The sequence below is a fragment of the Haliotis rubra genome, unplaced genomic scaffold, assembly GCF_003918875.1.
Source record: "Haliotis rubra isolate DU_JTF1 unplaced genomic scaffold, ASM391887v1 Scf100, whole genome shotgun sequence".
Lineage (NCBI taxonomy): Eukaryota > Metazoa > Mollusca > Gastropoda > Lepetellida > Haliotidae > Haliotis > Haliotis rubra.
This window is the reverse complement of record NW_025764893.1, coordinates 1,275,001-1,326,803: the sequence shown is the minus strand read 5'-3', so window position 1 is coordinate 1,326,803 and position 51,803 is coordinate 1,275,001. Positions and strand designations below refer to the sequence as shown.

At 42.3% G+C, this 51,803-nt stretch overlaps 1 protein-coding gene across 4 annotated transcripts; it reads right to left on the bottom strand.

Annotated features, from left to right (window-relative positions):
- Positions 1-17,292: 17,292 nt before the first annotated feature.
- On the bottom strand, positions 17,293-48,125 carry LOC124266715 (transmembrane protein 211-like). 4 transcript variants are annotated; one of them, XR_006895836.1, is made up of 4 exons: positions 47,150-48,123; positions 28,040-28,254; positions 27,361-27,988; positions 17,293-17,368 (listed from the first exon to the last, which is right to left on the bottom strand). XR_006895836.1 is itself a non-coding variant. In XM_046701514.1 (3 exons), the coding sequence occupies exons 1-2, from the start codon at positions 47,511-47,513 to the stop codon at positions 28,040-28,042; spliced, it is 579 nt and encodes a 192-aa protein (XP_046557470.1). In that variant the 5' UTR covers positions 47,514-48,123; the 3' UTR covers positions 26,940-27,988. The 4 variants fall into 4 exon arrangements, 2 of the variants coding, with proteins under 2 accessions (XP_046557470.1, XP_046557475.1); XR_006895839.1 differs by lacking the exon at positions 17,293-17,368 and adding an exon at positions 22,891-22,944; XM_046701514.1 differs by lacking the exon at positions 17,293-17,368 and having other exon boundaries at positions 26,940-27,988.
- Between the last annotated feature and the right edge of the window lie 3,678 nt (positions 48,126-51,803).

Sequence of the window (51,803 nt, the reverse complement as noted above, 5' to 3'; positions counted from 1 at the left end):
TTTCGTCTTTTTGTCAGAGTTTCGAGTAGGCATGTTGTGTTCGAACTTGAGGATGAAAGTCAGGGTGTCCTTGAAAAATAACGGACGAATACTTAAACACTTAAACAACATCTTCACGTACGGTGGGGTGTCCAAGTGGTTAAAGTGTTCGCTCGTTACGCCGAGTGCAATGTGTGCAGATGCAAAATATCCTTTAAAATCATGTTTCATATGCGTTTATTCAATAAAATTAAATCAAAGATTTAATAAATATGCTGTAGTATGACACGGAAAATACCTTGCATAAACTGACCTCTGGAAATAAAGAAACTGTAACAGGTTCATGCAGGAATTTGCTAGAAACAAGAGACACATGATGGATGTTTCTTGCTACAAATCACGGTGCTCTCTTCAAGAACCCAAACTTGACTAAAGAATCCTTGTCACCAAGTCACCAAGCAGTAAAGGTAGGCAACCTCAGCCTTGATTTCTAAGAACCAATAAATACTAACAACTGAATAAGATCTGTTCAATGGTTGTCGACAAGCGCCATGAAAAATATGCTCACAGCTCACAACCTTTCTACCCTTTGGGGTTTTCAAGTCCGATTTCGACTTCTTCCTAACAGAGAGTCACCTTTAAACTCGGTGTCAAGGTCATTGATTATTCAAGCGTTTCAATACCGGCTTCGTGAATCTGACTGCCTTGGAAATTGATCTGTGGTCGTCTCTGAATAATGTATACATGTTGTTAAAAGGATTTGATATAGTTTGGACGACGTCTTGTTTTTGAAGCTTTCCACATAAAGCTCTTCTGTCCGCCATGAAAACTGATGCAGATGTCGTCTATATCAAAGGTTTCAGTTTAATATTGCGTTCCTCGGTTTCATACACCTCTAAGGAGAGTTTAAAATTCACATTCCACTTTTTCGGGACGAATGACAGTCTGGACAGTGCGGGTGCATTAAGTGTCTGACGAGAAGACATTGAAAACGTTGAGTCTTTGATAAAAAGCATGTTCATCGAATGGAAGACAATGAGGGTCATGTGACCCCAAACCACCATCCCATTAGGATATAACGTTCTACACATCCCGAATAGAACTGAATAATGAAATGATCCTATTCAAAGCTGGGAATCACGGTCGAGTCATCATGGAGTGAGTGCAGTTTTATATCATGTGGCTTTTGATCTCACCGTTGTTGTGACCCAGTTTGGAATATGTCACATCCCCTGACTGCTCTAAGTTGACACATCAGGAGGAACACATTGTTTGTATCCCTTGATTAAACTACGCGAGACTGTTGGTCCCGTTTCAGGAACATTTTACCATCACTGGTCAGGCGAAAATTTCACTCGCTTTCATATCTGTGAATTGTGACAAGAATGGGCGGAAAATAGCGAGAGCAGTTCCCATGATTCCCAGCATGTATGCTCCAGCCAATCAGACACTGGCCTGAGTAGTAGGCGGAAGTCATGTTGCCGCAGTACTCGCAGAAGGACTTGGAGCCCAGTCCCAATGGGTAGATCAGGAGCCCAGCTAGCATTATTAATACTGCAACAGAAACAAATAAAGTAATTAAACAAGTGAAATACTTGACATCCTACTTAGATAACAGTTAAGTTCGTGGTAGTACATTTTAGCAAGACGTACGCATAAGGACACCAATCATGTTCCTATCTTGGCTCATCTCCTTCTAGAAGCTAATGAGTCATAATTTCTTCTGGGATTGCCAAAATGAAACCAATGACCTTAACAATCTTCAAGCATGTCATTGTCTGATGTCGTTCTATAATAGTAAAGAAATAAATGTTTGCATACAGATTCATGGAGACAACAGACTATATGCAAGATGTTAGGACAAATATGAGGATCTCAATTTTCCAACAGTAAATATTCATTTTTACGTCGAGCAATAGTCTAGCAGCACAAGCCTTGGTTGTCCACTGCTCATAACTTTCCACATACAGTCGAGCAAGCTATCTCTCCAAAGATTTCAAAGCGTGTTGATGACTCCTGCTTAAAAGTTGTTTTATGGCTGTTACATTCGAGGCCGAACAAAGCTGTAAAAAAGTTTCAAGGTACACATGTGGAGGATGTTTCTAAATTTGACGCGTCACTGACAACGGATCATGTCTGATGCAATTCCCTATTTCAATATGTTCCTGTGTGGTTTTTCTCGAGTAAACAGATGACTTAGCATATCGTCGTGTGTGCCAACGATGGGACAGGATACCCTCACATTTGTACAAACACCTGGTATCATCGCTATTTCACAGTCAATCACACAAACATGCCCATCAAAGAGTCAGAATCGTATCGTAGTAGATAGTTTTCATGATATCGGTAAGGGTTATTGTCGCATACATGTTTTACATAACGCATGTGCTGTTGGGTCATAGAGGGTTAACGAATATGAGAACACATGTTTAACGATATGAACCCTTTTTTTGTATCACGTAACTAACGTATGTTTCCGTTTCCGATTCTTAAGGAAAACTAAAAAGAACGTTCTGCACTTTGTTTAAAAACTATCAGACCAAGAGTCGAATACGAGACGCAACACTACATCTCAAATTACGATAGGTTTGAGTACACTAAACCACCTAAATGTAAGTCACAAAAGACTTTCCCATCCTTCATCCTCGGCGTACCACAAATCTATGATCGTGGGTTCGAATCCGTGTTCGCCCTTCTAATCTTTCTTGGTTTGCCAGCACCACAAAAACAATCAATAATTGAAGAAGAAGTCAGAGATCAATTCGGGCTTAATTTACCAATCACCATAAGTCCTCATCCTTTATCCTTCCAATCTGAATTGCTGACAATGTTCTCTTCCACGTCAAAATGTTTCAGACGTACCTCGTCAATCCAATCGCAAGCACTCACTCACTCACTCATCCTTCCCGTGTGGATCGTTGACACAGTCCCATTCGAAGTCAAAATATTTCAGACGTTTCTTCTCAATCCAATCGCTCGCCCTAATGGAATGGCATACGTAATGCAATGTAGAACCAATGGGAGCTGGTCAATGCCATACGTTTGGTCATTAAGCTGTCAAGTAGATACAGTTTCGACAACAGACAGAAGGTCACCGCTCCAGCACCGCAATACTTTATTACACCACAGATGCCAACAAGACGTGGAGCCGAATAATCAAATCAAACCACTCAGCTGATCCACAGAGCCTCCAGACAAGAGCGTACTTGATATACTATACATCAGTCTGGCAGAGATCGTCAAAACAACTGTTCAATTTTCCGGCTTATCAACGCTGCCAATACAATCCAAATCCGATTCGAGGAGTAATTGTTTCCGTGTCTTGTGTCTGGCTGAAATCTAACCTGGATGGATGACGCGTCTATAGTGTTCGTTTTCTGACTGTGCCATTGTCAGGCAGCATCAGCTATAAACACCTTCATCAATGCCATTCTATACATACACTGGCATGGTAACAGGTTTACGGGATTGGAGCGTTGGGAAGGTGGCATCTGATTCAATTTGACTCAACCCCAAAAGTACTTAAATCTGTACTTTACTAAGAAAATACATGTAATCCCAAATACAACATATGTTACAATTTGCGTAAGTTAAATCTGTTGCTCAACACCCGGTTCGAACGGGCTCCTTGAATCAGTGTATAGCTTAGGAATATTGATTGATGACAAAGGTATTATATATTTAAAGGCTAATGTGTTGTGTCAATAACATATACTCTCACAAAAGAAACGCATCATGAAAGTAGCAATTTCATGTAGCAATGAATTAAAACGTGATTCATTTTACAAAAGGTTTTGCTCTGTTTATGAGTCCTATGGTGTTTATGTTTTGAAACATCACAACAAAACGCACCATCCGTAAAATACCCGTATTTAACAGCATGATTTTCAATTTCGGCGTGTAGTGTCACAGAATACACAATTCACATGCAATGCACGTGAAAGTTGGGGATCAGATAGTCTCAATGATGGGCATAAAGGTTGATCGCTGTCTGTCGATTATTCACTGTATTTGGAATATTGTTGACGAACGCAAAATGCCACGTCTAAGTGAAGCCAACCGTCATATCGCCATTGGTTTGCTTGAAGCTGGCCAGACTCAACGTGCAGTTGCCCGACGCATGAATGTTCACCAAAGCACCATTTCACGGCTCTGGGAGAGATATCGCCGGCAGAATGCGGTAGCAGATGCCCCTCTTAGTGGGCGACCTCGAGCGACCACTGCGGTGCAGGATCGCTACATCCGGGTACATCACCTGCGTCATCGAACACCTACGGCGACCAGTACCACTCGACAAATACCCGGATTGAGGAGGCTTTCTGCACAGACCGTCAGGAACAGGTTGAGAGAGGCTGGTTTACGTGCCAGAACACCTTATTTTGGCCCTGTGCTTCGACAACAACATCGTCGACATCGAGTTCAATGGTGCACCAACGTTCAGGCCTGGAACCTACCGAATTGGCGTAGAATTTGGTTCAGTGATGAATCACGATTTCTATTGGAACGACACGATGGAAGAATGCGGGTGTACAGACGTCGATGTGAACGTTTCGCCGACGCTTGCGTTCCTCAGGTGGACAGATTCGGTCGGGACAGTGTTATGATGTGGGGAGCGATCACCTGCCGTAGGAGAAGTGATTTGGTGATGATCCAGGGCAACCTGACAGCTAAACGGTACTGTGACGAAGTTCTACGCCCACACCTCCTTCCAATGATTGGTCGCTAGAGGGAGTTGTTTCAACAGGACAATGCCAGGCCCCACACAGCTCGTCACACTAGAGACTTCCTCCAGAACCACAATATCAATGTGCTCCCCTGGCCCTCAAGATCACCGGACTTAAACCCGATCGAACATCTGTGGGATGCCCTGTACAGACGGGTGCGACGCCGTAACCCTCAGCCCCAGACACTTCAGCAACTCGCACAGGCACTGCAGGCAGAGTGGGCTGCGATTGGGCAACACGAGATTCTGAGACTTATTCGTTCGATGCCGAGGCGATGCCGTGCAGTTCTGGATGCCCACGGTGGTCACACGAGGTATTGACTTCAGCGCCACCACACGTCTCCATGTGACACTCAAACTGACTTTCCTTGAGTTGGTGCCAAAGACGGATAAGTCTGCATTCCCAGTGTGCAATTTCGCTATATTTCATTGACTCATAAAGCCTACAAGATGTTTCAAAATAAACATAAAAATACAGTTGAAATTCCTATATGCGTTTCTTTTTTGGGAGAGTATATTAAGGGTTCAGTTCAGTCGCAGTGTTTAGTTTCACTGAGGTGAGATTAGATGAAGCATAACGTTGCGATTGAGATCATTAGATTATACAGACGTGTGTGTTTATGTCTGTGCGTTTGTGCGTGTGCGTGACATTTACCAGAGTTGGGTGCTCACACTATCAACCAAGGTTACCTCATCCACAGCCATAAAACCATCCACCACACATGATGATCGATGACGTCGCTGCCGATGTGGACGTTATGACACAACATCAGCAACCCGTCACCGGCCTGTATAAGCCTAGAAGGCCTACATGTGTCTCGTCTCAATCATCCGGCCATCATCTTATTAAAGACTTCGAAATAATTTACAAGTTCTAATTTGACTTGGCGACATCTTCATAATGACTGCCGCTGCCATGACAGAATTTTCACAGTGTTCTTTGTCTGCTCGGTGTCAAATCTGATATTTAGACAAACCTTTTGATTTCAATCTCATCCCCGGAAAAAACTTCAAGAAATGTTCTTTACACATTGTATAATCATCTCATTTAGAAATGTCTGCTCCTCGGAAAACTAGTGCTTTTCTTCTGCTAGGGTGTTTTTTAAAGGGACCATTGCTAGAATTACACTAATTAAGTCGGGTTTTGAAAACCGGTTCCTGAGAACCTGGAAAAGTTCGCCTGTGCGTGTCTGCAGACGGATTGTAAACATTTTGGTTTGACAAAAATTCAATTAAATCTTAAATTTTCACCAAAAAATATGTTTCCCTAATTAATGTATAGCTTGGCGTGGGATGAAGTTGGATATATTTCAAATAATATCGTTCTTCTGTTGGTTCTGGGGTTTTTTAGTGGGGGGAACAAGGATATTGTTCGCTAGGCATGTACATGTTTGTTGTGATGCGAAAATAATATTCTGTCTCTAACAAAATCACAAGCAAACCACAAAGAATGTCATAGTTCATATGTTCATACTCAGAACACGCGTGAAGGTTAGAATTGATCTTCAGCAACCCAACCTTGTCGGAAGAGACGACTAACGGGATCGGGTGGTCAGACTCGCTGACTTGGTTAACAAATGTCATGGTATCCCAAATGCGTAGACTGACCTCACCTTAGAAAAGAAATTACTTCTTGACTGTGTGATTATATGATATCATTGTTTGAGAATACATTGTATTACTGATTTTTACATGTATTCTCATATATCTCAATTATCCAGACCCGTGAAGGTGCGGGTTAGAATATCGATCTTCAGTAACCCATGCTTGTCGTAAGAGGCGACGAAGTGGATCGGGTTGTCAGACTCGCTGACTTGGTTGACACATGTCATCGTATCCCAATTGCGCAGATTGATGCTCACTCTGGTGATCACTAGATTGTCTGGTCCAGACCGCCGCCGTTATATAGCAGGAAATTGTTGGGTGCAACGTTTATCAACAAACAAACAAACAAACAGAAGACGGCAACAAGATATAGCCTTGTGTTTAATGCGTCTGTTCGTAAACCTGAAGGTCAGGGTTCGATTCTCATATTGTGAAGTCGATGTCTGGTGTTTCAATTCTTTATGTATGATATTGCTTGACTATTGATAAACTCACTCACTCACTCATCCCCGAAGATACGGGTTAGAACTCGTCTTCAGCAACCCATGTGTGTCGTAAGAGGCGACTAAGGGGATCGGGTGGTCAGGCTGGTTGATTTGGTTAATGCAAGTCATTGTATCCCATTTGCGAAGATCGATGCTTGCTATGTCAATAATTGGATTGTCAGATCCAGACTCAATTTTATACTGACCTCCAAATCACAGCTGGAATACTGTTGAGTGTGGAATTGAGCGACAAACACAAAACACTCACATCACAACACATCATTGTCTCTGACACTGCAACATACAAAATATTTCCTCCAAATGGAGAAACTAAAGATCCACTCGACCTGCATATATATTTTAGATTTCATAGGTGAACAATTTTATCTGCTTCTAAAACTTCCAAAACAACTATAAAACGACACTAAAATGAGCGGTTGTTTTCTGCATCAGAATACACGACGTCTAAAATTAATACATAACACACTTTACATATATCCTGACAGTTTTATGAGTGCTGGATGTACGTTTAGCTGACTTGATTACATGTAAGATGTTCAAGCAATTTCCAGGCACTTGCAGGGTGTGAGAACCTCAAGATCAAATTCTAGATGTGGCGTCAATATATCCCAGTGACTGCTGAATGTACAAGATTCGATTACGGGTAATGCTTCATCGCATCTTCAGAGGTCGTAAATCCCCAAACTGTCATCTGACCTTAACGTTCTGGTTTCAACAAACAGAAACCATCCACTTTTATACCAAACACAAAAACTGCATTTCGTCCAATTTAACAAGGTATTCGCACGCATTGTTTTAGGTTAACCATTTACTGACTGTAGTCGAGTATACACGCCTCAGGTTTGATATATTCCCCCAGCTAGTCAACGTAAAGTTACGTATCATGTTCTGTCCATGAGGCTCGTCAACGATTACTTGCACGCAATATACGTATTACGTTTATTCCACGTTAAAACAAATCATTATTCTTCTCACGCAAGCCTTAAAGTGTTGTGCAAAAAGGAAATTTGAACGTTAAGATCTTGTGGGAATATTGACTGTTAAAGCGTCGTTATGTAGCTGTCAAGGTGCATTCCGCTTTGAAGGATGGCGGATGAGGCACCTCTTAGCAGTTGACGTCGTTGGCGTGAACCTTTCAAAGTACGTTTAGCTGGAAATCTCTGTGAAGTGGGTTTTTGTCAAACGCACATTCTACTATGTAGGGATAAAACGTCGGTAATCTCATCACAACGCCGTTGGAGGAGGCAAATCAAACAATAGGCGATGCTCGGAGTTCGCCTGACGTGGTTTGATATCTAATATTATTGGATTGAGGCAAGATATTAAATCTTGACATGGCATCAGTTTTATGATCATATGACTTGGAACACAGCAGTATATGTTTGAGAGGGACAATAATATGTCGATCGGCCGACTTTATTGTTGATGAGGATGAAGGGATCGCCATACCGACATTGATACTTTCTTTAACATTTTAATAACATGATTTCATGTGCTTAGATGTTTTGTGGCTGGCGGTTTTATGTTCACGATTGGATATCAGAAGAGTCTGGAGATGTTGAGTTGTCCCAAGGTGTCGTGGATGTAATGGGTTGATCAACCGTGCTTTGAAGTTCAAGAGTGAGCAAGTTGGTTTAAACGGGAGGTGAATTGGGGTTCAACGTTGCCTTTGTGACTATTTCACTTATTTGAGTGAGTGAGTATGGTCGTACGCCGCTATTAGCAATATTCCAGCAATATCATAGCTCGGGGACACAAGAATTGAGCTTCACACATTGTACCCATCAAGGGAAATGAACAGGGGTCTTCGTCGTGACGTCCGATAGCTTCACCCACTAGGCTACCCAACCGCCCATCTATTTAGTGGAGGGGGTTGTTCAGCGAAGGTTGTGATATTTTTCATCTAGTGGAACGTTTGTGTGTGTGTGTGTGTGTGTGTGTGTGTGTGTGTGTGTGTGTGTGTGTGTGTGTGTGTGCCTGTGCCTGCGTGTGTGCGTGTGTACGCTTTATGACCAGATCACTTGGAACACAGCAGTATATGTTTGAAAGGGAAGATAATATGTCGATCGGCTGGCTTTATTGTTGATGAGGATGAAGAGATCGCCATGCCGACATTGATACTTTCTTTAACATTTTAATAACATGATTTCATGTAAACTCTGTCAAAAAAGAAACGCAACCCCTGTCCTCAGATATGAAAAATTCGTTTGAATGAAGTTATTGCTTCCAAACTAAATTTTATTCGAATGTATTGAAATGATACACGTAATTAATGAAGATTACCATCCAAACAACTGCATTTGTACGCATAAGTGTATTTTATTGCTTATTCCGTCACAACGCATGAAATGACCCTCATGGTGACTTCGCACAAAAAAACACATGCAAATCATGAAAATGGCAGTTAATGTAGGGGTGTATAAAAGCCCATGTGCTTCCGTATTATATTCATTCATTTGTCGCCGAAAGCTGTGTTAAAAATGCCACGATTGAGTGCTGCCGACCGAAATATCGCCATTGGTCGTGTTCAAGCCGGAGAAAGTTTTGGAACTGTTGCACGGCACCTAAATGTTCACAAAACAACGATATCCCGACTTTGGAGCCGCTACAACAACTTCAATTTGACCAACGATCGCCCGAAAGTGGAAGGCCAAGAATCACGACCCCCGTCAAGATCGGTACATCCGGGTCCATCACCTGCGTAATCGGCATGCCCTACCAACCGTGACTGCCACACAAATACCAGGTTTGAGGAGAGTGTCAGCTCAAACGATTAGGAACCGTCTGAAAGAAGCGGGTTTACGTGCCTGTAGACCAGTTGTTGGACCTGTACTACGCCCCTACATCGACGCCGACGACTCAGGTGGTGCAACAACGTAAGGATACGGACTTTACAAAACTGGAGGCGAATCTGGTTTTCTGATGAATCACGTTTTCTTTTTGCAACGTCACGACGGAAGACAGCGTCTGTATAGGAGACGTCATAAACGTTTTGCGCCCATCTGCGTCCGACAGGTGGACAGATTTGGCGGAGAAAGCGTCATGGTTTGGGAACCATCTCATACAACCAGAAATCAGACTTGGTGATCGTTCCAGGGAACCTGACAGCCCAACGTTACATCAACCACGTGTTAGAGCTTCACCTTCTCCCGATTATTGACCAACAGACACAGATTTTTCAACGGGACAACGCCCGGCCTCATACTGCACGTGCAACAATGAACTTTCTGCAGAATTCCAACGTCAATGTCTTGCCATGACCCTCTAAATCACCAGACCTCAACCCTATTGAACACCTGTGGGATACTCTGGATCGACGCGTACGTCAACGTCAGCCGCCGCCACAGACGCTGCAACAGCTCGCCGTTGCACTGCAGGAGGAGTGGAGAGCCACTCCCCAGGAAAGAATCCGGCGTCTTATCCGTTCTTGTCCAAGGAGATGCCGTGCAGTGATTGCAGCGCGTGGTGCTCATACGAGATACTGAGAAAGACGCCCCCCTGGTGACAAACTGGTGTCTGTGAGATGACTTTTGAAATGGCAATTTTAAACATGCCCATCTGGGTTATTATTCTGCCAAATTTCAGACTTCTGTCTTAAATAATAAAAATGCCGTGTCGTCCTAAAACTTCAGATCAAAATCTCTAAAATACAGGGGTTGCGTTTCTTTTTTGACAGAGTTTACTTTGAAACCGAGCCATCGTCATTGCGAGCAATAGCTTCACCCACCAGACTACCCCCACCGCCCATGCACGTATTTAGCAACGGTCGTTGCTCAGCGAAGGTTGTTACATGTTTCAGCTGGTGGAACGTTTATATGTGTCTGTGTGTGTGTGTGCGCGCGCGCGCGCGTGCATGCCGGCGTGTGTAGTAGCACCTTGTACTACTTCAGCCCGTTTCATATTGATAACTCAATGAGATGCAATTTAGCATAGTGCCATGCACCATGCTAGGTATCAACAAGTATCATATTTATGTATGACTCGATCAGGGATCAACCCACCTCACTTGATCTGTGTGAGGAGTTAAATGATATGTGTGAATTATCTAATCCTGGCAAACCTTTGGTTCATAGCATGAGCTCATGCCAAAACTCACAGGGGCTTGTAACGCTAAAATCTGCCATCAAGGTATGTACTGTCACTAACGGGGTCTTATCTATGGAATCCTGGAAGGGACATTGTCGCGTTGTCGCCCTCTCAAATACAAGCAAACATGAGGCAAAATTAACCAAAGCGCGACAACGCGACATTTCGGCCATTTGTCGCATTGTCGCATGTCGCGTTTTGAAAAATATTTGTTCTATTCCTCCAAAGGGCGACACGCGACATAGCGACAAGTTTCAAGGCCAAAATATGTCGCGTTGTCGCATTGTCGCCCTATGTAAGATGTGTAAAAACAGCCTCAAAATTGACTAAAACGCGACAACGCGACAATTTGATGAAATGTCGCGTTGTCGCATTGTCGCGTGTCACGCTTTGTTAAAATATTGAGTATAGTATATGTATTATAACATATGACTAAAACGCGACACGCGACAATGCGACAAAATATATGTCGCATTTTCGGATTGTCGCGTTGTCGCCCTTTTCTATTACCGGTGCGCATGTGTAGAAAGTCAATTAGTCTACGCATGCGCAGAAAATGTTATACTCTATTTCAGACTTCACTGGTTTTTTGTTACCTCAAAATGAAGTAGTGCTCTTAATGGCAATGGGGGCTGCATGCATTTCTTGAACTTAATGCAAATTTATTTCATTGTTGCTTTATTATTTTATTTATTGTAAATGTGTTTAGCCAATCAAGTGTGTTTTTGCAGCCAGACAAATTATTAGCGCTACTATTCATTGTAATGACGGCACACGGTGGCCCTGTCATTCAAGGCGAGGCAATTTGCTGTGCAGGGTTGTGTCTCTTAGTCACACTAGATAACTATGGTCTTTGAGGTGCTGGATGGTTAAATGATATTACCATTTCATTCTGCCTGGTATCCATCCACTGCTGGCTGAACAGAGGCAGATGTCGGACAAATTCATCAGCGTCGGACAGGACTATACCAAGAAACTCTGTCGGGAGCCAAACTGTCGAACATAGTGACCCATTCGAGGACTTCACCTGACGTTTCTGCCGATGTGGCCTGAATTTTAACAATATTTCAGTTTTTTCACAACCGGTGAGCTTGATATCGGTTAAATGTCCAAAGTGAGTGAGTGAGTGAGTTTAGTTTTACGCCGCACTCAGCAATATTCCAGCTATATGGCGGAGGTCTGTAACTAATCGAGTCTGGACCAGACAATCCAGTGATCAACAGCATGAGCATCGATCTGCACAATTCGGAACCGATGACTTGTGTCAACCAAGTCAGCGAGCCTGACCACCCGATTCCGTTAGTGTCCTCTTACGACAAGCATGGGTTACTGAAGGCACATTCTAACCCGGACCTTCACGGGTTCCAAAGTGATGAATGTGTATGGTGCTGGGATTCGAACCTATGATCATAGATTTCTGGTGTGACTAAGAGACACAACTCTGCGCAGCAAATTGCCCCGCTTGAATGACAGGGCCACCGTGTGCCGTCATTACAATGAATAGTAGCGCATTGACGACCTTGGCCTTAACCTCCCCCGCACTGAAAAGAGTCAGCGAAATGTGTGCATACCTTATATAGGACAGATACAGTGATCATTGTTGAATTCGCCTTTCCTTTTATATAGTGATAAGACCCCGTTAGTGACAGCACATACCTTGATGGCAGTTTTTAGCGTTACAAGCCCCCGTGGCCAAAACTGTTGTACATTTCGAAACCTATCCATAACCATTCAGTCCTCATTTGTGAAACGAGTGATGATAGATCCTAAAGGAATTTAGCTGGTGATATGTTCTGATCTAGACACTAGAAGCAGATTGACCAGGCCAGATTATTAACCGTGCGTGCTCGACGAAATAAAACTACAAACTAGCAATTCCCAACGTAACAGATCCATCCGTGCGTGGCTAACTAACATCTGCAACGTAAACATCACATATAACAGTAAAACACCAAACCACCATTCCATTTGTTCAGCCGTTAATGTTTACTAACGTATTGGTTCTTAGCAATCAAGGAACGGAAACTGTTTTTCGTAATTCATCCAAACGATTAACGACAACAACGTGCTTTTAAGCACGGATGTATTACGCCAAAAATTGCTGTAAATTTGGACAAGATAAAGCGATACCGGACAAGCTGCTATTAGTTCCGTGAAGGTTACTCTGAGAGCCTTTCTGTCATCCATCATGCAAAACCTGGAATGGCTCCTCACAACACTGCTACAAACAAACCCTGTGATGAGATTTCGACTCGCCGTGCATCTGAAAACGAGGCTAAGGAGTAGCAACCTCCTAATACACTGCTAAATTAATTTGACATTAAAGTACAAGTAATATTTAAAGCAGTAATCAAATAATCTATTTAATTGCGTGCTTCATCTGGTAGAAAATACCGCCCATTTCATCTTTTCAAACACTATGCTATGACTCACGCAAAGAGCAATAAGACGAGAGCAGCCCATCCCGTGATTATGCCGCCATATTTTCTGACCCGTATAACTCGGCAACTAAATACTTCTCCCACTCCCGAGGACTGCGCATACGCAACACCAGGTTTATTAAGACCGGCTGCATTTATATGAATGTTTCAATTGGTCTGGAAATGATCAGTATAATGCGATTAAGAAGCGTGCGCTTTGATAGAGAAACAGTCAATCATTCACAGGCAATTATCAAGCAGCTTTCATCGGCGGGTAAACACGTTCAACAGATTCAGCAGGGTGTGTAGTGCCAATATGACATTATATTCCTAACAACATGTCATTGCAGTAATTATGATGTGTTTCTAACTTAAGCTGATGACCATATGGTAAATTCGGTACACGTGTAAAATATTTTTTAACATAGATATGCGTCGATGAGGAATTCGTCTTTTTTCGGGGTTTCGAGTAGGCACGTTGTGTTCGAACTTGAGGTTGAAAGTCAGGGCGTCCTTGAATAAATAACTGACGGATACTTAATTACGTCACAGGGTTAACGGTGTAGCCTAGTAGTTAAAGTGTTCTCTCGTCACGCCGAAGACCGGGTTCGATTCCCCACATGTCTGTAATGTCTGAAGCCCATTTGTGGTGTTCCCCTCCGTGATATTGCTGGAATATTACTAAAAGTGGCGTAAAACTTAACTCGCTCACTCACTCACTACGTCACAAAACTGATAACCTGCGTGATTCCAGGACACTCGTTACGACGATCGTAAATTTCATACATTAAGACAAACTTCCGACAGTCGGAGGGTTACTGTTAACTTGCAAGAACAACTGTGCTTCAAGATGGGTTTGCGGGTTTCCTCCACCTTATTCAAGGTGGAAATGCATATGAGAAGCATCCCAGGTTTATTAAATAAATGCCATTGTGGATTTAAAGCTGTTTGTTTAATTGTTGTTCAACGCTGCACTCAGCAAAATTCCATCTATATGGCGGCAGTCTGTGAATAATTCTGAGCCTACAATCCAGTGATTAACATCATGAGCATCGATTTATGCAACTGGAATACGATCACATGTGTCAACCATGTCAGCGAGCAATGGATTTAGGGTTGATTGATATGATTATTTCTATGCCGCGATTATAATTTTGACAAATAATGACAGTATGCAGTTTTGTCATTGTTTGTTGTTCTAAACGTACACAATGTCACATGCCTCTAAGAGCTCAATATAACAGATAAAGTCTAGACCTGCAACATCGCTGACTGTGTCCACTGCCCGCGATAGCGAGGTTCGCTCCAGTTTGTCCGGTCCACGCTGGTGTCGTTTTCTGACTGATGTTGTTTGGTTGATATCGGCCAAGTCACCGACCCCAACCACCCTGACCAATGAGTCGACTCTTATTACCTCAGTGTCTGATAATGATAATAGTGACAATGTGTACTTATTTTACGCTAACTTCCACACATGAGGACCCGTGAAGGTCCAGGTTTGTATGAACCTTCAGCAACCCATGCTTGTCTTAAGAGGCGACTAACGGGATCAGGTGGTCAGGCTCGCTGGCTTGGTTGACACATGTCATCGGTTTCCAATTGCGCAGATCGATGCACATGTTGTTGATCACTGGATTGTCTGATCCAGACTCGAGTATTTACAGACCTCCGCCATATAGCCGGAATATTGTTGAGTGCGGCGTAAAACTAAACTCACTCACTCACTCCACACATAAGGTGTGTGCTCAAAGCAATAGTACCCCGGTCTATGGAACAGTGTGCACTACAACCCATCCAGAGGCAAGTTGGAACAAAATCACTTGCCTTAGGTCTGACCACATGTGTTTCGTGTGGTTTAATTGTTGGACAGGACTGAAATCATACAAACTCTCAGGAGTCAAACATTCTTCCCCATCCAAGGACTCTCAACAAGTTGATTAACTTCAATTTATTAATGATCCGTGCTCTTTGCACCGAACCACACACCAGCAGTGTACTGGGAGCTACTCTCTGAAAAAATAATTGTGGTTGAACCAGGTAACTCCATTTAAATTGAAAAGGAGCCCCATTGAGCTGGAAGATTTGAACTTGATTCTATTTATGGAATGAGTCCTGCACTGCAGAAATGGCTGGGTTGGGAGACGAATGTGGTTCAGGAACTGTGAGCTATTTGACCGCATCTGTCCTGAGTCAGGGCTAATATGGAGTCATACAGATTGAAAAATGATGCAGTTGTATTCCTGGAATTTTTTAAGAATGAGAATAGTTTTATGGCGCTAAGATTTGTCAACCTTCATTTTACAAATTTTTCTAATGTTCTCCTTACAATTATTTAAACATTTCGGGAACCTTAAACCTGGTAAGGGTGGTGGGGTAGCCTAACGGTTAAAGCGTTGGCTCACCACGTTGAAGACTCGGGTTCGATTCTCCACATGGGTACAATGTGTGAAGCCCATTTCTGGCGTCCCCCGCCGTGATATTGTTGGAACATGGCTAAGAGCAGCGTAAAACAATACGCATTCACTCACTCACTTAAAACTAGTCAAAGTAGATTAAAACCTATGCCAGAGAAAAATCAGTCATGACCAAGCCAGGCTGAACTAGGCACAAAAGGCAAAACAGTCATGAAATTTCAGGAATGGATATCTGACAGTCCTAATTACACTGGAGTTCTGTTTTATTTTCTATATTCATTTCTCATAAACTATATATCTAAATAATTCATACACTGACAAAATATTGTTTAAAATCATGTTTCATATGCATTTATTCAATAAAATAAAATCAAAGATTTAAAAATCTGGAAGTAAAGAAACTGTAACAAGTTCATGCAGCAATTTGCAAGAAACAAGAGACATATGATGGATGTTTCTTGCTACAAATCACGGTGCTCTCTTCAAGAAACTAAACTTGACTAAAGAATCCTTGTCACAAAGTCAGCAAGCAGTAAAGGGTTGCAACCTCCAACAGCCTTGAGTTCTAAGAACCAATAAATACTAACAACTCAATTCATGAGATTTGTTCAATGGTTGTCGACAAGCGCCATGACAAATATGTACACAGCTCACAACCTTTCTATCCCTCAAGTTCGATTTCGACTTCTACCTATCAGAGAATCACCGTCAAACTCTGTGTCAAGGTTATTGATTATTCAAGCGTTTCAATACCGGCTTCGTGAATCTGTCCGCCATAGAAATTGATCAGTGGTCGCCTCTGAATTATGTATACATGTTGTTAAAAGGATTTGATGTAGTTTGGACGACGTCCTGCTTTTGAAGCTTTCCACATAAAGCTCTTCTGTCAACCATGAAAACTGATGGCATCAATATTCAAGATGCAGATGTCGTCTTTATCAAAGGTTTCACTTTAATATTGCGTTCCTCGGTTTCATACACCTCTAAGAAGAGTTTAAAATTCGCATTCCGCTTTGTCGGGACGAATGCTTGTCGGGACAGCATGGTTGCATTAGGTGTCCGACATTGAAAACGTTGAGTCTTTGATAAAAAGCATATTCATCGAATGGAAGACAATGAGGGTCATGTGACCCCAAACAACCATCCCATTAGGATATAACGTTCTACAAATCTCGAATAGAACTGAATAATGAAAAGATCCTATTCAAAGCTGGGAATCACGGTCGAGCCATCATGGAGTGAGTGCAGCTTTTTATCATATGGCTTCTGATCACACCGTTGTTGTGACCCAGCTTGGAATATGTCACATCCCCTGACTGCTCTAAGTTGACTTATCAAGAGGAACACATTGTTTGTATCCCTTGATTAAACAACGCGAGTCTGGTGGTCAACTTTTCAGGAACATTTTACAATCACTGGTCAGGCGAAAATTTCACTTGCTTTCATGTCTGTGAATTGTGACAAGAATGGGCAGAAAATAGCGAGAGCAGTACCCATGATTCCAAGCATGTATGCTCCAGCCTATCAGACACTGGCCTGAGTAGTAGGCAGAAGACATGTTGCCGCAGTACTCGCGGAAGGACTTGGAGCCCAGTCCCAATGGGTAGATCAGGAGCCCAGCTAGCATTATTAATACTGCAACAGAAACAAATATAGTAATTAAACAAGTGAAATACTTGACATCCTACTTAGATAACAGTTACGTTTGTGGTAGTACATTTTAGCAAGACGTACGCATAAGGACATCAATCATGTTCCTATCTTGGCTCATCTCCTTCTAGAAGCTAATGAGTCAAAATTTCTTCTCGGCTTGCCAAAATGAAACCAATGACCTTACAATCTTCAAGCATGTTATTGTCTGATGTCGTTCTATAATAGTAAAGAAATAATTGTTTGCATACAGATTCATGGAGACAACAGACTATGTGCAAGATGTTAGGACAAATATGATGATCTCAATTTTCCAACAGTAAATATTTATTTTTACGTCAAGCAATTGTCTAGCATCACAAGCCTTGGTTGTCGACTGCTCAGAACTTTCCACATAAAGTCGAGCAAGCTATTACTACAAAGATTTCAAAGCGTGTTGTACGACTCCTGCTTAAAAGTTGTTTTATGGCTGTTATATTCGAGGCCCGAATGCACTTTTAAAAACTTTCATGGTGCACTTGTGGAAGATGTTTCCAAATTTGACGCGTCACTAACAACGGATCATGTCTAAACTCACTCACTCACTCATCTTTACTATCTGCATCGCTGACAAAGTCCCTTTCGACGTCAAAAATATTTCAGTCGTAAAATGTCGACATTACCCCTCTGATTTCATCCACTCACTCACTCAGTCAACCTTCCCATATGGATCGTTAACACAGTCCTATTCAATGTCAAGATCTTTCAGTTGTAAAATGTCGAAGTTCCTCCTCAATCCAACCGCTTGCCCTAATGGAATGGCATACGTAATGCAATGTAGAACCAACGGGAGCTGGTCAATGCCATACGTCTGGTCATTAAGCTGCCAAGTAGATACAGTTTCGGATTCGACAACAGACAGAAGGTCACCGATCCAGCACCGCAATACTTTATTACACCACAGATGCCAACTAGACGTGTAGCCGAATAATTAAATCAAACCAATCAGCTGATCCACAGAGCCTCCAGACATAAGCATACTTGATATACTATACATCAGTCTGGCAGAGATCGTCAAAACAACTGTTCAGTTTTCCGACATATCAACGCTGCCAATACAATCCCAATCTGATTCGAGGAGTAATTGTTTCCGTGTCTTGTGTCTGGCTGAAATCTAACCTCGATGGATGACGCGTCTATAGTGTTCGTTTTCTGACTGTGCCATTGTCAGGCAGCATCAGCTATAAACACCTTCATCAGTGCCATTCTATACATACACTGGCATGGTAACAGGTTTACGGTTGGCATCTGATTCAATTTGCTTGAGTTCAAGCTGTTGCTGAACTCTCGGTTCGAACGTGCTTCTTGAATCAGTGTAGAACATAGGAATATTGATTGATGGCAATGGTATTAGTTATTTAAAGGCCAATGTGTTGTGTCAATAACATATTACATTGGATTCAGTTCAGATGCATTGTCTAGTTTCCTTGAGGTGAGACAGGATGAAGCGTAATGTTGCGTTTGAGATTATTAGATTATATAGACGTGTGTGCTTATGTCTGTGCGTTTGTGCGTTTGAGTGACATTTACCAGAGTTTGGTGCTCACACTATCAACCCTGTTACCTCACCCACAGCCCATTTTACCCGCATAGCTTTACCACTGCCATAAAACCATCCACAAAACATGGCGATCGATGACGTCGCCGCCGATGTGGACGTTATAACACAACATCAGCAACCCGTCACCAGCCTTATAAGCCTAGACGGCCTACATGTCTCGTCTCAACCATCCGGCCATCATCTTATTAAAGACTTCGAAATAATTTACAAGTTCTAATTTGACTTCTTCATAATAACTGCCGCTGCCATTTTCACATGGTATTTCTCTGCTCTGTGTCAAATGTGATATTTAGACAAACTTTTGGACTACTAGTAGTACTTTCCTTTTTGTTAGGGTGACTGTGTATTTAAAGAGATTCCCAAAACCACACTAATTAAGTCGGGCTTTGAAAGTCGGTTCCTGAGAACAGGAAAAAATCGCCTGTGCCTGTTTGCCGACTGATTGTAAACAATTTTGTTTTATAGAAACCGAATTTAATCTAAAATTATACAAAAACACATTTCATTAATTACTAATTAATTGACAGCTTAGAGTGGGAGGAAGTTTGATTTATTTCAAATGATATTGTGTTTCTGTTTTGCATCAAAAGATCAAAGATATTGCTCCCATATATTCTGTCTCTAACAAAATCACAAGCAAACCACAAAGAATGTCATAGTTTTATATTTTCATACATTGAGGACCCGTGAAGATCAGGGTTAAAACCGATCAACAAAAACACATGCTTGTCGTAAGATCATATTTAAACGATAGGGTGGTCAGGCTCGCTGACTTGGTTGACACATGTCATCGTATTACAATTGCCCATGCTATTGATCACTGGATTGTTTGGGCCAGACTCGATTATTTACCGACCGCCGCCATATAGCTGGAATATTGCTGAGTGCGGAGTCCAACAACAAACACCAGACATTCACTCATTCACATCACGACACATAATTGCCTCAACAATATATTTCCTCCAAATAGAGAAACCAAATATACACTCAACCCGCATATTTCTTTTCAGATCTCATAGGTGAACAATTTTTTCTGCTTTTAAACCTCCAAAACGGCTATAAAACGACTATAAAATTAGCGGTTGTTTGATCTATCGGAATTCACGATTTCTAGAATTAATACATAACACACTTTACATATATCCTGACAGTTTTATGAGTGCTGGATGTACGTTTAGCTGACTTGATTACATGTAAGATGTTCAAGCAATTTCCAGGCACTTGCAGGGTGTGAGAACCTCAAGATCAAATGTCTAGATGTGGCGTCAATATATCCCAGTGATTGCTGAATATACGAGATTCGACTACGAGTAATGCTTCATCGCGTCTTCAGAGGTCGTAAATCCCCAAAACTGTCATCTGACCTTAACGTTCGGGTTTTCAACAAACACAAACCATCCACTTTTATACCAAACACAAAAACTGCAGTAAATCAAACTTAACAAGGTATTCGCACGCATGGCTTTATTAACCGTTTACTGACTGTAGTCGAGTAAAAACGACTCAGGTTTGATATATTCCCCAGGCGAGTCATTGTAAAAATTACATATCATGTTCTGTCGATGAGGCTCGTCAACGATTACTTGCACGCAATACACGTTACGTTTATTCCACGTTAAAACAAATCGTTATTCTTCTCACGCAAGCCTTAAAGTGTTGTGCAAAAAGGAAATTTGAACGTTAAGATCTTGTGGGAATATTGACTGTTAAAGCATCGTTATGTAGCTGTCAAGGTGCATTCCGCTTTGAAGGATGGTGGATGAGGCACCTCAAAGTAGTTGACGTCGTTGGCGCGAACCTTTCAAAGTACGTTTAGCTGGAAATCTCTGTGAAGTGGGTTTTTGTCAAACGCACATTCTACTATGTAGGGATAAAACGTCGGTAATCTCATCACAACGCCGTTGGAGGAGGCAAATCAAACAATAGGCGATGCGCGGAGTTCGCCTGACGTGGTTTGATATCCAATATTATTGGATTGAGGCAAGATATTAAATCTTGACATGGCATCAGTTTTATGATCATATCACTTGGAACACAGCAGTATATGTTTGAGAGGGAAGATAACATGTCGATCGGCTGACTTTATTGTTGATGAGGATGAAGAGATCGCCATACCGACATTGATACTTTCTTTAACATTTTAATAACATGATTTCATGTGCTTAGATGTTTTGTGGCTGGCGGTTTTATGTTCACGATTGGATATCAAAAGAGTCTTTCGTCGATGGAGATGTTGAGTTGTCCTGAGGTATTGTGGATGTAATGGGGTTGGTCTACCTTGGGGTAATGTTTTGAAGTTCAACAGTGAGCGAGTTGGTTTAAACGGGAGGTGAATTGGGGTTCAACGTTGCCTTCGTGACTATTTCACTTATTTAAGTGAGTGAGTATGGTCGTACACCGCCTTTAGCAATGTTCCAGCAATATCATGGCTCGGGGACACAAGCAATGAGCTTCACACACTGTACCAATCAAGGGAAATGAACACGGGTCTTCGTCGTGACGTGCGATAGCTTCACCCACTAGGCTACCCCAACTCCTATCCACGTATTTAGTAGCGGGGGTTGTTCAGCGAAGTGTGTGTGTGTGTGTGTGTGTATGTGTGTGTGCCTGCGTGTGTGTGTGTGTACGTGTGTACGCGTTGCACCCTGTAGTACTTCAGACAGGTTTATATTGAATAGTTCAGTGAGATGCAATGTCGCAATTTAACATTGTGCCTCTCTCAACACATTGCACTTATTCCGTGGCGTCCAGCCCTTGATATATCACCTTAAAGCCGAGCACCAGGTTAGGTATCAACAAGCATCGTCTATTTGTATCACTCGACCAGGGATCCATGTTAAATGATATCTTCAAATTATCTAATCCTGGCAAACCATTGGTTGATAGCATGAGCTCATGTCCAAGCTGTTGTACATTTTATAACCATTCCGTCCTCATGTGTGAAACGGGTGAGGCTGATAGACCCTTAAGGAAATGAGCTGGTGATATATTCTGACCTAGACACTACAACAAGAGTAACTAGGACACCAGGCCAGATTATTAACCGTTCGTGCTCGGCGAAATAAAACTACAAACTATAGTCTGTTTGCAGTGAAAACGTACCGATGAATTTCACTCTGAACAAAAAAGTAAAATCGATTAAAGCGAAATTAAGATTGCGAATCCTCATAATTTTACCTTGCCAATTCAATTCAAATCTCAGAATTTTATTCAACGATCATGGTTTCAAATCGCTTTTATTGGTCTGTATTACAAGGGGGTAAGCACATTAGATGAAACACCGAGAACAAGTAGGGCTGGTCTAAGTTAACGCTCATCACGTACCGCACGTGCATTTGTTTCACTGTTCCATCTACTGCGCTTACCCCCTTGTAATACAAACCAATAAGAGCGATTTGAATCTATGATCGTTTGTTAAACAACTTTTATCCTAAGTTGAATAAAACTCTGAGATTTAAATGTTCATTTGGAAAGGTAAAATTATGAGGATTCGCAATCTTAATTTCACTTAATTTGATTTACTATTTTGTGAAATTCATCGGTACGATTTCACTGCAAACAGACTATAGCAATTCCCAACGTAACAGATCCATCCATGCGTGGCTAACTAACATCTGCAACTTAAACATCACATATAACAGTAAAACACCAAACCACAATTCCATTTGTCTAGCTGTTAATGTTTCCTAATGTATTGGTTCTAAACAATCAAGGCAGGGAAACAGCTTTTTCGTAATTCATCTAAACGATTAACGACAACCAACGTGCTTTTAAGCACGGATGTAGTGCGCCCAAATTGCTGTAAATTTGGACAAGATAAAGCGATACCGGACAGGCTGCTATTACTTCAATGAAGGTTACTCTCAGAGCCTTTCTGTCATCCATCATGCAAAACCTGGAATGGCTCCTCACAACACTGCTAGCAACAAACCCTGTGATGAGATTTCGACACGCCATGCATCTGAAAACGAGGCTAAGGAGAAGCAACCGCCTAATACACTGCTAAATTAATTTGACATTAGAGTACAAGTAATATTTAAAGCAGTAATCAAATAATCTATTTAATTGCGTGCTTCATCTGGTAGAAAATACCGCCCATTTCATCTTTCAACACTATGCTATGACTCACACAAAGAGCAATAAGACGAGAGCAGCCCATCCCGTGATTATGCCGCCATATTTTCTGACCCGTATAACTCTGCAATTAAATGTTTCCCCTGCTCCCGAGGACTGCGCATGCGCAACAACAGGATTATTAAGACCGGCTTCATTTATACGAATGTTTCAATTCGTCTGAAAATGATCAGTATAATGCGATTAAGAAGTGTGCGCTTTGATAGCGAAACAGTCAATCATTCACAGACAATTAACAAGCAGCTTTCATCGGCGGGTAAACACGTTCAACAGATTCAGCAGGGTGTGTAGTGCCAATATGACATTATATTCCCCAAAACATGTCATTGCGGTAATTATGGTGTGTTTTTAACATAAGTTGATGAGCATATGATAAATTCGGTACACGTGTAAAATATTTTAACCATGGATATGAGTGGATGAGGAATTCGTCTTTTTTCAGAGTTTCGAGTAGGCATTTTGTGTTCGAACTTGATGATGAAAGTTAGGCAATCCTTGAAAAATAACTGACGAATACTTGAACAACTACATCACGTCACAGGGTCGGTGAGTTAGCACAGTGGTTAAAGTGTCTTTCTCGTGTGCAATGTGTGAACCTTATTTGTGGTGTGCCCCGCCGTGATATTGCTGGAATATCGCTAAAAGCGCCGTAAGTCTATACTCACTCACTCGCTCATCACGTCACAAAACTGATAACCTGCGTGATTCCCGGACACCCCGTTACGACGATCGTAAATTTCATACATTAAGACAAACTTACGACAGTCAGAGAGTTACCGTTAACTTGCAAGAACAACTGTGCTTCAAGATGGGTTTGCGGGTTTCCTGCACCTTATTCTAGGTGGTAATGAATATGAGAAAGATCCCAGTTGTCTTAAACAGATGCCAAAACAAACACCATTGTGGATTTAGAGTTGTTTTTTTTATTGTTTAATTGTTGTTCATCGCTGCACTCAGCAATTTCCCATCTATATGGCAGCGGTCTGTGATTAATCGAGTTCTGGCCAGGCAATCCAGTGATCAACATCATGAGCATCGACGTTTGCAGTTGGGATACGATGACGTGTGTCAACCAAGACAGCAAGCCATGGGTTTAGAGTGGCTTCACGTGATTATACGTATCTATGCAGTGAAAGTAAACAACATCATTTTGACAAACGATGACTTAATGCATATTGTGACTGATGCTGCGTGTTTGATACAAGGAGCAACAGGCAACGTTGGCACTCCATCGGCCAAGTCACCGACCCCGACAACCTTGACCAATCCACTCTTATAACCTCAATGTATGATAATGATAATAGTGACAATGTGTACTTATATTGCGTCAACTTCCACACACAAAGTGTATGCTCAAAGCACTATTACCCCGGTCAGTGGAACAGTGTACACTACAACCCATGCTGCCTGTGAGAAGCTAGCAGGTTAACAGTCATTTGGTCATCTCATCCCATCGGGTACCCATACACTGCTGGGTGACCAGAGGCAAACCTGAACAAAATCACTTGCCCTAGGTCTGACTGCATGTGTCTCGTGTGATTAGTTGTGGCACAGGACCGAAGTCCTAAAAACTCTCAGGTGGTGTCCGTATCCAAGGACTCTCAACAAGTTGATTTACTTGAACTTATTAGTGACCTGTGCTCTTTGCACTGAACCACACACCAGCAGTGTACTGGGAGCTATTCTCTGAAAAAATAATTGTGGTTGAACCAAATAACTTCATTTAAATTGAAAAGGAGCCCCATTCAGCTGTAAGATCTAAACTTATTTCTATTTATCGAATAGGTCCTGCACTGCAGAAATGGCTGGGTTGGGAGACGAATGTGGTTCAGGAACTGTGAGACAGACCATCAGCTATTTGACCGCACCCGTACTGAGTCAGGGCTAAAAGGGCATGATGCAGATTGGAAAATGATGCGGTTGTATTCCTGGAAGTTTAAGAATGGGAATAGTTTTACGACGCTAGGATTTGTCAGCCTTCATTTTACCCATTTTTCTAATGTTCTCCTTACAGTTATTTAAACATTTCAGGAACCTTAAACCTGGTAGGGGCGGTTGGGTAGCAGACAGGCAGACAGGCAGACAGGTTTTATTCAGTAATGTAGGCACAGTGGCCCATAGTACAGTTGAATTTTCATTTTAACAAATATTGGTCACGTGACACGAAATTATGGTTTTACATGTGATTTAAGGATGGACATCAAATGTTTTATGAAAATGGCAGCTGATTTAATAGTGTCATCGTTATTAGAATTAAGTATTTTATATATCGTTTGTGGGGCATCATTAAAGCATTTTAGATACTTCTTTCGGCCAGCAGAGAATGCCTCACAGTCTAATAATAAGTGACGTTCGTCTTCAGTTTTACCAGAAGAACAATGAGAACATGATAAATCTTCCAATGTATTTTTTATCTTTCTATAACGCTGTATTTTTAAGGCATGTAGAGAGATTCTAAATTTACAAAAATTTCTTAAAAGGGACTTATCATTAAGGACCCTAATATATTTTCAGGTCCGAACATCGATTTACATTGTGAATAATGACTTAGAAAACTCGATGAATTTACTGATGCGTGCCAATTCTGAATATATATATCTTTTATTCGTTGCTTAAAAGTTAACAAAACATTTTTATATCACCAACATCTTGCTTAAACCAAACATAAGAAAACCCGCTTGAAAATAACACATTTCGGACACCAGAAGCCCAAGAATACTTTCCACGTTTGTCTAGGGATAATAATAATTGATAGCTTTGATAGGGTAGCGATAATCAGGCATTCTTATAAGTTTAATCCAGTATCTGATAGCTCTCATTTGACTCTCAATATGCATGCTATAGCGGCCTGTATCGCCAAGTACGGCTTTGTTGGAAGCAAATTTACCTACAGTAAGAAATCTTTTAATATATGATGCATGCACATTTTCTATAGCTTCGAAATAGTTTACTCCCCAAATTTCAGATCCATATAACAATATTGGTGCTATTTTAGTGTCAAAAGTAAGCAAGCTGAGTCAAATGAAATAAACTTATTAGCCTTAAACAGTTTAAAAATAGGAAATAATGCCTTCTTAGCTTGTGCTGCAAGGGTTTTAGATGCCATGGACCAATTTAATCGGCTGGAAAATAGAAGACCCAAATATTTATAATATGAAACAACATTAATACTTTTGCCACGGAATAACCATTTTTCAGAATGTGCCACTATACCCCCATTTCTAAAGACAACTATGTTAGATTTTTCCATATTCAACTCTAGTCCCCATGTGTCACAAAATGTTTGAAGAATATTTATCTGTCTCTGCAGTCCTTTTACCATGAATGAAAACGTAACAATATCATCTGCAAAGAGAAGCAAAAGTAAATCTTTGATTTGGGGAGTAACAAATATTCCATTATTACACGATTTATACATATCATCTACAAGTTCATTAATAAAGTTGGGTAGCCTAACGATTAAAGCGTCCGGTCGTCACGTTAAAGACTCGGGTTCGATTCCCCAGATGGGTACAATGTGTGAAGCCCATTTCTGGTGTCCCCCGCCGTGATATTTCTGGAACATTGCTAAAAGCGGCGTAAAACAATACTCATTCACTCACTCACTTAAAACTGGTCAAAGTAGATTAAAACCTATGGCAGAGGAAAACCAGTCATGACCAAGCCAGGCTGAACTAGGCGCAAAAGGCAAAACAGCCATGAAATTTCAGGAATGGATATTTGACAGTCGAATGACACTAGAGACCTGTTTGATTTTTAATGCTCATTTCTTATAAACTCTGTGTCCAAATGTTTCTTTAAATGACAAAATATCCTTTAAAATCATGTTTCATATGCATTTATTCAATAAAATTAAATCAAAGATTTAAAAAATATCTTGTAGTATGACACGGAAAATACGTTGCATAAAAATGACCTCTGGAAATAAAGAAATTGTAACAAGTTCATGCAGGAATTTGCTAGAAACAAGAGACATATGATGGATGTTTCTTGCTACAAATCACGGTGCTCTCTTCAAAAACCCAAACTTGACTAAAGAATCCTTGTCACCAAGTCACCAAGCAGTAAAGGTAGGCAATCTCAAACAGACTTGAGTTCTAAGAACCAATAAATACTAACAACTGAATGAGATCTGTTCAATGGTTGTCGACAAGCGCCATGAAAAATATGTACACAGCTCACAACCTTTCTACCCTTCGGGGTTTTCAAGTCCGATTTCGACTTCTTCCTAACGGAGACTCACCTTTAAACTATGTGTCAAGGTCATTGATTATTCAAGCGTTTCAATGCCAGCTTCGTGAATCTGTCTGCCATGGAAATTGATCAGTGGATGTAGTTTGGACGACGTCCTGCTTTGAAGCTTTCCACATAAAGCTCTTCTGTCCGCCATGAAAACTGATGGCATCAATATTCAAGATGCAGATGTCGTCTTTATCAAAGGTTTCACTTTAATATTGCGTTCCTCGGTTTCATACACCTCTAAGGAGAGTTTAAAATTCACATCCCGCTTTGTCGGGACGAATGCTTGTCGGGACAGCGTGCTTGCATTAGGTGTCCAACGAGAAGACATTGAAAACGTTGAGTCTTTGATAAAAAGCATATTCATCGAATGGAAGACAATGAGGGTCATGTGATCCCAAACCACCATCCCATTAGGATATAACGTTCTACACATCCGGAATAGAACTGAATAATGAAATGATTCTATTCAAAGCTGGGAATCACGGTCGAGCCATCATGGAGTGAGTGCAGTTTTTTATCATGTGGCTTCTGATCTCACCGTTGTTGTGACCCAGCTTGGAATATGTCACATCCCCTGACTGCTCTAAGTTGACTCATCAGGAGGAACACATTGTTTGTATCCCTTGATTAAACTACGTGAGGCTGGTGGTCCCTTTTCAGGAACATTTTACAATCACTGGTCAGGCGAAAATTTCACTTGCTTTCATGTCTGTGAATTGTGACAAGAATGGACAGAATATAGCGAGAGCAGTTCCCATGATTCCCAGCATGTAGCTCCAGCCAATCAGACACTGGCCTGAGTAGTAGGCGGAAGACATGTTGCCGCAGTACTCGCGGAAGGACTTGGAGCCCAGTCCCAGTGGGTAGATCAGGAGCCCAGCTATCATTATTAATACTGCAACAGAAACAAATAAAGTAATTAAACAAGTGAAATACTTGACATCCTATTTAGATAACAGTTAAGTTCGTGGTGGTACATTTTAGCAAGACGTACGCATATGGACACTCATCATGTTCCCATCTTGGCTTATCTCCTTCTAGAAGCTAATGAGTTATAGTTTCTTCTGGGGTTGGCAAAATGAAATCAATGACCTTAACAATCTTCAAGCATGTCATTGTCTGATGTCGTTCTATAATAGTAAAGAAATAAATGTTTCCGATTCTTAAGGAAGACGCAAAAAGAACGTTCACCACTTTGTTTGAAATATGAACACGGTCAAAGCACTGACAGACCAAGAGTCGAATACGAGACGGAACACTGCACATCAAATTACGATGGTTTGAGTCCCCTAACCCACCTAAACGTTAGTCGCAAAAGTCTTTCTCATCCTTCATTATTGGCGTACTAGTAATCTATGATTTCGTCCTGTTTATGCTTGGCAGCAACACTACCATGCGCATAGCCATAACATTTCAGACGTAAAATGTCGACCTTACTCCTCAATCTAGTTTCTTGCACTCACTCACTCAACCTTCCCATAGGGATCGTTCACACAGTCCCTTTCGACGTCAAAATGCTTCAGACGTAAAATGTCGACGTAACTCCTCAATCCAATTGCCCGCCCTCACTCACTCATTGACTTGCTCATCCTTCCAATCTGAATCGCTGACAACGTCCTCCTCCAGGTCAAGATGTTTCAGATGCATCTCCCCATTCCAATCGCAAGCACTCACTCACTCACTCACTCACTTATCCTTCCTATCACTGACACGGTCCCTTTCGACGTCAAAAATATTTCAGACATAAAATGTCGACATTACCCCTCTAATTTCATGCACTCACTCAGTCACTCACTCATTCATTCAACCTTCCCATATGGATCGTTAACACAGTCCCTTTCGATGTGAAAATGCTTCAGACGTAAAATGTCGAGGTTTCTCCTCAATCCAATCGACAGCCTTAATGGAATGGCATGCGTAATGCAATATAGAGCGAACCGGAGCTGGTCAATGTCATACGTCTGGTCATTAAGCTGTCAAGTAGATACAGTTTCGGGTTCGACAACAGACAGAAGGTCACCGATCCAGCACCGCAATACTTTATTACACCACAGATGCCAACTAGACGTGTAGCCGAATAATCAAATCAAACCAATCAGCTGATCCACAGAGTCTCCAGACAAGAGCGTACTTGATATACTATACATCAGTCTGGCAAATGTGGTCAAAACAACTGTTCAATTTTCCGGCTTATCAACGCTGCCAATACAATCCAAATCCGATTCGAGGAGTAATTGTTTCCGTGTCTTGTGTCTGGCTGAAATCTAACCTCGATGGATGACGCGTCTATAGTGTTCGTATTCTGACTGTGCCATTGTCAGGCAGCATCAGCTTTAAACACCTTCATCAGTGCCATTCTATACATACACTGGCATGGTAACAGGTTTACGGGATTGGAGCGTTGGGAAGGTGGCATCTGATTCAATTTGCGTGAGTTAAAGCTGTTGCTGAACGCCCGGTTCGAACGTGCTTCTTGAATCAGTGTAGAACATAGGAATATTGATTGATGGCAATGGTATTAGTTACCACCTAAACGTTAGTCGCAAAGTCTTTCTCATCCTTCATTATTGGCGTACTAGTAATCTATGATTTCGTCCTGTTTATGCTTGGCAGCAACACTACCATGCGCATAGCCATAACATTTCAGACGTAAAATGTCGACCTTACTCCTCAATCTAGTTTCTTGCACTCACTCACTCAACCTTCCCATAGGGATCGTTCACACAGTCCCTTTCGACGTCAAAATGCTTCAGACGTAAAATGTCGACGTAACTCCTCAATCCAATTGCCCGCCCTCACTCACTCATTGACTTGCTCATCCTTCCAATCTGAATCGCTGACAACGTCCTCCTCCAGGTCAAGATGTTTCAGATGCATCTCCCCATTCCAATCGCAAGCACTCACTCACTCACTCACTCACTCACTCACTTATCCTTCCTATCACTGACACGGTCCCTTTCGACGTCAAAAATATTTCAGACATAAAATGTCGACATTACCCCTCTAATTTCATGCACTCACTCAGTCACTCACTCATTCATTCAACCTTCCCATATGGATCGTTAACACAGTCCCTTTCGATGTGAAAATGCTTCAGACGTAAAATGTCGAGGTTTCTCCTCAATCCAATCGACAGCCTTAATGGAATGGCATGCGTAATGCAATATAGAGCGAACCGGAGCTGGTCAATGTCATACGTCTGGTCATTAAGCTGTCAAGTAGATACAGTTTCGGGTTCGACAACAGACAGAAGGTCACCGATCCAGCACCGCAATACTTTATTACACCACAGATGCCAACTAGACGTGTAGCCGAATAATCAAATCAAACCAATCAGCTGATCCACAGAGTCTCCACACAAGAGCGTACTTGATATACTATACATCAGTCTGGCAAATGTGGTCAAAACAACTGTTCAATTTTCCGGCTTATCAACGCTGCCAATACAATCCAAATCCGATTCGAGGAGTAATTGTTTCCGTGTCTTGTGTCTGGCTGAAATCTAACCTCGATGGATGACGCGTCTATAGTGTTCGTTTTCTGACTGTGCCATTGTCAGGCAGCATCAGCTATAAACACCTTCATCAGTGCCATTCTATACATACACTGGCATGGTAACAGGGTTATGGGATTGGAGCGTTGGGAAGGTGGCATCTGATTCAATTTGCGTGAGTTAAAGCTGTTGCTAAACGCCCGGTTCGAACGTGCTTCTTGAATCAGTGTAGAACATAGGAATATTGATTGATGGCAATGGTATTAGTTATCTAAAGGCTAATTTGTTGTGTAAATTACATAGTGCACTCTGCTTGTTGAATCGTCTAATTTCAATGAAGTTAGATATGATGAGTGAGTTTAGTTTTACGCCGCTTTCAGAAAAAATATCAGCAATGGTAGGGTGGAGGACACCAGAAATGGGCTTCACACATTGTACCCATATGGGGAATCGAACCCGGGTCTTCGGAGTCACGAGTGAACGCCTTAACCACTACGAATACCCCGTCGCCCCGAGATAAGAAGAAAAGACTATTTGACTATTTGACTTTAATAGAGACGCGCATGTATATAGTATTCCCAGAAATTATTGAGAAAATTGTTTCTGCAAGTATCTAATACATGTATATAAACTATAGACGTTTTACTAAAATGAATATGTTGAGATATGATTCTCATACAGTCTAAGTGTCTTTTCAGTACTTTGTGAGACCTCCTTGCCCTGCAATACCCAACTAAATGCGCCTAGGTACACAACTGATCAAAATTTGAAGGAAATCGCCTGACAGTGTATCCCAAGTAATATTCGATCACTTCTTTCTTCATATCCTCAATATTTCCAAGTCCTGTTTGATATTCTTCAAAGTTCTGTATACTGTAGACATGTAATGTCTACCAGCTAACTCGTTTGTATTAGTCATACCCCTTTCAAAATCATCCAGAACCCGTTTCTGCCATGTCAACAAAGGACGACGTCTGTTCACCAGGGGAGATAACTCTTGAAGTAGTAAGGTTCATTCTTAAGCCTACAAGAGTTGTCTCCTATATCGAGTGCCTTACTACAGAATTTATCACCTATTTTAAAATTCTATTATGGGTATTAGAAAACAAAGATTTTCTCAATAATTTCTGGGAAAACTGTATGCTTGTGAGTGTGTTTGTGTGCACACGTTTGTGCCTTTTTGTTGTTTCACGCCGCACACATTAATATTCCAGCTGTATATAATCGGGTCTGGACCATACAATCCAGTGATCAACTTTATTAGCATCGATCTTCTGTGATGCGATGACATCTATAAACCAAGTCAGCGAGCCTGCGTTGCTAAAGAGCAATTCCAACGGCTGCCTGTACTGATACGAAGAGATGCGGTTTTTGTTTAGTGCGGTGTCGTAGTTGAACATGAATACCCAATTTAGACATTGTATGCTGACTCTGAGCCGACCAGTGATTTTATCCCTTAACTGCCGAGCGCCAAATACGGCAACAACTAGACTAACGCTTAGTCTCTGAATACATATAATTTCTATTGTGACAAATAAACTCATTTGAATTGAAAATGAGCCCCAGTGAGACGGGAGATTCAGAACCTGAGGAAATCTAGTCTTGCTTCATTTAGGGCTTTAGCATTGGAGGGTGGGGTGGGGGTGTATTGGCAGTTGGGAAAAAGGTGTGGTTCAGGGAGTGCGAGACAGACTAGGAAACAACAGAAGCGCCGGGGATCGAACCACCGACATTAGGCTCTCGAGGCAGTCCCTCTATCCATTACACTAACGGTTTGAAGGGAAATTGTTTGTAGCATATGTTGGTTGGTTTGGTCACGCCGGAGGTCCAGGTTCGAATCCCACAATAGGTATAATCTCTGAATCCAGTTGTTGGCGTGCCCCACAGTAATATAGCTAGAATGCTGTCTAAATACTCTCACATGTTTAATGACTTTAACAGCAGTTATGCAGTTCAGCGTCATAGAAGTCACAATAGAGTTCAACGAGTTACACGTACCCATTACAGGAATCGAACCCTGAACTTAGGCGAGATGAACCACTCGACCACATCAGAGTCGCTGCAGTACAACAAGGGCTATTCTAGCAACATCTAGTGTTTGGTTCCTATTCAATCAGTAAGCCTTTTGATATGACTTGTAGTCCGATGATATTGCTCTAAAACCATACCCAAGTGAGTAAAGCCTTTGTAATAAGTGTTCAATAAAGTGAACAACTGTCAAGAGCCTATCAACAGATCTGAAAGGCGATTGTTGATTGCTCAGCCCGACAATTAATTCAGATATCTCATCAATGGAAATTAGACTCCCATCCACACCAAAAGGTCAGTGCACAGAGAGAAAGCCTCCAAAAGCATCCGAAACCTGCCTGATTGATGAAGTGTTACTCCATTCATCTGGCACCCTCCCTGTGGGTCCATTCGATCGCTAAAGCTACGGACCTCATTACGCTGATAAACCAAAGCATCACGGGGCATACTTCAAGCTGGGAGGGTCACAATTCAATAGTGTTTGGACAAGTTCACGTCCAAGGAGACGGGTAGCTGAGAGATTACGACAGCTCATATCGACAGCAGGTTTTCATTATGTAAGTGCTGCCATTTTGCTAACCCCTGGAGATCCATAAGCCGTACATGGTCTAATTCGCCATGGATCGCCTGCCAATTCCGTCCCCGCTCCAACGCACGCCGACTCTGGTGTTGTCCAGACACAACGGGCAAGCACTCCGGCCTGTTGGCGCGTCAGTTGGAGGTGACAAGCAATCTTGTATTCCAATGTCAGAATTGAATCCGGAATAAATATATTATAAGCTATTAGTTGTAAAAGCCAGAATTAATAATCGTTTCCTAAAAGCTGATGGTAAACCAAGCGTTAAAAACGCAGCTGCTTGGGTAAAACATCGACCCTCGATACGATAAATCCCCGGATCCTCCCATCTGATCAATTAAAAACAAAACACTAGAATGTCATTTTAGAAATCTGATTCAGGCTCATCAGAGAAGGAGATATTTTTCAGAAATTTCTAACGCCAAACACTCTTTAATTGAATCGGTATTTAGTTGATGTCTTCTCAAAGGCACGATGCTGCAATCAGCGTAGATGGATTACATCAAAAGCATTCGCGACGCCAGTCAAATACTGGGTTCTGTCTAGTCAGCGTTGAAATGTTGTAAATGGCAACACTCTACAATTAAACTAATGCTAAACAAAGACGCAGTTAAACAGTAAAAGTTGTGTAAAAACTTAAAATCAAAGAACAAATGATTTCTGTTAACGCCAACCTTTCACGCATGACTGAACCTAGCCGTTGTTGCAGGCCAAAGTAAACAATGCGCATGCGCATGAAAAGGAATCGCCATGACATCAACATTTGTACAGCCTTGTCGCTGCATTTTGTATCCGGTATCACATTAAATGCCATGAAAGGGAAACGACTGCACTTATGGTGATATCAACAATTTATAACTTCACTAATTGTTCTTTCATCGATTGACATTTAGATCCTGCCGCACAGAACAATACCGACGGTATTACTGGCACTAAGCCCAGTGTTGCTTCACATACCTAAACGAAGGAGGATCATAAAAGTAAAATTTCAGATCGCAGAACACTAACAGTAAATCTAATGTCTCTGTTTTTGGCCATTAAAACATTAACCGTTTCTCCACAACATTTTATCGTCAAAAGTGGAACGGTGGGGTAGCCTGGTGGTTAAAGCGTTCGCTCGTCACGCCGAAGACCCTGGTTTGATTCCCACATGGATAAAATGGGTAAAGCCCATTTCTGGTGTCCCCCGACGTGATATTGCTGGAATATTGCTGAAAGCGGTGTAAAACCCAACTCACTCACTCACTATTGTCTAAAGTGGTATAATTCCTCTTTGACTGAAATTTCCCAAAATATTTAACCCTATAAAAAATATTCTGACATAAATGTATCAAAATCCAGAAGGGAAGACCCTGATTATGTAAAATTATTAAACGCCTAGCAGCTCTTCGGAATTGGTAAGAAACAGTGTCAATATTGCAATCCAACTCTACAACTCTGAGCATGTGAAACATCAAGTCATAAATAAACTAACAGTAAATCACGTGACGAGTTCCACACGTTGCCAGGCTTCCGCTGGACTCCAAAACGCCATGAACCCCAGACGAATTCCTGCAGGACGGCAGGAAACGTAATTTTAGTTTAATTTTACAGAAATAACTTGATATAACATGCAGGAAACTTTCATAAAATGCAACTCTGAAACTTGCTCCAGTTTAAAACTCGATGGTTCCAGTAAAACAATGATTTTCAGTCATCTATTCATATAACTGCCACTACTGTTTTGTCTTTCCGCACAAATGAAATCTGTGTCGTTGGAAATTCGAGACTGGTTATTCTCAAGCATTGACGATTTATTTTATATTTTTGTACATTGTGACATTGTCTTGGGATCCTTTTCACAAAGCCATCGTACCGCATTGACTATATGTCTGTATGGCCGTATGACTGACCTCTATACTTTAACATAGTCCTTCGACCGTCCTAGAACCACGGTCGCTTGTAAACCATTAGTCTGTCTCACAGTCCCTGAACCACATTATTTTCCCCACTGCCAAGCTCTCTCTGCAGTGTTAAAGCCCTAAATAAAGCAAGTCTAGATTTCCTCAGGTTCAGGTTTCGAATCTCTGGTCTCCGTGGGGCTCTTTTTCAATTTAAATGGGCTTGTTTGTTACTATCAAAATAATATATATTCAGAGACTAAGCATTAGTCGAGTAAAACATGTCCAGGACCGTGAAGTAGACCTCCTCCACCGGACATGCCCCAGTAACCCATGCTTGTCGTAAGAGGCGACTAACGGGATCGGGTGGTCAGACTCGCTGACTTGGTTGACACATGTCATCGTACCCCAGTTACTTAGATCGATGCTAATGCTGTTGATCACTGGGATGTCTGGTCCAGACTCGATTATTTACAGACCGCAACCATTATAGCTGGAACAGTGCTAATTGTGGCATTAAACAAGGAACAAATATGTCTGTATGATTGTATGATTGTAACCTCTATGTTATGAAACCGCCTCCGTGGTGCAGTGGTTAGAGCGTCCGCCCGGAGAGCGGAAGGTCGCGGGTTCGATCCCCGGCCGCGTCATACCAAAAAGACGTTAATATATGGTACTTGTTGGTCCCTGCCTGGCGCTCGGCAGTAATGGGTACATCAAGGACTGGTCGGCTCCGAGTCAGTATAATGTGTCTTTCGGGGTATTCATGCTTCACTGCGGCATGGTATCTCAGTGGGCTAGCACTTAAAACCAGCTTTAGTCTGGGCTAGTACAAGCAGCCGCACATACACATACGTCATATGAGCGAAATATTCTCAAGCACGACGTTAAACCCAATTTCACCTCACCTCTATATTATAACATAAACCTGCGGCTAGAAGGCCAAGACGTATTTCACAAGACATGTGATGCACAACTGCACAACAAGTGTTTCGCTTCCACAACAAAGTGTGATATAGCCTTGCGAATTCTGACAGTGCCTTAAATCATCATAGGTGACATGAAATAACCAATCATTAATTTCAGTATAAAAGCCGCAGGCTTAAATGAGGTGAGGTGAAATTGGGTTTAACGTCGTGCTTGAAAATATAGCCCACTGAGATACCATGCCGCAGTGAAGCATGAATACCCCGAAAGACACATTATACTGACTCGGAGCCGACCAGTCCTTGATGTACCCATTACTGCCGAGCGCCAGGCAGGGACCAACAAGTACCATATATTAACGTCTTTTGGTATGACGCGGCCGGGGATCGAACCCGCGACCTTCCGCTCTCCGGGCGGACGCTCTAACCACCACACCACGGAGGCGGTCCAGGCTTAAATAGCTCAATGAAGTCAACATACATGCCAAAGCAAATATTCACATTTGTCGAGAGCGGAGATTGATGGCATGTTTAATTCAATTTGCTAAATAACTTTAAATCAGAGAGCTGCTGCATTGTTATCAAACTACACTTTGATAAGCATTAGTATGGATATTGAATAATGGAATCTTTGATTACCGACTTTTAGTCCTGTCAATGTGAGCGTTCGAATTTTAACGTCGGAGTTGTCTTTCCTTGTATCCGACAAGATGTCAGAATTCTATAAATAGGGGCAGACTGTCGACCTATCATTTAAAAAAAATGTATTTCAGATTTACAACATATTTTTCAAAAATGGTTCCAGGGACATTTCAGAGCAACGATACATCACTGTTGTTCGTAACTGCACATTAGCTTGTCACATGACATTCTATACGAGGCACAATCAACAATGACATCAGGTTTTTTAATCCCAGCTTTGAAAAACACCATATGGAAATGAACAACTCAACGAACATCTGCACGTGCCATCATTGCGCATGTGTTTTTTCTTTGCTTGGTGGAAGATATGAATCATATGAAATTGCAAATTGAATTAGGATCTGATTTAGATTTATTTTGATATTTTGAAAGCGTACATCGTTTAAAATGCACCTTATACATCTTGATCAGTAAATATTTAATGCTATCTTATCGTTAAAGTGAGTGAGTTAGTTTAGTTTTATTCCAGCAATATCACGGGGGTGGGGGTGGGGTGGGGAAGGGGAGATACCGGAAATGGGCTTCACAGATTTTGTACCCATGTGGGGAATCGAACCCGGATCTTCAGCGTGACTAGCGAACGCTTTAACCAGACTACTACACCACCCCTTGTGTAGGACTAGTCCTACACAAGTATATGTCTGACTTTACTCATTCTCAGAGTTGCCAGCTAGTCCTGCTTCGACGAGAGTGAGGGAATTTAGTTTTACGCCGCTTTTAGCAATATTCCAGCAATATGACGTCGTTGAACACCAGTAATGGGCTCCACACATTGTACCCATGTGGGGAAATCAAACCCGGTTCATCGGCGTGACGGGCGAACTTTCTAACCACTAGGCTACCCCGCCACCCCCGCTTTAACGAGAGAATAAGGTTTACAGTGTTTTCATTTTCTGTCAGTTTCAGTAAAACTAAAGAAGTGGTATTGTGTTATAGGCCTCAACTGACGGACAAACATATGTAACAACAGTTTGATGGCTGGTAATATTGAAACCTCCGGTCCCGTTAGTGGCCTCTTACGACAAGCATGGGTTGTTGAAGAAGATTCTAACCCGGATCTTTACGGGTATACTAATTTGAAAACAATCACGGAACGCTTGCAACTTAAAAGTCCGCAACACATCTATGATACCAGCATCAAATGCATCACCATCATGTAGCAACTTCCTGTTTGTCCATTTTCAGCGAGGGGTAGCCTAATGGTTAAAGCGTTTGCTCGAAACGCAGAAGGCCGGGGTTCGATTCCCCACATGGGTACAATGTGTGAAGCCCACTTCCGGTGTCCCCTGACGTGATATTGCTGGAATATTGCTCAAAGCGGCGTAAAACCAAACTCACTCACTCACTCACTCACTCCATTTTCAGCCACCGCCAAATATGGATGTATACTTTCTTTTTTTCTTCAGTTTATCCCTTCAGCTACCATTGTCATACGTGAGTTTGAATCCTAGCTTCCCAAGGCTACTATTGTGTTTGGTTTATGGACACCATACGTCTTGCTGATTCAACAAAGAGATAAACGCCTAAAGACCTGCATCTCTTTAGGCCTTCGTCCACATCAAGCTGACACACAATGATAAAACTCAAACACAGTTCAAAGGGGCCTTAAACCCAAACCAGCCTCATAATCATTCACGTCCATGATAGAATACACTTCCTTAATACGGTTTCCTAACTTCAAAGGAATCGATATTTCATGCCTCGTATCGAGAATTCACTAATTCGTAATCACAATATCTATCTATCCCTCCACTATCGTGAAATAAAGTCCGTGAGAGAAATTCAATTCTGTGACAGTAAGTTCAATACTATGTAAATTACAACAACCAATTCACATCCAAATCGGGTTTACAGAATGACTTCGTATTCTGTTACCAGATGCCAATGCAAGTCGGTAAAAAAAACATACTCCTTTGCACGTGAACTATATAACTGCACGCTCAGTATTTGCATACAAATAGCTCATTTGACCTCGACACAGACCCAAGGAACAATTACCGATAATTTACCGATGCAAATTACATAATTCAGCGAAGACATCAACGAGAAATAATAACCATTGTCGTCTAATGCTGCTAATTTGAACCTTTAGCCGGCCAATCAAAGACTAGAGGTATGGAGAGTTAGTCATTATGTATGGCAGCCTTTCGGGGCTATGTTTTACACCGGACTGTTCGCTATTCGGATAAGGTTAGTCTCGAACAATGATGCAAATGTAAGGTGGAGCCCGCGGTGTAATGGAGACCGTAGAGAAAGCGGGCGAATTGGAATGCATCTTTAGTTTCTGCTGGTATGGATCTCATCACGGGCGTCGTGACGAAGAGAGAATAGCGATGAAATCGGAATAAAACGCAATGAGACGAAAAAATTGGCGATTAAATGTCATTGATTTCAGTTGCGCATACCGGCACATTAACTCATGAGTTGACGAGTTCAATAGGAATGATTATAAATGAGCAAAAAAACGGCAGTTCCTTCCTGGGGAATTTAACATTTTTTTGTGTGTGTTGGGAAAATCAACGTGTTTCAGTAGAATCTGGTTAACCTTTAACAAAGTTTTCCATGATGTTATCGAATGCGCGAAGCTAATTGTATTATATGTTGAATTTGTTTCAAAAGTTTTTGAGATCGTGTGGACATTTGTGGAATGAGATGGGATGCCATGAGTGTCAAAGAGATAATGTCGTTTGAATTAATGAGATAACAAATGGAAGTCGTATCCTTAACGCAGTAGAAATGACCGTCGTGGTGCCGCTTGTTGAAATCTGGTTTGAAAGCAAGTGTCTGATAAATAAGGACGGAATAAACACCCCGGGGGCACACCAAGTCAAGGATTTGTCTCAGCTTGTATTTAATCAGCTTTCGTGAAAAATTCCAATAGTATTTCGGTCTAATAGGGGCTTTTTGCTGCGTTTTAGATCAACCGTTATATGGGAACTTTATTGGATGGAGATTTTAGGTGATGTGTGCTCAGTGTCTTTTAGGTAGCCTGGTGGCTGAGCGTTCGCTCGTCATGCCGAAGACCCGGGTTCGATTCCCCACATGGGTATGCCTATTTCTGGTGTCCCCCGCCGTGATATTGCTTGAACATTGCTAAAAGCGGTGTAAACTAAACTCACTCACCCGCTCACTGCCGTTTATCAAAATGCTAATACTACAAATATCTGTCTCCCGCTTGAAAAGGAAACACTCTAAGTACCAATGGGTATCTAGTTTCGCTACCACAAAAAAGCGGAGGGGTAGCCTAGTGGTAAAGCATTCGTACGACACGCCGAAAACCCGAGCTCGATTTCCCACTTTGGTACAATGTGTGAAACGGAACTCTGGCGAGATATTGCTTGAATATTGCAGAAAGTGCGAAACAAACTACGCCAGCTAGTCCACAACAAAAGCCCTCAATGTACCGCCCCTTTAAGACTGCTGAAGCCTTCGACAACGGGAACATTAAGTTTTCCGCGAAGCATGCCGTCTGCAGACTACATAGTGGGTTAGTGACTAGTATGTTTTACGCCGCTATTAGGTATATGCCAGGAGTATCACAGCTGGAGACACCACAAATGGGCTTAATTTGTACCCATGTGGGAATTCGAACCCAAGTCTGCGGCGTGGCGAGCGAACGCTTTCAAAACTAGGCTACCGCACCGCCCCTTTGAGACTTCTTTGATAGAAATGGCGTTGAATGCTTCGAGAAATCCTTACAAACATGAATTAATGGTGGCTTAAATATCTAGACTATGTCTAACGTGTGAGGATCTATTCTGAAAATGTCTGGCTTGTCTCGGAAATGGATAGCTCGATAGAGCGTTAATTAGATTACGCTACGTATACCCTCCCATAACTCGCCCAAACCGATTTGATGCCGCATATGATGGACACTATGTGACAAAAAGACGCTGTCACCATGGCAACGCTGCTTACCTTAACTGTATTACACTTATTCCCGGTGGATCAATTTGTAGCTGTCGTAAGGAATTGCTTGTCTTATATGTCAATGTAGTCCCTGCGTGAGGAATCAACTTAACGTATTTTAGACGCAGCATCGACTTACAATCAGCGAAATCATTCACAAGTAGTGGACGAGGCGGAAACACAATGGAGCTGATGCACATACAATCGGCTTCGAGGAAGACATCGAGCGATGTGCACAGACTGCCAGGCAAAACGTTACACGTGACATTAATACTCTCAGTGAACTACTTTAATAAACATAAAACGATGATAGAGTAACCTGAATCCGAAAGAGATTCTATTGGGTAGACACGGGAAAATAGAGATGTCAAACATATGAATGCATCGCTCAAACGTGATGACACCAGGTGTTCGAGAACGATGCCAGAACAAATGGGCTTCATCTTGTATGTCAAACTAGAGAGTCCAGTACGCCTACTTCGCCCAACAAAAGGGTCCATTGTCATGTCTGCACGGGGATTCCTGATTGGAATATATTTAACTCGTGTCTGTCGCGAGAGCAGATGAAACTTGGTTGTTTGAAATGTCCAGGCTGATAAACGTCACTTGTTCACTTAGACAGCGACATATTTGTGGGTGGTTCAGTAGGAGTGGGCGTTCATCTTGTCTGGTCGATGCTACAGAGTTAACCTTCGTTCACAGATATACATGCCGCAGTTTAATATGAATATGGATACCTCGCTACGAATCACTGAACTGACTTCAAGTCAACCAGGGGCGGTGGGGTAGCCTAGTGGTTAAAGCGTTCGTTCGTCACGCCGAAGACCCGGGTTCGAATCCCACATGGGTACAATGTGTGAAGCCCATTTCTGGTGTCCCCCTAGCCTGGTGGTTAAAGCGTTCGCTCGTCACGTCCAAGGCCCGGGTTCGATGCTCCACATGAGTACAATGTGTGAAGCCCATTTCCGGTGTCCCCCGCCGCGATATTGCCAGAATATTGCAAAAAGCGGCGTAAAACCATACTGACATTCACCCTACCTAGGGTAAAAAATTAGGGCCTGTCAAGGTTCATAAACAGGGGGCCTTACAAATATAAAAAGACCTTGATTATGCCATAATTTGAAGAATATTTGTGTAACAACATCCTTAAAGCTCCATGAAATAATTTGGGCATTAATTTCTGGTACAATATTTCGTGCGGGGGGCTTATTTGTTCACGGGGAAGGCAAAGCGTGACATTTAGAAAACGATTTCTGTCCACGGTTGGGTGCCGACAAATTACCGACGATAACGAGTTAAGTTAGGAACGTCTTTGCATTGTAATGTAGATGGGGACGTGTCACAGACCAGTGACCGCCCCCTATAAGGGGATATATCTGAACTTAGTTTTTTCATGGCAAGATTTTTATGTGAAAACGAACAAGTTGATAAATATATAGCCTCTCTTACACTCCCCAGAGATATATTCCGTCGGGGATTAGAAAGTATTCATTTAAAACTTGAATTTGACGAAAACAATACAAACGTTCTTTGACTGAATTGTTGTTTAACGCCGCACTCAGCAATATTCTACCTATATGGCGGCGGTTTGTAAGTAATCGAGTCTGGACCAGACAATCCAGTGATCAACAGAATGAGCATCGATCTACGCAATTTGGATACGATGACATGTGTCGACCAAGTCTGCGAGCCTGACCACCCGATCCCGTTAGTCACCTCTTACGACAAGCATGGGTTACTGAAAACCAATTCTAAACCGGATCTTCACGAGATCATTGATTATAGGTTTAAACACACCCATGATATCCATATGACATGGCTTTCCTCTTGTTTGTCAAATTTGCAGAGCTTCATCAACCATGAGGGTTTAACTAAAGTATATTTAAGAACATCACGGCCGGCCACAAGTCAGAACATCGCTGATGACCCCAAGTCAGAACATTACGGACGGCCCCAAGTCAGAACATCACAGACGGCCCTAAGTCAGAACATTACGGACGACCACAAGTCAGAACATCACAGACGGCCAAAAGTCAGAACATTATGACCGGTCCTTATTCAGAACATCACAGCCGGCCCCTAGTCAGAACATCAAGGACGGCCCCAAGTCAGAACATCACAGACGGCCCTAAGTCAGAACATTACGGCCGGCCCTCAGTCAGAACATTATGACCGGCCCTTAGTCAGAACATCGCGGCCGGCCCCAAGTCGGAACATCACGGCCAGCCCCTAGTCAGAACATTACGGCCGACCCAAGTTAGAACATCACGGACGGCCCAAGTCAGAACATTACGGATGGCCCCTAGTCAGAACATCACGGACGGCCCCTAGTCAGAACATCACGGACGGCCCCAAGTTAGAACATCACAGACGGCCCCAAGTCAGAACATTACGGCCGGCCCTTAGTCAGAACATCACGGACGGCCCCAAGTCAGAACATTACGGACGACCCCTAGTCCACTCACCATCCTCTTGGTACTTCTACTCAGCCTGCACTGATTTTCAGCTTTAGAAATCAAGAGACTTCAGAGTTCTGTAATTCTGGAAAACTTATTCTACATAATAATATGTAAGGGATTATATGCTCGTCTATGTTACATGTATACATCATCCACATTACGTTGTGGTAATTGTATGATAATGATGACGATGACTAATGATGATTAAACCAATCATGATTATTGCCTAACGCCATGCCACCATAGCCGCACCACGTCGCAGTTTATGTAAAGATAATTAGCTTTGTTCCTTGTATGGGATGAGAAGTGGGAAGAAGCCAGCTTTGCCAACCTTCGCTCGCTTTGCATTTGCTTGATTAACATTAGGACAACGAGAGAGAAGGAAAGAGAGAGAGGGAGGAGGGGAGAATCAGGGGTTTTTGCTATTCTTTTGTGTGTGTGTGTGTGTTGTGTGTGTGCGCGCGTGTGCGTGCTGTGTACCTTGTATTGGATGGGGAGTGGCAACGGTAACTCAATTTAAACAGTAACTTAATTCACTTTTGAGAGAGAGAGAGAGAGAGAGAGAGAGAGAGAGAGAGAGAGAGAGAGAGAGAGAGAGAGAGAGATGTGGCTTCAGTCCACATTCACGCACTTAAAATTGACTCGTGAGGGAGAGAGCTGGTGGTGTTTAGTGCTCTGTCAGTATATTGTTATAAATACACCACATATCGCCCTAGTTAAGTGTTTTAAAACAACGAAATCAGTACACTTCAAGGAGAAGGCGGCACCCTTGCCTACATCCCATCCACACACCACCCCCTACAGCCCTGAATCTCCATCAGGGGAAATCATTGGCATGAAAGCTAGGTCTTTCAGAAATACCTAATCAATCATTCTATACAAGGACAGTTTGAAATGAGCGTTCTTGCCAACCGTTTCCGAACTTGAAAATAGTTCTTTCTTTGAGGGGTACCACCCACATTCGTGGGATCACAAGTAGCTGACGAACCCTGTAAACGATCACCATCAGTCACACGGTACTTAGGCTACTTGAACACTAACGGTACTTGGTGAAACTGATATGGCATGACGGGCTAGCGGGTCATTACGTGGCGTTAAATACACGTTTTATTGTCTTGACCCCGGGACAAGGGTTTATAATGACATTTGGGAGGTCTTTTCAGCTGAGTTCCCTGGGGTCATGCCGGGACTGTTTGGCTCTCAGTAGAAACCAGACACTGTGACATCGTCCAGATTAGACAGGTTTCGGATAAATATATCATTATGAAGAGATAGACACAGAGTATGGCTTAAGTTTATATTCTAGGACTTAAAAATAGGGAAACGAGAGAGAGATGGCTTAAGTTTATATTCTCGGACTTAAAATTCAAATGAGAGAGATATTGCTTAAAGGCTAGTTTTCATTCTCGCACTTAAAATTAGGGAAATGAGTGAGAGAAGGCTTGAGTTTACATTTTCGCACTTCAAAGAAAGAAAAGGAGAGAAATATGTCCTAAGTTTACATTCTCGAAATCCAAATTAAGAACATGAGAGAGAAATCGCTTAGGTTTACATTCCCGCACACTCCTTATATAAAGTTTCCAGCAGCTGGTGGGTGTCCGTCTCTATGGATAGTAACAGTTACCAGTTCAAACAAATAAATCATCAAACAAGTGTTAAGTCTACAGTCGGGGTCGTTGTCCAGCCTATTTACTAGCGTCACGGGAGGTGGGGTAGCCTAGTAGTTAAAGCGTTCGCTAATCACGCCGAAGACCCGGGTTCGATTCCCCACATGGGTACAATGTGTGAAGCCTATTTCTGGTGTCTCCCGTCGTGGTATTATTGGAATATTGCTAAAAGCGGTGTCAAATTAACTCACTCACTCACTCACTCACTGCTAGCGTCACATGCATAGCCAAAAATCTTCATTTGGGTGGACAAATAACTACATGTAGATAGTTTATTTCAGTTTCATTTCAGTACAAGCTGAGACTTGTGCAAGTATGATAAATACATACATCACGCCATTCGTGATATTAAATGACACAAGTGCCTGCACCCGTGAGGATCCGGGTTAGAACTGGCCTACGGTAACCCATGCTTGTCGTAAAAGGCGACTAACGGGATCGGGTGGTCAGGCTCGTGGACTTGGTTGACACATGTCATCGTATCCCAATTGCGTAGAACGATGCTCATGCTGTTGATTACTGGATTGTCCCGTCCAGGATCTATTATTTACAGACCGCTGCCATATAGCTGGAATATTGCTGAGTGCAGCGTTAAACAACAAACCAACCAATGTTAAGTCATTGTGGTTTATAGAACTTCTTACAACAGAAGCGCAGGGGCGGCCTGGCGCAGATGCCGCAATTAGCTATGCAGAGTTGCCTCCCTTAGCTGGGCTGAAACTTGTGATGGTGGGTTCGATGAGCAACATACTGTGCACGTGGGTCTCACCAAAGTGGCATATGTGTAACAATCTCGATCACTTTCCTCGGCCACTTTCCTCGGGCATTCCTATCAGTAATGAGGCACCTCGTCTGATAACTTCAGCGCTGTACAAAGCGGGATTAAACCCAACTCACTCACTCACTCGCTCTACAACGCAACCCGCTAGATCCAGAAATCCACAATCTGGACAATAACTACATAATATGTAGGACGCTACTACATTAAATTAGGACATACCTGCATATAATTAAGGACATAACATAAATTACGGACATAGCATCTTATCATTAAGGACATAACATAACATTAAAAACATAGCTACATATAATTAAGAACATAATATGAACTTATGGACACATCTACATATAATTAAGGACATTACATAAAATTAAGGACATCGCTACATATCAAGAAAGAAATTAAATTAAATTTTAAGGACATTGCTACATATCATGACGGACATTTCATTAAATTAAGGACATAGCTACATATTATTAAGGACATTACATAAATTATGGACCTATCTACATATCATTAAGGACATTACATAGGGTTAAGGACCTAACTACATAATATTATGGACAGAAATACATTGCCATTCGCTTGTAAAGAAAGTACAAAATCAGGTGACGGCGCTGATCCGAATGACGAGGTTTCTCTGTATTTTCCAGATTGTCGATTCCGTATTTATTTTTAGTTCAAATTTATCAAAACAAATCCACGTACGAGTGATTGACTTCAATTTTTAACGTCGCTGTCAGCAACATTAGTGCCGGTAAATACGCGCGCCTGAGGCAGACGTGTCAGCAGCCGAACACGAGCGACGACTCGCGACATCTGGACAGGATGACACGCGCGTCACCAGACCTGGTCACGTGACCCACATGAGCTGCCATTACAGCACCTTGGTTCCAAGGCTATTATCTACCTGGACCCACGGGATAAATAAACCTGCTTACATGTAACCATCGCAGTTCATATAGCTGTACATTGTCACGTGCCCTGTTGCTAAATCTCTTCGTCAATCGATATAAAATATTCCATGAAAATATTTATTAATATTTCAGGAAAACTATTTTTCTTTTTTGTTACTGTCATACAAATCCGAATATATGTTTCTGATATAATTTGTTATTTATGCCTGATATATAATCTGCAACATCCGACATATTGATTCCAGAACGATGTTCTAGCGCTACCAACATCGACAAGACTTAATGCAACAGGTATAGGCGGAACTACCAACCGGCTTAGGAAAGGCAATTATGTTCATTACAACAGATATTCTTAAATGAACACATCAGGCAATACAAATTATTAGCTCAGAAAATATATATTCATTAGCTAAAAATATATTATAGTCTAAATAAAATACAGTATTCTCACCTGCTACCGTTTGCGTGTAGCCTGCCAGTCGGGTCGGCTTCTTTCTATAGTCAGCTGGAATGATGGCCACACATATTGCAATAAATGCCCCAAGACACAGCAGTCCGCACCCCCCTCCGTACAACACACATGAGGCCTGCCACGCCCCTGAGGGGATGCTCCCCAGGTTGAAATTACCCCCATAGGCGAGGCAAGTCTCCCTAGAGTAAGCGAACCGGGTGTTTCCGAAGCAGTAGCTGATGAGCCCGAAGGAGTGGGTGTAGTCCAAGTGGATGAACCAGAATGGTTGAAGAAAACTGAAAGTACATGTACCCGCAACTAAAACTGACAGTAGAGCCCATATCATCAGTATTGGTGACGGCATGGCACCATCCCCGGTTTCTGGTTCCGAAGTGGACGTTTTAAGTCAATCATGAAGGTCGCCCCTTAATCGACGTTGATCACATTTTGGAAGTTTACCAGTCGCGTCGGTTCGATATGGTTGTTTAAAGACCACTTGGTACACAACAGGTCATGTGTCGATCAAACTAGGTGTTAAGTACATAGGTCTAAACTATCCCGTGGTGAATGAGACCCAGCGTCCATCGCACAAGTTCCGCACGTGAGTGTCTCTCACTAAAGTCATTAGAAATAGCGTTAAAACGGTTCATTAGCGGAAGCAGCCTTCTTGTCTTTGAAGCTCGGGGTTAGTGCACACCCAGCTGACGGGAGTCCTCCAAGCATGTTCAGCGAAAGTCTGCACCTCCCGAGCAGACGACAACTTCCTGGCGTTATCTCACGGATATCAAGAACAATCATTATTGTGCGAGCATCGCTGAGAATCAATACGGGACCTATGCCCTATTCGGCGTCACTTGCAGGTACCGTCGAGCCTTCATTTCGCTCGGACAGCCGGCCGCCAACCAGCCAGCGCGTGCAGAGAGCGAGAGGAGCACGCGCTACTCGCCAGGCGTCTCTTCGCAGAGGAGGAGGGCGGGAGGGTCGCTTGTGTGGAAATCAATTACAGAATGTCTTATATTTCCTCTGACCTGAGGGTATGGATTTACCATATGGTGCCAAGTCAAGCCGTGACCAATCGGTTGTATTGGTTTTGAGAGGGTTTTGCTGGGGATAAATTCATCAAACGTTGCCGCTTCGGTTGCCGTAGAATTTGAGATGGTGTTTATACAACAGTGAATGCAAAAGGCCGACTCTGCGTGGGCCCGGTTTCAATGGTGTTTGGTAAATGTTAGAGTGATTTTGTGGATCCTTGTAACACCAAAAGGTCAATTCAGGCGATTGTATGTGTTAGGATACTTAAGTAAGCTAAATGAATATTCAACAGAGAATCCCGAGCGACACACACAAGAATCGACTGACTAAGTATTTCTCTTAAGTTGCGAGGATAAATTACTGCCCATCTCTCTCTCTCTCTCTCTCTCTCTCTCTCTCTCTCTCTCTCTCTCTCTCTCTCTCTCTCTCTCTCTCTCTCTCTCTCTCTCTCTCTCTCTCTCTCTCTCTCTCTCTCTCTCTCTCTCTCTCTCTCTCTTGAAATTAAATTATTAAAGGTTAGGTAACCTACGCCACACACGCGCGCATGCAACCTTTTACACATACACGCACCACACACACGTATGCACACGCACGCACACATTTACAAGCGCACATACTCACGAAGTAACAAATACCCCTGACTATATATTTGCCCCTCAAGACAGTATGTCTTTAGGTTGGAACGCAGGCATACATATCTGTGATCCACAACATTGAACATGCGACCCGAAAACGAAGGGCTGTAATTTCTGTCTGTTGAAATTAGATTACTTAACAGAACAGAACGGCCTGTAAATGTTCCTGGTAAGCACTCCGTTTGGTGTTGGTGGCTGCGGGAACTGCGGTATAGATTTTACATCTCTGCTGACAGTATTCCATGGTTCACGTCAATGTGTAGTCATGGACGGTTGTGGTTGGAGTTAGCCAGTTCTCCGGGAATATCGACCGGCAGTGGTATCCGTCAGGCGGAGTGAGTGAGTATTTCCGCCGACTCTCACTGTTTCCATTGCTGAATACTGAGAGAGCACACGTTGGGTTGGAGGGTGCCTTGCTCCAAGGATATACTGAATGGTAAGTCCATGGAAGTATAGCTGTTGTATCCTTTAAAGAGACTAGTCTAGATAAGCGGACAGTTCTGAGTACGCCAGTTTGTTATTCATATTAGTTATTAACTTAGAAACTTGTGCAAGTCTAGGTGGGATGCTCAAGGTGAGTGAGTGAGTGAGTAAGTTTAGTTTTACGCCGCACTCAGCCATATTCCAGCTATATGGCGGTTGTCTGTAAATAATCGAGTCTGGACCAGACAATCCAGTGATCAAAAGCACCAGCATCGATCTGCGCAATTGGGAATCGATGACATGTGTCATGCAACCAAGTCAGCGAGCCTGACCACCCGATCATGTTAGTCGCCTCTTACGACAAGCATGGGTTACTGAAGGCCAATATTTTAACCCGCACCTTCACGGGTCATGCTCAAGGTGATCATGCATCGTGTAGCGTCTGGTTGAACGCGTGTGCGTGTGTGTGTGTGTGTGTGTGTGCGTGTGTGTACGTACGTGTGCGTGCGTGCGTGCGTATGTGCGTGTGTGTGTTAGCTCGCGCGTGGGGAAGCCTAGTGGTTAAAGCATTTGGTCGTCACGAGGAGACCCGGGTTCGATCAATGAGTACAATATGTGAAGCCCATTTCTGGTGTCCTCCGCCGTGATATTGCTGAAATATTCCTATAAGCTCGCGCGTGGTTCTAGTTCTCCGTGTTCCGACTTCACTGGGGAGTGGTCTGGTGTGTGGGTGTGCGCGCGTGCGTGCGTGCGTGCAAGCGTTAACGGCACCTTGTCTATCACTCATGTGACAAATCAAATTACTCGTTGTGGCAATCAAAGCATCTTCCCGATGCCGTTTCATCCGGGTCTTGGCTTCCCCCTCCCTATGTCTTTCTAATTTGAATTCTTCACTATCGATTGTTACTAATGATTGTCACTATTGATTAGTATTTGATTAGTAACCCATCCTAACGGAAATACAATCCACCCACGAGACAAATGACACAGAGCAGAAGAGTCTGCGTGATCAACACTGATGGAACCAGATGTGCATTGATGGCAGTCAGTGCTCATGCTCAGATTCCGGATAGGAATGGTACTGAACAATCTTGGGGCGTTGGGGTAGCCTAGTGGTTAAAGCGTTCGCTCGTCACACTGAAGACCTGGGTTCGATTCCCCACACGGGTACAATGTCCATTTCTGGTGTCCCGCGCCGTGATATTGCTGGAATATAGCGGTGTAAAACCATCCTCACTCTATCTGGTCTTAATTAAGACGATTAACTGGACTGGGTGGTCAACTCGTCGGTCAACGCACCCTGAAGGCATGGATTATTGCTCTTAATGTCGATCACTGGATTGTCTGATAAATGGATTATTCACCGTAGGCGTCATATAGCTGGAATATTGTTGAACGCAGCCTTGTAACTGCAAATAAACAGCCGGGTTCGGGGCCGGGGTCAAGCCTGTTTGATAGCCAAAAATCTTCATTTTGGTGGATAAATAACTAGACAATTTATCTTAGTCTCACCCCAGTACAGCCCGAGATTTGGGTGAGTATAATATGATGTTCAAAAAAAGAACAAGCGTTTTCAGCAGTTTATTTCGATATATACTACCCATCAAAGGTTTAGACTCACTTAAAGCACTCACTATATGTTATGCATATATGTGTGGTTACATCGAAGATGAATTTCTCCACTAACTTTGGGGAACCAACTGCAAACTTTATGTAGATGAATTGCACGAGGATCATGCATTAAATTGCTAAAAAGCATGTGCAAATATCGTGCATGTGAACAGCTGTGTTGGGGTATAAAATTTTGTTAAAAATTCGCCAATTTTCATTCAGTTTCATCATTTTTTAACCCCTGACAATAATCTTTTCAACGTTACGAATTTGTTTTATAATACACCAGTTCATGTGTAAACAGTACCTTTAAACAGTGTGGAAAATGTTCCAAAATCTAGTTTAGAAGAGTTGACTTAAGTAAGTGGCTACATTTACACTAGTGAGTCTAAACTTTTGAAGGGGAGTATATTTTGACAGCAATCGTAATGAAAACATTTCCTATGTTTGAACGTCGTTAATTTCCTAAACATGAATCAATATCGAATGCATTTTTACAACCTCTAAAATTAGGCCAATCGGATTGCCCAATTCAGTTTCTGCGGATCTGCTCAGATCACTGGAATGTCAAGGCCGTCTATGGCCGACAAGTGAGTATGATAGCCGATGGTTTTGGAGAAAATGCCTGCTTACTGTAGAGGAAATTATGTGTAGATGTTGCAATAAGTTTATAGTCCCGTGGAATGCCGCTGCCGATCGAATCTAGCCCTACAGAGGTGCTATCAACGTGGCCGGAATTAATAAACGAATTTAAAAGGTGAGTTTTCGCTGTCTTGGGTGGACCATGATTTTGGCTTGGAATTGCGGAGGTAGCTGTTTTCGGTGAGTCGTGGCGTATAACTTTTGAAAAAATGATCCGATTGTGACCATTTATAGCTCATTTGTAGGGCAATCATCTTGCTTTCGATCCGTAGGCCTTAAAACTAGTTTACGTGGTGAAATCTAACTTTGAT

Coding starts and splice junctions, on each gene's coding strand:
- LOC124266715 (XM_046701519.1), bottom strand. CDS start 47,513: ATGCCGTCACCAATACTGATGATATGGGCTCTACTGTCAGTTTTAGTT. Junction 28,255..47,149: donor CTACACGCAAACGGTAGCAG/GTGAGAATACTG, acceptor TTTCTGTTGCAG/TATTAATAATGATAGCTGGG.